General features: G+C 43.3%; 4 protein-coding genes and 1 pseudogene across 19 annotated transcripts in view; 2 read left to right on the top strand and 3 right to left on the bottom strand.

Annotated features, from left to right (window-relative positions):
- Nucleotides 1-2479, top strand: part of Hr4 (Hormone receptor 4) — a 399910-nt gene extending 397431 nt beyond the window's left edge. For all 14 annotated transcript variants that reach the window (XM_045749132.2, XM_069332470.1, XM_045749131.2 and 11 more), the window contains one exon: nt 215-2479. In XM_045749132.2, the coding sequence (XP_045605088.2) occupies nt 215-295 (81 nt within the window). In that variant the 3' untranslated portion in view covers nt 296-2479. The remainder of the gene's footprint in view (nt 1-214) is intronic.
- An 8586-nt stretch (nt 2480-11065) lies between these two features.
- Nucleotides 11066-19199, bottom strand: LOC138349708 (folate receptor beta-like; annotated as a pseudogene).
- Nucleotides 19200-20437: 1238 nt separating this feature from the next.
- On the top strand, nt 20438-48853 carry mRpS6 (mitochondrial ribosomal protein S6). 3 transcript variants are annotated; one of them, XM_045749124.2, is made up of 4 exons: nt 20438-20577; nt 37199-37338; nt 43474-43635; nt 48660-48853. In XM_045749124.2, exons 1-4 carry the CDS (start codon nt 20542-20544, stop codon nt 48760-48762), a joined length of 441 nt encoding a protein of 146 aa, XP_045605080.1. In that variant the 5' UTR covers nt 20438-20541; the 3' UTR covers nt 48763-48853. The 3 variants fall into 3 exon arrangements, with proteins under 3 accessions (XP_045605080.1, XP_069188573.1, XP_045605079.2); XM_069332472.1 differs by lacking the exon at nt 20438-20577 and adding an exon at nt 34918-34989; XM_045749123.2 differs by lacking the exon at nt 20438-20577 and adding an exon at nt 34947-35174.
- A 5224-nt stretch (nt 48854-54077) lies between these two features.
- Nucleotides 54078-58653, bottom strand: LOC123762816 (uncharacterized). The gene is made up of 9 exons (XM_045749575.2): nt 58428-58653; nt 57220-57346; nt 56888-56970; nt 56645-56795; nt 56488-56567; nt 55864-55950; nt 55013-55168; nt 54766-54876; nt 54078-54591 (listed from the first exon to the last, which is right to left on the bottom strand). The coding sequence occupies exons 1-9, from the start codon at nt 58527-58529 to the stop codon at nt 54322-54324; spliced, it is 1167 nt and encodes a 388-aa protein (XP_045605531.2). The 5' UTR covers nt 58530-58653; the 3' UTR covers nt 54078-54321.
- A 5581-nt stretch (nt 58654-64234) lies between these two features.
- LOC123762568 (high mobility group nucleosome-binding domain-containing protein 5) lies at nt 64235-68379 on the bottom strand. Its single transcript, XM_045749102.2, has 3 exons — nt 68274-68379; nt 66671-66742; nt 64235-66150 (listed from the first exon to the last, which is right to left on the bottom strand). The coding sequence occupies exons 2-3, from the start codon at nt 66698-66700 to the stop codon at nt 64279-64281; spliced, it is 1902 nt and encodes a 633-aa protein (XP_045605058.2). The 5' UTR covers nt 66701-66742; nt 68274-68379; the 3' UTR covers nt 64235-64278.
- Nucleotides 68380-71120: the final 2741 nt, after the last annotated feature.

Here is a 71120-nt window from a genome sequence, read left to right on the forward strand (position 1 = left end):
TAAGGCTATTTTGATTTTACTTGTTTTTTGAACTAGTTCTCATAAGAAAAAATAAATACTATGCTATTCATATTTTTACATTAAACAATTCACATTATTGCCATACATTCTTACTGTTTGCTTCCTCTAAATTCAGTACTTTGTCCATCTAGGTTGCTACCATCATCAAACATATCTGTAAATGTTTTTCATAAATGATAATTATTCTTTTCAGATTCAAGCAGCTGCTGCTAAACTATTAGAAACAAAAATGCTGTATGTTCCCTTCCTGTTGAACTCCACCATCAATAGATAGCAATAAACAGATGGTTGGTTCTTAGAACAAGTCAGCTGCAAGGCGTCTTGGAGTGAACCATGTGCCGTCCTATGGTCCTATGTCTCTGCTGTGACCAGCAGCAATGGGGAAGCTGCAGCCACTTTCATCATCATGCCTAGCAGCCACTCACATCATGACTGACACAACTAGTGACCAGTCCATGAACGTTACCAATGTCTGCAAGCAGCATGATGTTTATGAAGTGACAATCTAACCAGAGCATTTATTTTGCTAAAGGAAATCATCAGTTGTTTTTTCCAGTGGTTGTGCAACCAATTTACCTGTGATGGGGTGTGTACCAGTTTTTGAGAAATTTATATATAATTTCTTTTAAAAGATTTTATAAAAACTTTCTTCAGACAGTTTACCAAAGGCTTTCTTTAGTAGAAATGTTATGGGTATGTATTAGGATTAGGAAAATTCTAATGCCCCTAAACAACAGAAATACTTAACGGCTGTGTGACTGACAAGTTGTGCAATTACTAGATGTACAACTTCCCTTCCACTGATATTTTTCATGACCATCTAAAAAACTTCCTACTAGTCGCAGAACGTTGAGTCTACTTAAAAGAAGAATTCTAGTTTTATGGTGTTCTCAAGAGTACGACCAAGCACAAGACAATTATGGCAGTTTTCCATGATAGCCTCAGTGAGCTATTGGAAAGCAGTAAGTTGGTGCAGTTAAGTTGTTGGTTGGGAGTGTGATCCTCAGCTCCCTTTAGTAGGGTCACTTGACTGTGTTCTACGCTGTGTGAGGGAGTACTTACATTGGTACCTGCAAGGATGGGCTATCAAACTTGTTCGCTACATGAACAGTATTGTATGAACGAATCCACTCTTTAGTATTACCAGCAGTTTACAAGGAAAAGTTCCTAGAAAGATCCTACTAACAGTTTTCATTGCACTGATCTCTAAAAGTGCAAAGAGGTATTCTATATCTTGTAAAACACATCACTTTTAAATGTTAAGATTTATACAGATGATTTGTATTGCAGAGGCACAAGTCTCGTTATTGTCCTGTGCTGCCATATGACAGTGTACCATTTATACCTTTATTAAGGATGAATAATTCTTAGAAATAATATATGGGAAAATCTTTTATTAAAAGTACATTTTTGTAAATACACTTTTGCAGATGAACCTTTTGTTTGTACAGTTTTCGGTACTAGAGCTGGTGTATGTTGTGAAGGTGTGAGTGTGCAGGTCTGTGTCTCCAGTGCACGGCACAGGCGGAGACAGCTTACAGGGTACTCATTATAAATGGCTTGTTTTCTATCGGCAAGAATCTTATCATGTAAAACATAAGATGGATACAGATAATGTCTTTTGAGTTATACTCCAAATTTACTGTTGTTAAAATGATTTGTTACACTATAACTTAAGAGTACTGATTAAAATTCTTACGACATTGCAATGAAATCTATTCATTATATTTACTTACATATTTATTATTTTATTTTATTTATTATTATTTATATTTTTAGCTAACATATTCCACACACTTTCTTACAAATATGATAATCTCCTCGGCAAGGGGAACACTAGTCTGAGACTCAGGATGGCCCTGTATCTCTCTTGACCAGTAACTCTTACTTTGACTTAGAGCCTGCAGTTGAACTTCAGTAATTGCATTTGAATGGTGTATTTTAAATTAGATTTTGTTTGATTAGTAGCATTAGTATCTGTATATTTTTTTTTTTACTTTGTAACAACTTTCAATGATGAAATATGTGTTTAAAATTAAAAGTACACAGACCAGCACTTGAGTTACCAGTGGCTGCAAAAGTATATTTTAGTTGACTTAGGTCAACTAAGCTGCAAGCTGCAGCCTCACTGTCAAGGATCTTCACTTTGCAAGAACATAAATTACTTTGGGATTGATTGGTATTATGGGGGTAGTGGCATTGCAGTGGGCAGCACTAGTCTTTGATCTCACTCTTATCTTTAAATAAATTGTTGTCTTTTAAGGCTGAGTATTGTCAGCTTGACATTTTCTGTGTTGTGAGAGTATTGCTCATGCAATGTGAGTATTTGGCAATGTTGAAGCAGCAGTAGCCTAAGTCACAAGCAGCCATGAGTACACTGTAAGCTAACTCCTTAGTGTAGTCAAGCAATCAAATTTGTTGCTTCTATATTTAATGAAATAAACAAATGAACTTTGAACATCGTGTATTTTTGAGCCATTTTCTAATGATAATTTAAAGGATTGAAAACTAACAAATTTTAACAATCATCATTACAACCATCTCAACTTCCCTTTTTTTGTTGTTGTTGTTTTTGTGGGGTGGAAAGTGCACTATAAAATGTAAAAATTGTATCTGGATAAGGAACACTACAATGAAACAAAGACAGCGATGCTCAGGCATTTACACAATTTTGTAAACTAGAGTATCACATGGCACTATGATGACTTAACATAGGTCTGGTGCTACTGTATATTAAATAAAGAAAAAATCTACATTGTCAATTATTCACTTCTTAAAAACTACTACCATTCATTGGTGTTCATTGCTACATAGTGTATTTTTTCCCACTAACTAAATATAAATAAATATATATATATATATATATATATATATATATATATATATATATATATATATATATATATATATATATATATATATATATATATATATATATATATATATATATATATATATATGTCGTACCTAGTAGCCAGAACTCACTTCTCAGCCTACTATTCAAGGGCTGATTTGCCTAATAAGCCAAGTTTTCCTGAATTAATATATTTACTATAATTTTTTTCTTATGAAATGATAAAGCAACCCTTTTCTCTATGTATGAGGTCAATTTTTTTTTATTGGAGTTAAAATTAACTTAGATATATGACCGAACCTAACCAACCCTACCTAACCTAACCTAACCTATATTTATAGGTAAGGTTAGGTTAGGTAGCCAAAAAAAGCTAGGTTAGGTTAGGTTAGGTAGGTTAGGTAGACGAAAAAACATTAATTCATGAAAACTTGGCTTATTAGGCAAATCGGGCCTTGAATAGTAGGCTGAGAAGTGCGTTCTGGCTATTAGGTACGACATATATATATATATATATATATATATATATATATATATATATATATATATATATATATATATATATATATATATATATATATATAATATATAATATATATGTCGTACCTAGTAGCCAGAACGCACTTCTCAGCCTACTATGCAAGGCCCGATTTGCCTAATAAGCCAAGTTTTCATGAATTAATTGTTTTTCGACTACCTAACCTACCTAACCTAACCTAACCTAACTTTTTCGGCTACCTAACCAAACCTAACCGATAAAGATAGGTTAGGTTAGGTTAGGTAGGGTTGGTTAGGTTCGGTCATATATCTACGTTAATTTTAACTCCAATAAAAAAAAATTTACCTCAAACATAATGAAATGGGTAGCTTTATCATTTCATAAGAAAAAAATTAGAAAAAATATATTAATTCAGGAAAACTTGGCTTATTAGGCAAATCGGGCCTTGCATAGTAGGCCAAAAAGTGAGTTCTGGCTACTAGGTACGACATATATATAATATATATATATATATATATATATATATATATATATATATATATATATATATATATATATATATATATATATATATATATATATATATATATATATATATATAGCATCATTGCTGATGATGCTAAGATAATAGGGAAGATCAGTAACTTAGATGATTGCCATGCTCCTCAAGAAGACCTGGACAAAATAAATATATGGAGCACCACTTGGCAAATGGAATTCAATGTAAATAAATGCCATGTTATGGAATGTGGAATAGGAGAACATAGACCCCACACAACCTATAAATTATGTGAGCAATCTTTAAAGAATTTTGATAAAGAGATCTAGGGGTGGTTCTAGATAGAAAACTATCACCTGAGGATCACATAAAGAACATTGTGCATGGGGCCTATGCTACACTTTCTAACTTGCTTTTAAATACATGGATGGTGAAATATTAAAGAAATTGTTCACAACTTTTGTTAGACCAAAGCTGGAATATGCAGCAGTTGTATGGTGCCCATATCTGAAGAAGCACATCAACTGGAAAAGGTGCAAAAACATGCCACTAAGTGGCTCCCAGAACTGAAGGACAAGAGTTATGAGGAGAGGTTAGACGAACCTTTAAACTGTGCAACACATCAATAGCTGTGCTGAGTAACTGTCCTGAAATTGCGCACCACAGCTATTGATGTGTTGGAGTACCACACAAGATTTAAATATGCAAAAACTACAAGATAGAAGAAAAAGATGCAATATGATCACTACATATAAAATAGTAACAGGAATTATAAAACTGATAGGGAAGAATTCCTGAGACCTGGAACTTCAAGAACAAGAGGTCATAGATTTAAACTATTAAAGAAAGATGCCGAAGAAATAAAACAAAATTCACTTTCGCAAACAGACTGGTACACAGTTGGAACAAGTTAGGTGAGAAAGTGGTGGAGGCCAAAACCATCAGTAATTTCAAAGCGTTATATGACAAAGAGTGTTGGGAAGACAGGACACCACGAGCATAGCTCTCATCTTGTAACTACACTTAGGTAATGACATACACACACACACACTCTCTCTTTGGATAATAAGCTGTTGCCAGAAGAACACAAAGAACACTGTGAGAGGAGCATACTTGTTGCTTTCCAATTTCAGATTTGCTTTTAATTATATGGATGGCAAGATACTAAAGAAACTGTTCATGACTTTTGTGAGACCAAAATTGGAATATGCAGCAGGTGTATGGTGCCCAAATCTAAAGAAGCACTGAAAGAAACTGGAAAAGATGCAATGGCATGCTACAAAATGGCTTCTGTAACCAACATGAGTTATTAGGAGAGACTAGAGGCATTAAATATGCCAAAACTAGAAGATATGATCACCACTTAAAAAATACCAACAGGAATCAACCAAATCCAACATTATGTTTGTAAATCAACTGTATGTACTTTTCCTGAATAAAATGTATTTATTATTTATTTTTTAATCAGTAAGTATTAAAAGAAGGCACCAAGCTGGGAAGGCTATGTAGCACCATTGTGTGTAACAATAAACCAAATTTTTGTTAACAAATAATGCACCTGTATGGGAAAACAAATCCTGTCAGCTGTAAAAATATTGATGCAGTTATTTAAATGAAAAATATAATGAAAGAAATATTACTGGTTTATTTTTATCCTATCTTTTTGTACTGTACAGTATATCCAAGGAAGTGAAAAATTGAGACATAATGCACAATTTAATGAATGATTAGCATGGATTAGCAGTTCAAAAGAAATATGACTTGTATTACATATCAACATGACATCTTAATGATCCATGGTCAACATGATTTAATAAGGATAATAAAGTACTGTATTTGTAATAATACAAACTATAATTTAAAATCTTTATTACTGATTTTTTTTATTAAGAAGATTAGGTATACACAGCAATGTGCTGCTACCCTATTCTATATGGAATATTACACAGTGTAGATAAAAAACTAGCTATAAGTTTATCTAATACTCCCATCTCACAGGATGGTTAGACATACTGTACATGGAATCAATTTAGAAAATACCAGCCTCAATACAAAAAACAATTCAACTCTGACTAAACAACTCTAAGCAATTTTCACAAGAGGTAAGCACTGAATCATGGAAACATTATATTATAATTACTCTTACCAGTTTCTACAAAACTCCTCTCAAACAATGTATTTTTAAACATGTTTAGGTATACACAGCAATGTGCTGCTTCCCTATTCTGTATAAAGGACCACACAGTGTAAATAAAAAAACAGCTACAAGCTCACCCAACATCCTCACCTCACAGGATGGCCAGTCATACATGGAATTAGGAGAGAACAAAATACTTAATGCTGATCTATTAGCCTCCACTGGCAAAATCTGGGTGCAGCACAAGAATATCTTCCAATATTCCTGATTGTATGAAGTAATTACAGAGCTCAAAATACCTCATACCATTTGGTATGAAGTCACTGATAACAGGACAATCACAGATATAGTGTTGGAGAGTATGTTCTCTCAAGTAGGACTGAAAACAGATGTTTTTTTTCCACCAAGAGGGCTATAAACCCATGGAACCACCTACCCGCTGAAGCCGTAAATGCCAAATTCCAGCTAAAAAATATCATTAAGACAATTGGCGGGCCCTTTAACAAGCCGCCGGCTTTCTGTCCTCTTCGAGGTCACTAGATAGTTAGTAGCCCTTTGGTAAATTCAGTAAATATATACAATAATTGTCAGCACATCTTCCGAGCAACAAGGACAGCTACACTGTATCTCTTAGAATTACGTAGGTAAACAACAAATGTAACATATTTGTTTACTACAATGTCGGTGCTGGCTGTAGAAGTTGTAAAAACATTGTTTTACTTCGAAATATACTAATTTTATAAGAAAATTCGACGTAAATAGGAGGCAGTAGAGCTCCGATAAGCCAGCACTAAATCTTCAATATGAAGAATGTTGCTGCTCTCTGATTGGCCAAACGAAACACAGTAGTGACCTCTATCGGCACGCAGGTGAACCAACAATTTTCTTCCTAAGTATACCTTATTGAATCGCACCTAAGCATCTTCTTAGGGCGCACTTAGGAACCTTCGTAGCAAACCCACTTACGAAGAAATACACAGAGCTACCTGAATCTAGGTCCTGGTCGACGACCGGGCCGCGGGGACGCTAAGCCCAGGAAGCACCTCAAGGTAACCTCAAGGTAAGGTCCTTTTATCCGACAATCTGCTGCAAGGTTGATGATGAATAATGAATTCTGTTAATTTGCTAGTTGTGACGTGGATTGTTATGCCCCACATGCAAGGTCTTGCATTTATCGATATTAAAACGAATTTGCCGTTCTTATGACCATTTGTGGAGTTCATGTAGATCTCTTTGTAAAGTCTCAATCTCATTTTCACTTCCCACTTTACCATAAGTCTTAGTGTCATCTGCAAATTTAATTATGTGGTGAGTAATATTTTCTGTCACTGATGTATAATGACAAAAGTACCCCACTTACCACATTTCTCCAGTCAGATTTATTCTAATTTAGCACAACTCGGGTTTTCATTGTTTTAACCATTGTTTTATCCATTCCAGTATTCTCCCATTTATTGCAAGTGCCTGTAGTTTCCTTCCTAGTCTTTCATGTGGTACCTTGCCAAAAGTTTCAACAAAGTCCATGTGATTAGTCCATAATCATATACTAATCATTATATGATTACATGTTGTTATTATGATTTTATATTATGCAAAGATAGGGTACCTGGGTGCACCTAGGTTTTTCCTCTCTCTCAACTTTCAAATCCCCCTCTCCTTAACTCTCCACCCTCTTTTCTAATCTCAGTTCTCCACCTTTCTCCCCCTTCCCTCTATTCAAACATTTTTCGCCTCCCCCTCCCCCACTTTCTTTCTCGGAAAATGTAATATTTCGAACCACTGACACTGCTAAATATATCTACGGTAAACACAATCTCTATTTCAGATTTGACTTTATGAAAATTGCAGGGGGGGGTTAAGGGGCGCTATAGATGCCGATTTGTAGCACTGGGGCCGCCCCCGTCTGGCCTGGGGGGCGACCAGACGGAGGCGGCCCATAACCCCCTGAAAATTTTCTGGCCAGACGGAAAATGCAGCACATGTAAGGTGCTGCATTTTCCATATCAAAAATCATTTGCCAGTCTTCCGACTATTTGAGAAGTTCATGTTCATCTCTTTGTAAAGTCTGGATATAATTTTCGCTTCTTACTTTATCAGAGATCTTTATCAGATTTATCAGATTTCTGGAGATCTTAGTGTCTTGTGCAAATTTGATGGTGTGGATTGCAATATTCCCATATATGTCATTGATGTTTATGACAAAAATGGATTGGCCCCAAGATGGAAGCTTGCGGTACTCCACTCATCAAATTTCTCCAGTCAGATTCATTTCCATTTTGAACGACCATTTAACCTTTGCTTTGTCCATTCTAGTATTCTACCATTTCACAGGATGCAACTCACAACAGTTAACTAACTCCCAAGTACCTGTTTACTGTTAGGTATACAGAAGCATTAGATGAAAGGAAACATGCCGAGTCATTTCTACCCTGCACAAGATTCGAACCCAGGACTCCCGACTGAGTTGAGAAAGAACCCAACTGTACTACAGAGATCCTTTGATTACTGCTGCCCTTTTCTGATGTTGGCACAAGATCCTGAGTAATCTCATACAAGATCCCATACATGCAAGCTTCACTAAAATTGCAATTGCTTGTTGTATTTAAAGCTCCTTTGATGTACTTGTTTGTCATTAGCTAAATAATTATCTATACAGTTGTCAGTGCTATATATCCATTAACAAATCTATTAAGGGTATTGACTAATAATAATTGATCGTATATTAAAAAAAACATACAAAACATAGTACAGTTGTGGACTTTTACTTTACTTTAACTTTAATTACGTGCAATGGCAAGTTACCACGTCAAAGTGGTGACGTGCAATGTCACTACTTTGATGTTGATGGCTTAATAATTATCAGTTTGAGTTTAGCAATACAGGAACAATGTGTGCAAGCCCAGAGAGTACTTGGTCGAGTAAGGGTCCTTTTATTTATATTTATATACAAGAAGGTACATTGGGTTTTTGAGGATACATAGCATGGTAATTACATTCTTGTAAAGCCACTAGTACGCGCAGCATTTTGGGCAGGTCCTTAATCTAACAGATAATTTTAAGTAGGTAAATTCTAGAGGAATTAATAAAATGATAACAGATACATTGCAAGAAAAAAATGAGATGAGAGAGATTAGTAGGTATATTAAAGCACATCGGTAGCTCTGATTGATTGTATTGATAGCTTGATAGTAATTTAACAAAGATTAATAGGCACAAAACAGCATATTGATAGCACATATAAGAAGACAGCAATGATCATAATGGTAAAGTTGTTTGGATTAGGTACATAAAGATTGGGTAGCACTAGATACAGTGCAATTTTAAGGCACAAGGTAGGAAACTGTGAAGATGAAATTAGGTAATTTTTAGTTTTTTTTTTTTTTTGAATGAGGCAAAGTTGGACAGCTTTTCAATTCATTAGGGAGTGAGTTCCATAGACCAGGTCCCTTTATTTTTGGGGATTGACTCTGGGGATATCAAAGAGATATTTATTTCTGGTGTGGTGATAAAGGGTCCTATTACATGTGTCCAGGGAGAGTTTCAGAGCAGGGTTTGCTTTTTAGAACAGGGTTTTGTAAATATAAGTGACACAAGAGAATGTGTGGAGTGAGTTTGTTTAGCATGTTGAGGGATTTAAACAAGGGGGCTGAGTGTTGTCTGAAAGCAGTTTGTTATTATTCTGACAGCAGATTTTTGCTGAGTGATGATGGATTTGAGGTGGTTTGCAGTGGTTGAACCCCATGCACAGATACCATAATTAAGATAGATATAGATTAGTGCATAATATAGTGAGATGAGAGCAGAGTTAGGTATATAATATCTGATTTTGGAGAGTATACCAACTGTTTTAGAGACTTTCTTAGTTATGTGTTGTATGTGGGTGCTGAAGTTGAGTCTCTTGTCTAGGAATAGGCCAAGAAACTGACCCTTCTGTTGGGTAATCCTTATTGACAGGCTTCACCTGATTCCAAATTTATTTATTTATTTATTTATGCATATACAAGAATGTACATAAGGAATGTGAGGATACAAATATGGTAATTACAGTCTTGTAAAGCCACTAGCACGCACAGCGTTTCGGGCAGGTCCTTAATCTAAGAAAATTTTAAGGAAGTAAATACTTGCAAAATTTATAGACAAAAAAATGATAACAGATTACATGGAATGAAAAAAAAGAAGATGAGAGAAAATTATAGGTACAGTATATTAAAGCACATAGGTAGCTATGATTGATTGCAATGACAGCTTAAAATGGTAGTTGACAACAAATTGGTAGGCACAATACAGCAGAAACAATATAAGATTGATTGCAATGACAGCTTGGATGGTAGTTGACAAAAATTGGTAGTCACAATACAGCATATGGCTAGCACATAAAAGAAGACAGCAATGAACACAATTATAAGGTTGTTTGATATTACATAAAAATTAGGAGATTGGGTAACACTAGGTACAGAGCAAATTTAAAGCTCAGTGTAGGAAACTAAATAGATGAAGTTAGGTACTTTTTGGTTTTGCTTTTAAATAAGGCAAAAGTTTTACAGTTTTTCAATTCACTAGGGAGTGAGTTCCATAGACTAGGTCCCTTAATTTGCATAGAGTGTTTACACAGATTAAGTTTGACCCTGGGGATATCAAAGAGATATTTATTTCTGGTGTGGTGATAATGGGTCCTATTACATCTGTCCAGGGAGAGTTTCAGAGCATGGTTTGCATTTAAGAACAGGGTTTTGTAAATGTAGTTGACACAAGAGAATGTGTGGAGGGAGTTAATATTTAGCAAGTTTAGGGATTTAAACAAGGGAGCTGAGTGTTGTCTGAAAGCAGAGTTAGTTATTATTCTGATAGCAGATTTTTGCTGTGTGATGATGGGCTTAAATTAATTGGGTAAATTGGGTAAATTACTTTGGTCGTGAGAATCACTCCAATGCAAGAAATGGGTCCTCACCAAAATTTGTATGGCTGAAGGTTTGAAGGCGTTTGGGCTTGGGGCTGTATGTGCCGAGGGCACTTTAGTTGGGTGGCATTATATAATAAGGTTTTACACAAACACCGTCATAAAACCTAATGTTTATTTACAAAACTTACTTACTAATATATAGGTTGCTTACATTATTCTATGATTGATGTTAGAAAAGCTAATATCACATTAGAGAGACATCGGGATGCCTTAATTGACCGATCACATGGTTCACTTGTGGCCAATCCTGTATTAACACTTTCTTAGACAGTAAATGACAAACGGCTTTCCTAACACTGCTGGTTTCAAGGGAAATACAAGAGTTCCTTCTGAATACTTAGAGAGTCAATATAATGGCATGCACAATCACCACAGTAATGACCTGTCAAGCTGACAGTCAACATAACATATACATATATCTAATTGTGTTGTGTGCATAACACACATTCACTGACAGGATGAACAATCATGAGTTTAGTTAATTTATTATATGCCCCATACCCATCCTGTGGGCAGTAGTGGAAAGGGTTACAGAGGCACATAATAATAATACAGTAATAATAATAATAATAATAATAATAATAATAATAATAATAATAATCTAAATGCAAGAAGGTACAATGTGTTGGTGAGATTACATAAGATTGGTATTTTTACATTCATGCAAAGCCACTAACACGCATAGTGTTTCGGGCAGATCCTTAATCAGTCCTTTTCGATCCAGGTCCTTATTAGGCAAGATGAAAAAAGGTACATTGTAGCATGGTTATATATATCAACAAATAAGTACAATATAAGTTGACAGCAATGATTACACTGGTAAGGATATATGTATTAAGTACTAATATTGGGGAAGTGGGTACTGTAGTACAAGATGAAGTTTGAGTTTGAAGCATGAGGTAGGAAACTATGAGGATGAAATTAGATACTCTTTGGTTTTACTTTTGAATAGGGAATAGGTTGGACAATTTTTTAATTCATCAGGGGGTGAGTTCCAAAGACTGGGTCCTTTTATTTCCATGGAGTGTTTGCACAGATTTAGTTTGACTTTTGGGATATCAAAGATATATTTATTTCTGGTGTTGTGCTCATGGGTTCTATTACATCTGCCAAGGAAATGTTTCAGATCAAGATTAGCATTTAGGAACAAGGTTTTGTACATGTAAATAGCACATGAGAATGTGTGGAGTGAGTATGTTTAGCATGTTAAGGGGCCCAGTAATCAAAAAATATTAAAATTGTGAAAACTACTAATAAATGTTTAACAAAATTCCAACTTATTGGCTTCAGCATCATGAAAGTTTCATCCCAATATTGATTTTATTGATTTTAGACATGTTTTTAAAAAAGAACAGCTCCTATTAATTGGAACTGATGGATAATGCAGTAATAAAGAGATGCACCTGTCCGACACTCAAAGAAGAAGATAGTAGTAAGAAGTGTTCACAAAGTGGATATGCAGTTGGTGCCTTTATAGCATTGCTGAGTAATACATAATAAAACAAATAATAATAAGTATGTTATTATGCTCTGTTTTGTTATATATATCATATAAATACAATGCCCAATGTTAATATCTGTTATTTTCACCAGTGTCCACAAATGTTTTTTTTTTTTAATTTTTTTTTGTCTTCCTTTGTGTATTATCTGATTTTGTTGCAATTTTTACATCCTGTAGAGTGCATACCCGTCCTTAACTATGTCAAGATACTAGAATTTAATTGGTCAACAAATACATCAGCCACAACTGGCAAAACTTGGTACTTGGACTATTTTTTTTTGGGGGGGGGGGGAGAGGTGATATTTCAGATTTCAAACCATTTTCTTTGTCTCTTTAGGTTTTTTTTGATAATTAGGGACCAGATTAGGGCTTTATCACTTATATAAAGTATACATACATCCCCTAAATCATTATAATTATCCCTATATCTGTTTTTCTTCATTTTTTCTTTACTTCATTTCAACACATTGATCTAAAACTCACATATTCAAGTACGAATAAAAAACCATGTTTATTAAAACATACAAGTAAATTAATGAATTAGAACTACCTTATTCATTGTCATTAACTTCAAATTCAATTATCTTTACAACTAGAGTTTCCACTTTGAGTCGGCATCAAAAATCCAGTTTGACCGATTCTCACCATTTTTACATAAAATGGGCACAGTCGTCTGTTCTACAATCCTATTTCATTGTTTTTTCATAAACCTTAAATGTCGAGTTATAAATTTTTTGGTATACAATTTGGAGCATATATCAAATGCCATATTTGACTTTTTTTACAGTAAACTATACTGAATCCTATAATAATAACTAATAAGAATGAAGATTATATGCTCTTCTGAGAGCCTAATAACACCAAATGAACAATTTGTGATATTTAATATTTGATGCTCATTTAAAAATCTTAAATTTTTAATACATCTACAAATATTTTTCATTTTTTGTTTTTCCACGTTACGTTGGCGATTATTTAGATAAAGTTGGAGCATGTGCCTAGTAGATTATGTACAAATAATTTGAAAGTGTTTGAGCAAGGTGCAAAATTTCATTTCCTGGCCCCCTTATGGGACTTAAACAATAGTGAAGCGTGTTGTCTGAAGAGAGTTATAGTTCCGATAGATTTTTGTAGAGTGATGATGGGCTCTAGATAATTTGCAGTGGTCGAATCCCATGCACAGATACCGTATGCAAGAGGTATAAATTACCCCAGTGCAATGCGAAGAGCAGAATGAGGGAACAATCTATGTTGGAAAATATACCAACCATTTAAGACTTTTGGCTGCGTTATGTGGGCGCTGAAGTTGAGTCGTGTCTATGTATAGGCTATGTATAACTTTTCCCCCTTATTTTTTTTGACAATGTTAACATTGTCTACCTGATGTTGAATTTCATTTGGCAATTTACTACCAAATAAAATATAGTACATTAGGCCTTATCTATGTTCAGCGAGTTTGTTGGTAGACATCCACGAGTGGATTAATTCATTATCGACAATATTTGGCAAGTTTGGGTCAGAATAGAGGAAAGGTAGTATTGTCAGCAAATAGTATAGGTTTAAGAATGTTGCAAACATTTAGCAAATCATTGATATAAGAAATAAAGGGCCCCAAGATGCTGCCCTGTGGCATTCCAACTGTCAATGGTAGATAGGGGGGGGGGTCAAGTTATTGATGGCTACATAATGGTGCATCACCAAGAAAGGAACTAATAATCCAGAGCTAGGCCTCTGATACCATGGTAAAGTTTAAGAGGTAGTTATGATTTACAATATCAAAGGCTTTTCACAGGTCAATAAAGAGGCCAATTGGGAACTTTATTCTGACAAGGGCTTTATGGATTATATTGAGCAGCCTAATAATGGCATTGGCATCCATTCCCAAAAAGAGTACCAAACTGGTAGGGATTTAATAATGTCAAGTTTTTCAAAGTAGAAATAGAGCAGTCAGTAAGAGATTTTTCAAATATTTTTTAAAATAAGTATCAAAAAGAAGGCACCAAACCAGGAAGGTTATGTAGCACCATCAAATGAAAATTTTTGAAAGCATCAGTAGATTTGATATTGGTCTGTAATTTAGGTCAGCTGTCTTGCCCCTTTTGAAATGGCCTCACTCTTGCTTTGAGGATATCAGTAAAAATAAGACATTTGTTGAATAGCAGCGCTATGGGTAGAGCAGGGGGAGGGCCCCCCCCCAACACTCATACCAAAGACTATTTCACTAATATGTTCCCAGCTGTGGTTTGAATTAGTGATTGCGATTGATTGTGAATGATTGTGATTGAAATGATTGAATTACAAATGTCTGTCGGGCTGACTGGCAAGATGAGTAGTGATAGGATAGCTGCTGATGCGACTTGGTGACATCTGTCTGGGTCTTTAGTAATTTTCTGGCAAGGTCGACACCAATTTACAGAAAGCAGATATTGAATTCGGTTGCAAGTGTGTAACCATCTTTGGAGATTTTTATCCATTTGTAATAATTATTATCCAGGTATCCAAGGATAGATCACCTTCAGTGTTCACCTGACCCAATACAAGATTTTAGACTTGGGCAAAAATTTTGTCGAATTAATTCAGTCAAAATCTACACGTGTGCTGGGACTTCCAGGCTATGCACTAGGAGTAAGCACAGTCAGAACCTAAAGAAAAGCATTCTCTGCCACATGTGGGATAGTACGAGATGGAGCGAAGAATGGCATTGAGCAGGGCAAGTTTATAGCAGTAAAAGGACAAATTTAACATGAAAGCAAGAGAGACAAAGGTAGTAGCAAGTTTCCAGTAAGGTCTTAAAATGAGACTTGCCCCATTTTTTTCCCAATAAGGCAATTCTTGAAGTTTTAGAGGTAAAGGTCACCCTTTCCCCACCAACCCAGGTATATTAAAGTGCAGAAAGATCACTTTTTAGTATGGCAAGTGAATGCAAGTCAGTCTACCAGAATTTAACAACAAAAAATTGTGCACTTTGTGGATGCATTTGGTCCAAGGAGAATATGGAGGAGGAATTTACAAGGACATGCCAGAAGAGTAGTCTCCTGGCCTATATGCAAGGAGAATTGGCCAATTCTGGGTGGATGATTGATGTACACACTTTAAATTCTGTATCCACTCTACAATTGTTAAATATTGGGCAGCAAGGAGAAGGGTGTACAGCAGCTGTGGCCACAAAATTACCAAGATGTAGATGGCAGAATTTAAGAAAGAAAAAATTGCCTAGAGGGTCTTCCTAGTTTGGTAAGGAGGGAGAGATGGTGGCAGGGACAGGACAATGCATGGGACATGTAATGAGGAAGCGAGAGATTTTTAGTCCAGAGAAAGAATCTCTCCAATCTGTGGCAGTCATCAAAAGGTAGCACCAAGCTGGGAAGACTAGCACCATCTGTCCATTATCTTGAATAATCTAAATATTAAAGACTATACTAAAGAATAGAAGAAGAATAAAGAAGAATACTAAAATACTAAAGAATAAAGAAGACTATATTAAAGAATATTAAAGACTATACAAGAAAAAGAGATTGTGTGCAGTTTGTTAGTTTTAACAAAGCCCACGACCTTGCCAACATTCACAGAACATGACTGGGCAGATTTCCAAACTAACTTTTTTTTAAGGCGGAGAGGGGACGTGTGAAATAGAACAAGTAAAATGGCCTTGGCTGCAAGTTTGACAACTCCAATGTGGTTGAGAATCTACCAAAATTTCATTGGGTGATGTCTGATAGAAATAAAGAAGCATTTTATTTCTGGCACATTTCAGATAATTTAATAGAGGTAGACAAGGCACAAGGGCAGAACCAGAATACAGCACACTATTACTCATGTGATCAGGATATTACACTCAATTTTTTTTTTCTTTGTAAACATTTTAATAGAATCGTTTCCCCTCAGCAAGGGCAAGTTTATAGTCAAAAGTAAAGAGTTAATTAATGAACTATGGCAACAAGCCAAGTCTAGGATGCAACTGTCAATATTCTATTGATAAATGCCCAAACAGCAAGTTGTATACTAAACCACATTAGGTTGCAGCTGTGCATCTGGGAACCAGCTATAATCTGTGCATAATGTAGAGCAACAGCATCATTTGGATTGATGGCAGATTGGTTGAACTGTAGGTGCATACATGGTGTTGTCGGTTCAGCATATTTCCAAGCATTGTCCCACACCTAGAATGAAGAGTCAACTTTGTATAAAAATGCAGGTATTAAAGTACAGGTATATTTTAAACTTCAATAAAGGGAATGGTTTATGCAAGACTTTAGGAACTTTTATGAACTCATTTCTTGATTGATTGAGAAAAAATGCACTTGTACAGTGGTAATTTTGAAGCACACCATTTAACCTTACCAGGTACTGGGTGTGTCAGTGTTTAAGGAGAAGGCTGGAAAAAAAGTTGCATAGTTAAGCGTAAACAACTTTAGTAATAATTAAGCCAGTCTGGCAAGTCATATGGAAGGGATACCCCCTTTACTGGGTATCAATAGACATGTACACAGGAGGCAGAGTCTTATAGCAGGTACTATTCAGAAAATAGCATCAAAATATTTTAACAATTAAAGTTGCCAAACTGAAATTTGGAAACAATCAAGCCACATCAATCTTTGTGATATTTGTAGATGTTCAGTAACCCCTTTCCCATCTGGTAGGAAAAATATTAAGAGGGCAGTCTACTCTCTAGGCCTATGAATTTAAACCAACATTGAATAGCCAATTTTAGGGCATTTTGAAAATATAAAATTGGCAAGTCACATGGACAATAATACACTGAACTTTGAATCAAGAAAGGTGGGGAGGGAAGAAAAAAAAAAAAAAAAAAAAAAAAGTTGTGTTCAACATACCTTTTCACAGAAGTTCCAGGCTGTCCTATAGATTTCTTTAAATGTTTGACAGGTAGAATTTACGGGGCAGTAATTTGTCAAGCAGCTTCCTTTTGTTGGGCAATCACCCGTCATATTCAACCACCTGAAATGGTTGGTCCAATTGTCTGTGCAAGTGACATCGTTGGCACACGCAGTAAACCAAAGCTCACAATCAATGGCACACAGAGGGACTCACCAGTATCTTTCCCGCCGCCACGAGCGATTTTCCTGCAGGGAAAATTTATTTAACGTTGCAAAAGGAACTAGCGAGCCAAATCTCTTACATGTCTAGACAAATTTATTTTTTGGTTAAAAAAAAAAAAAACCAAGCCACTATGCCATTTAAATGCTTAGGGGAAGTCACTTTCAGAATACCAAAATAAAAACTTTATAAAATAGCCTTTTAAGTTTTGCACAATGTTAAATTTTTAATGATTAAAAATAATTGTTTAAACATGTTTAAGTTATTAAAACAATGCAGAAACCCTAGTTAAATAAAAGTCCTTTAAAATATAGAATTTAGACGTTCTGCAATACTTACCGACACGACCCATGGGCCAACATTGGGTGAACATTCGTAAAAGCAGTGATCGAGCATGAAATGCCGTTTACATTCCGAGGACATGGACTCTACTCGAGAACAGTGGTCATAATTGAAGTTATAAGGACTAGACTCGTGAATAAGTCTAGTAGTATTCTCTGTACAGCAGGACCTATTCTTCCACTGATGACACTAAAAAAATCAAATATAAAAAGAGGTACTTTCTGTTAAGCAATTTATCATTTAGGTAGAAAGGATATCAAGTTTGACTACTGTCAAAAGCTCTTTACAGCTAAAAGCATATTTTTGAAGGCTTCAGATTTTTTTTTTAATCTACTGTAGTGACAATATTGTACATTAAAAAGCAAGACGTTAAAAGAAATTATCCATACCGTAGTAAACAGACTGCCTTCTGGTCCTGGTGCACTTTAGTGATGTTTAGAATCTATACAAGTGTTTATTAGAGTATCCACATCTCTCTACTTCTGAGCCATGGTCATGGTCACGACCAACGTTAAGCAGAACATTCTAGGACAAAGATAAAAAACTAGGTAAAAGTCATCTATTGAAGTTTCTGGACTAGCTTGTCAAGGACAAACTAGTATGTCTATAGACCTTACACAGTATACAAAATCAACCAAAATAAACTTTAGTATAGCAAATGACTAAGTACAGTTCATGTCTCGCACTCTCCGGAGCACATTATTAAGGTTCGAGCACATGCCAAGGACTTTACTTTCAAGTAGACGACATACCAGATTTAAGTAAATTCAAGTTGTCCTAACTAGTGTATATTCAAGACCTTTGTTTACACACTAAGTGCAAAAGTTCAATTAGTTAAGTTTTTTTTAACCTAGTAATAGTTATGGACTTCTAGGTAGTATAGCAAACTTTTACACTTTCAGGTTATAAAAAGGTAATTTTGCTTTCAAATTAAAGTAAACAAAATGTTATTTTCAACAGCAACAATCTAGGGTTTACACTTTACCATAGGACCATTGGTTAGTCAAAGTTACAAAATTCACATCAATTTTGAGACATTAAAGATTTTTTGGTAGAGAAATAGTTTAATCAATAGTTCACAGCATCAATATTTTGCTAGCATTCTCTGGGGAGGAATAAGACAACTTAATAAATAATGGCCAGTCGAGGTTTAGATCATAGATGCACAGATTCAAGAAGTGGATTAAAAGGTAGTCAACGATTAGGAACATCACGATTTAATTAACAATAGAACGCTTCACTCAATTTCTCATTGTACTTTATTTGAAGTCTGAAAATTATATGGGAAAGCTGTGGCAGTGAGGTGCAAAGTTTGATGGCAATACTTTGGCCATGTTTGAGAACAGATTTTCAAAGTCTGGAGAAAAAGAGTAACTCCAGACAAGCCGCCGGCTTCTGGGCCATGTCGAGACGGGTCCATAGAATTACCCAAATCGACCCAAATCAGGCTAAAACTACCCGAATCGTATTAGCATTACGTAAGTAATGAAGAAATATGGTATATTTACTTACTATAATGTTGGTGCTACACGTAGAACATGATCAAACCTATTTTTACTCTGAAATAATCTAATTTCATAACGAAATGAGACGTAAATATGTGAGAGGTGACGCCATAGGAAGTCGACGGTCCAAGCGACAATTGTGTGGAGCGACTTATCCAAGATATATGGTCGCCTGGAGAGTGTTTGCTGCCGTAACAGCCTCCTGTACACAGTGATCCAGTCGTCGTATTTCATGGCTCAAATTGTCGCAAATTTAATTGGTAATATTAACAAGTAGAATGTGTATTTATAATAATATTTTTCATAAACAGCCACAAAATATTTAATATTTATTAAAAAAAAGTGTCTGGAAGTTAAATCAATTCCACATGACAATAAATTTGTTATATAGATACTAGCGTTATTCGTTGGTCTACCTTACCAAATGAAATTTATCTGAGGGGTCACTGACATATATTGGTCTCGACGAAAGAAAGGATTAGTAGAAATTCTAAGAGAGAATCAAATAGTTTCCGACTTTCATATTATTTCACCTGTCAGCTAATGATATTAGGTGATCATTCCTGTGCTTTAATTTTATTTAGTAGCCCCTCATATATAATATGGTATTAGTAGTAGAAGTAGTACATTGTACTACCTAAGCTTTTAATCAAAACAAAATGCATAAATTGCATTGTATGTACTAGCTCTATCTATAAAGCCAACAAACTTTGTAAAATCTCTTTATGTATGTACCTTACCTAAATAAAAATTATTATTATTATTATTAAATTCACTACACAATTGAGGTTCTTATTTGCGTCTTATTTCATTGTAAAAGGAGTTAATTTCCAAACAGGGTTGTATAAATAAATCTTATCTTATCTTTGCATTCAATTTTGTACGGTAATTTTCAAACTTAAAATGTAAATAGCTATATATATATACCCCCTCTAAATGAAAAATGGCCTAATTTAACATATGTGCTAAAAATATTAACATAAATAATTCGTTTTTTAGATAACAAGATATTCATAGCAATAAGGTTTCTTGGAATGGCCTATAATGCACGCAAATACTAGTTTACGCACTTTTTGGGTAGTACGCCTGGAATTTCAAAATGGCGTTCAAACGGCGGTTGGTCGTTGAAGGCCCAGGCGCTCAGTAACGTCGGTGCCGCCAACGCGACAACATGTACCGCTCATTTCCGACAGCAACATTGCTCCAGGTAAGAGTGATAATTCTTTTTGACATATTTATATCTTATATATACACAGTATATAGAATTATATAATATAATGGGGTTTGCTTCGAACAATGCCTATCAATGTTTTTTTTTTTTTGTTTTTTTTTTTGAGATATATACAAAAGTTGTTACATTCTTGTACAGCCACTAGTACGCGTAGCGTTTCGGGCAGGTCACTGGAATACGATCCCCGCCGCGAAGAATCAACCAGGCCTCCTGGTTGCTGGACTGATCAACCAGGCTGTTGGACGCGGCTGCTCGCAGCCTGACGTATGCGTCACAGCCTGGTTGATCAGGTATCCTTTGGAGGTGCTTATCCAGTTCTCTCTTGAACACTGTGAGGGGTCGGCCAGTTATGCCCCTTATGTGTAGTGGAAGCGTGTTGAACAGTCTCGGGCCTCTGATGTTGATAGTTCTCTCTGAGTACCTGTTGTAACTCTGCTGGGCGGTAGTGGAAAGGGTTACAGAGGCACATAATGGGCTCAGGGACTGAACCCCACAATTTATTTAGCTAAGCAAGTTACAATCTTGAGCTAGTTACAAAATTCAATATAAGTCGTCACATCAACAATGGGTTCGAGATCGACCTCAAGTACAGGTTCTAAATTAAGCACCTGACATATGTGGAGAGCTAGTGTCACAATTTATGTTTGTCCTGCACACCGCCCCCCATCCAGTGGGCAGCGGTGGATAGGTTACAATCACTCGGTTACTACCTACAGTTAGCAGACTGGGGATATTTGGCTAAAATTTCTGGTAGCAGATCAGGTCCCCCATTTGTTCCGATTTTTTTTCAAATTGGATTTTACAATTCAAGTGTTATGTTATTTACTGCTTTAGCAGATAGGCGGTTCCATGGGTTTATAACCCTGTGGGTGAAAATATAGCTTATGTTTTCAGTCCTACACTGCGGCTTGTTGGACTTGAAACCGTTGTTCCTTGTTTGTGTTCCATCTGACCTTTTGAAGTTGTTCTCTGGATCCATATCTTCGAAACTGTTCAATATTTTAATAGGCAGGCGATGAGTCACAATAACGTGGCTGAAGTATGTTGACCAGACCACACACTAGAAGTTGAAGGGACGACGAGTTTCGGTCCGTCCTGGACCATTCTCAAGTCGATTCAAGTCGATATTTTAATAGTTTCGGTGAGATCCATCCTGGCATGCCTAGTTTGCAGTGTTGTTAGCCCTGTGACCCTCAACCGTTCATGGTATGAAACTAGACCTCATTCTGCAATTATTTTTGTCGCCTGGTGTTCAATTTTCTCCATGAAAGGTTGGGCGCGGGGTGGGTTCTCTGTCGGGCTCCAAGTGGGTTCTCTGTCGGGCTCCAAGTGGGTTCTCTGTCGGGCTCCAAGTGGGTTCTCTGTCGGGCTCCAAGTGGGTTCTCTGTCGGGCTCCAAGTGGGTTCTCTGTCGGGCCCCAAGTGGGTTCTCTGTCGGGCCCCAAGTGGGTTCTCTGTCGGGCCCCAAGTGGGTTCTCTGTCGGGCCCCAAGTGGGTTCTCTGTCGGGGCTCCGGGGTGGGTTGTCGGTCGGGGCTCCGGGGTGGGTTGTCGGTCGGGGCTCCGGGGTGGGTTGTCGGTCGGGGCTCCGGGGTGGGTTGTCGGTCGGGGCTCCGGGGTGGGTTGTCGGTCGGGGCTCCGGGGTGGGTTGTCGGTCGGGGCTCCGGGGTGGGTTGTCGGTCGGGGCTCCGGGGTGGGTTGTCGGTCGGGGCTCCTGGGTGGGTTGTCGGTCGGGGCTCCGGGGTGGGTTGTCGGTCGGGGCTCCAGGGTGGGTAGGGCTTGGGGGGTGTGGGTACTTGGTAGGGCTTGGGGGGGGTGTGGGTACTTGGTAGGGCTTGGGGGGGGGTGTGGGTTCTTGGTAGGACTTGGAGGGGGGGGTGTGGGTTCTTCGTAGGCCTTGGGGGGGGGTGTGGGTTCTTGGTAGGGCTTGGGGGGGTGTGGGTTCTCGGTAGGGCTTGGGGCTGGGTTCTCGGTAGGGCTTGGGGCTGGGTTCTCGGTAGGGCTTGGGGCTGGGTTCTCGGTAGGGCTTGGGGGGGGTGGGTTCTCGGTAAGGCTCGGGGTGGGCTCCTTCGGGATCGGGATAGGCTCTCGGGCTTGAGGAACCTCTGTAGGGCTCGGGGTAGGTTCTTGGTCGGACTCAGGGTGGGTTCTCGGTAGGGCTCGGGGCAGGCTCCAGGTACTCAACTGACGGGTTCCAGTTCACTCAACTGGCGGGCTCCGGTTCACTCAACTGGCGGGCTCCGGTTTACTAAACTGGCGGGCTCCGGGTGTTTGACTGGTCGGGCTCCGGGTGGGTGACTGTTCGGGTTCCAGGTGGGTGTCTGTCCGGCTTCGGGTGGGTCCTTGGAAGGGCTTGGGGTGGGTTCTTGGTAGGTATTGGGGCTGGGTTCTCGGTAGGGCTTTGGGGTGGGTTCTCGGTAGGGCTTGGGGGGTGGGTTCTCGGTAGGGTTTGGGGGTGGGTTCTTGGTAGGGCTTGGGGGGGGGGTTCTTGGTAGGTATTGGGGCTGGGTTCTCGGTAGGGCTTTGGGGTGGGTTCTCGGTAGGGCTTGGGGGGTGGGTTCTCGGTAGGGTTTGGGGGGTGGGTTCTTGGTAGGGCTTGGGGGGGGGTTCTCGGTAGGGCTTGGGGGAGTGGGTTCTCGGTAGGGCTTGGGGGGGGGTTCTCGGTAGGGCTTGGGGGGGGTGGGTTCTCGGTAGGGCTTGGGGGGGGGGTTCTCGGTAGGGCTTGGGGGGGTTCTCGGTAGGGCTTGGGGGGTGGGTTCTCGGTAGGGCTTGGGGGGGTGGGTTCTCGGTAGGGCTTGGGGGGGTGGGTTCTCGGTAGGGCTTGGGGAGGTGGGTTCTCGGTAGGGGTCGGGGTGGGCTCTTTCGGGATCGGGACAGGCTCTCGGGCTTGGGGAACCTCTGTAGGGCTCGGGGTAGGTTCTTGGTCGGGCTCAGGGTGGGTTCTCGGTAGGGCTCGGGGCGGGCTCCAGGTACTCAACTGACGGGTTCCAGTTCACTCAACTGGCGGGCTCCGGTTCACTCAACTGGCGGGCTCCGGTTTACTAAACTGGCGGGCTCCGGGTGTTTGACTGGTCGGGCTCCGGGTGGGTGACTGTTCGGGCTCCAGGTGGGTGTCTGTCCAGCTTCGGGTGGGTTCTTGGTAGGGCTTGGGGTGGGTTCTTGGTAGGTATTAGGGCTGGGTTCTTGGTAGGGCATGGGGGTGGGTTTTGGTAGGGCTTGGGGGGTGGGTTCTCGGTAGGGCTTGGGGGGTGGGTTCTCGGTAGGGCTTGGGGGGTGGGTTCTCGGTAGGGCTCGGGGTGGGCTCTTTCGGGATCGGGATAGGCTCTCGGGCTTGGGGAACCTCTGTAGGGCTCGGGGTAGGTTCTTGGTCGGGCTCAGGGTGGGTTCTCGGTAGGGCTCGGGGCGGGCTCCAGGTACTCAACTGACGGGTTCCAGTTCACTCAACTGGCGGGCTCCGGTTCACTCAACTGGCGGGCTCCGGTTTACTAAACTGGCGGGCTCCGGGTGTTTGACTGGTCGGGCTCCGGGTGGGTGACTGTTCGGGCTCCAGGTGGGTGTCTGTCCGGCTTCGGGTGGGTCCTTGGTAGGGCTTGGGGTGGGTTCTTGGTAGGTATTGGGGCTGGGTTCTCGGTAGGGCTTTGGGCTGGGTTCTCGGTAGGGCTTGGGGGGTGGGTTCTCGGTAGGGCTTGGGGGGTGGGTTCTCGGTAGGGTTTGGGGGGGTGGGTTCTTGGTAGGGCTTGGGGGGGTGGGTTCTCGGTAGGGCTTGGGGGAGTGGGTTCTCGGTAGAGCTTGGGGGGGGGGGGTTCTCGGTAGGGCTTGGGGGGTGGGTTCTCGGTAGGGCTTGGGGGGGTGGGTTCTCGGTAGGGCTTGGGGGGGGGTTCTCGGTAGGGCTTGGGGGGGTGGGTTCTCGGTAGGGCTTGGGGGGGGTGGGTTCTCGGTAGAGCTTGGGGGGGTGGGTTCTCGGTAGGGCTTGGGGAGGTGGGTTCTCGGTAGGGGTCGGGGTGGGCTCTTTCGGGATTGGGATAGGCTCTCGGGCTTGGGGAACCTCTGTAGGGCTCGGGGTAGGTTCTTGGTCGGGCTCAGGGTGGGTTCTCGGTAGGGCTCGGGGCGGGCTCCAGGTACTCAACTGACGGGTTCCAGTTCACTCAACTGGCGGGCTCCGGTTCACTCAACTGGCGGGCTCCGGTTTACTAAACTGGCGGGCTCCGGGTGTTTGACTGGTCGGGCTCCGGGTGGGTGACTGTTCGGGCTCCAGGTGGGTGTCTGTCCAGCTTCGGGTGGGTTCTTGGTAGGGCTTGGGGTGGGTTCTTGGTAGGTATTAGGGCTGGGTTCTTGGTAGGGCATGGGGGTGGGTTTTGGTAGGGCTTGGGGGGTGGGTTCTCGGTAGGGCTTGGGGGGTGGGTTCCCGGTAGGGCTTGGGGGGTGGGTTCTCGGTAGGGCTCGGGGTGGGCTCTTTCGGGATCGGGATAGGCTCTCGGGCTTGGGGAACCTCTGTACGGCTCGGGGTAGGTTCTTGGTCGGGCTCAGGGTGGGTTCTCGGTAGGGCTCGGGGCGGGCTCCAGGTACTCAACTGACGGGTTCCAGTTCACTCAACTGGCGGGCTCCGGTTCACTCAACTGGCGGGCTCCGGTTTACTAAACTGGCGGGCTCCGGGTGTTTGACTGGTCGGGCTCCGGGTGGGTGACTGTTCGGGCTCCAGGTGGGTGTCTGTCCAGCTTCGGGTGGGTTCTTAGTAGGGCTTGGGGTGGGTTCTTGGTAGGTATTAGGGCTGGGTTCTTGGTAGGGCATGGCGGTGGGTTTTGGTAGGGCTTGGGGGTGGGTTCTCGGTAGGGCTTGGGGGGTGGGTTCTCGGTAGGGCTTGGGGGATGGGTTCTCGGTAGGGCTTGGGGGATGGGTTCTCGGTAGGGCTCAGGGTGGGCTCTTTTGGGATCGGGATAGGCTCTCGGGCTTGGGGAACCTCTGTAGGGCTCGGGGTAGGTTCTTGGTCGGGCTCAGGGTGGGTTCTCGGTAGGGCTCGGGGCGGGCTCCAGGTACTCAACTGACGGGTTCCAGTTCACTCAACTGGCGGGCTCCGGTTCACTCAACTGGCGGGCTCCGGTTTACTAAACTGGCGGGCTCCGGGTGTTTGACTGGTCGGGCTCCGGGTGGGTGACTGTTCGGGCTCCAGGTGGGTGTCTGTCCGGCTTCGGGTGGGTCCTTGGTAGGGCTTGGGGTGGGTTCTTGGTAGGTATTGGGGCTGGGTTCTCGGTAGGGCTTTGGGCTGGGTTCTCGGTAGGGCTTGGGGGGTGGGTTCTTGGTAGGTATTAGGGCTGGGTTCTTGGTAGGGCATGGGGGTGGGTTCTCGGTAGGGCTTGGGGGGTGGGTTCTCGGTATTGCTCGGGGTGGGCTCTTTCGGGATCGGGATAGGCTCTCGGGCTTGGGGAACCTCTGTAGGGCTCGGGGTAGGTTCTTGGTCGGGCTCAGGGTGGGTTCTCGGTAGGGCTCGGGGCGGGCTCCAGGTACTCAACTGACGGGTTCCAGTTCACTCAACTGGCGGGCTCCGGTTCACTCAACTGGCGGGCTCCGGTTTACTAAACTGGCGGGCTCCGGGTGTTTGACTGGTCGGGCTCCGGGTGGGTGACTGTTCGGGCTCCAGGTGGGTGTCTGTCCAGCTTCGGGTGGGTTCTTGGTAGGGCTTGGGGTGGGTTCTTGCTAGGTATTAGGGCTGGGTTCTTCGTAGGGCTTGGGGGTGGGTTCTTGGTAGGGCTTGGGGGTGGGTTCTTGGTAGGGCTTGGGGGTGGGTTCTTGGTAGGGTTTGGGGTTGGCTCCCGGTCAGGCTCGGGGTGGGCTCTGTCAGGATCGGGATAGGCTCTCGGGCTTGGGGAACCTCTGTAGGGCTCGGGGTAGGTTCTTGGTCGGGCTCAGGGTGGGTTCTCGGTAGGGCTCGGGGCAGGCTCCAGGTACTCAACTGACGGGTTCCAGTTCACTCAACTGGCGGGCTCCGGTTCACTCAACTGGCGGGCTCCGCTTTACTAAACTGGCGGGCTCCGGGTGTTTGACTGGTCGGGCTCCGGGTGGGTGACTGTTCGGGCTCCAGGTGGGTGTCTGTCCAGCTTCGGGTGGGTTCTTGGTAGGGCTTGGGGTGGGTTCTTGGTAGGTATTAGGGCTGGGTTCTTCGTAGGGCTTGGGGGTGGGTTCTTGGTAGGGCTTGGGGGTGGGTTCTTGGTAGGGTTTGGGGTTGGCTCCCGGTCAGGCTCGGGGTGGGCTCTTTCAGGATCGGGATAGGCTCTCGGGCTTGGGGAACCTCTGTAGGGCTCGGGGTAGGTTCTTGGTCGGGCTCAGGGTGGGTTCTCGGTAGGGCTCGGGGCAGGCTCCAGGTACTCAACTGACGGGTTCCAGTTCACTCAACTGGCGGGCTCCGGTTCACTCAACTGGCGGGCTCCGGTTTACTAAACTGGCGGGCTCCGGGTGTTTGACTGGTCGGGCTCCGGGTGGGTGACTGTTCGGGCTCCAGGTGGGTGTCTGTCTGGCTTCGGGTGGGTCCTTGGTAGGGCTTGGGGTGGGTTCTTGGTAGGTATTGGGGCTGGGTTCTTGGTAGGGCTTTGGGCTGGGTTCTCGGTAGGGCTTGGGGGGTGGGTTCTCGGTAGGGCTTGGGGGGTGGGTTCTCGGTAGGGTTTGGGGGGGTGGGTTCTTGGTAGGGCTTGGGGGGGGGTGGGTTCTTGGTAGGGCTTGGGGGGGGGGGTTCTCGGTAGGGTTTGGGGGGGTGGGTTCTTGGTAGGGCTTGGGGGGGTGGTGGGTTCTTGGTAGGGCTTGGGGGGGTGGTGGGTTCTTGGTAGGGCTTGGGGGGGGGGTTCTCGGTAGGGCTTGGGGGAGTGGGTTTTCGGTAGGGCTTGGGGGGGGGGGGTTCTCGGTAGGGCTTGGGGGGGTGGGTTCTCGGTAGGACTTGGGGGGGGGGTGTTCTCGGTAGGGCTTGGGGGGGTTCTCGGTAGGGCTTGAGGGGTGGGTTCTCGGTAGGGCTTGGGGGGGGTGGGTTCTCGGTAGGGCTTGGGGGGTGGGTTCTCGGTAGGGCTCGGGGTAGGCTCTTTCGGGATCGGGATAGGCTCTCGGGCTTGGGGAACCTCTGTAGGGCTCGGGGTAGGTTCTTGGTCGGGCTCAGGGTGGGTTCTCGGTAGGGCTCGGGGCGGGCTCCAGGTACTCAACTGACGGGTTCCCGTTCACTCAACTGGCGGGCTCCGGTTCACTCAACTGGCGGGCTCCGGTTTACTAAACTGGCGGGCTCCGGGTGTTTGACTGGTCGGGCTCCGGGTGGGTGACTGTTCGGGCTCCAGGTGGGTGTCTGTCCAGCTTCGGGTGGGTTCTTGGTAGGGCTTGGGGTGCGTTCTTGGTAGGTATTAGGGTTGGGTTCTTGGTAGGGCATGGGGGTGGGTTTTGGTAGGGCTTGGGGGGTGGGTTCTCGGTAGGGCTTGGGGGGTGGGTTCTCGGTAGGGCTTGGGGGGTGGGTTCTCGGTAGGGCTCGGGGTAGGCTCTTTCGGGATCGGGATAGGCTCTCGGGCTTGGGGAACCTCTGTAGGGCTCGGGGTAGGTTCTTGGTCGGGCTCAGGGTGGGTTCTCGGTAGGGCTCGGGGCGGGCTCCAGGTACTCAACTGACGGGTTCCAGTTCACTCAACTGGCGGGCTCCGGTTCACTCAACTGGCGGGCTCCGGTTTACTAAACTGGCGGGCTCCGGGTGTTTGACTGGTCGGGCTCCGGGTGGGTGACTGTTCGGGCTCCAGGTGGGTGTCTGTCCAGCTTCGGGTGGGTTCTTGGTAGGGCTTGGGGTGGGTTCTTGGTAGGTATTAGGGCTGGGTTCTTGGTAGGGCTTGGGGGTGGGTTCTTGGTAGGGCTTGGGGGTGGGTTCTTGGTAGGGTTTGGGGTTGGCTCCCGGTCAGGCTCGGGGTGGGCTCTTTCGGGATCGGGATAGGCTCTTGGGCTTGGGGAACCTCTGTAGGGCTCGGGGTAGGTTCTTGGTCGGGCTCAGGGTGGGTTCTCGGTAGGGCTCGGGGCAGGCTCCAGGTACTCAACTGACGGGTTCCAGTTCACTCAACTGGCGGGCTCCGGTTCACTCAACTGGCGGGCTCCGGTTTACTAAACTGGCGGGCTCCGGGTGTTTGACTGGTCGGGCTCCGGGTGGGTGACTGTTCGGGCTCCAGGTGGGTGTCTGTCCAGCTTCGGGTGGGCTCTTGGTAGGGCTTGGGGTGGGTTCTTGGTAGGTATTAGGGCTGGGTTCTTGGTAGGGCTTGGGGGTGGGTTCTTGGTAGGGCTTGGGGTTGGGTTCTTGGTAGGGCTTGGGGGTGGGTTCTTGGTAGGGTTTGGGGTTGGCTCCCGGTCAGGCTCGGGGTGGGCTCTTTCGGGATCGGGATAGGCTCTCGGGCTTGGGGAACCTCTGTAGGGCTCGGGGTAGGTTCTTGGTCGGGCTCAGGGTGGGTTCTCGGTAGGGCTCGTGGCAGGCTCCAGGTACTCAACTGACGGGTTCCAGTTCACTCAACTGGCGGGCTCCGGTTCACTCAACTGGCGGGCTCCGGTTTACTAAACTGGCGGGCTCCGGATGTTTGACTGGTCGGGCTCCGGGTGGGTGACTGTTCGGGCTCCAGGTGGGTGTCTGTCCGGCTTCGGGTGGGTCCTTGGTAGGGCTTGGGGTGGGTTCTTGGTAGGTATTAGGGCTGGGTTCTTGGTAGGGCTTGGGGGTGGGTTTTGGTAGGGCTTGGGGGGTGGGTTCTCGGTAGGGCTTGGGGGGTGGGTTCTCGGTAGGGCTTGGGGGGTGGGTTCTCGGTAGGGCTTGGGGCTGGGTTCTCTGTAGGGCTTGGGGGCTGGGTTCTCGGTAGGGCTTGAGGGGTGGGTTCTCGGTAGGGTTTGGGGGGTGGGTTCTCGGTAGGGCTTGGGGGGTGGGTTCTCGGTAGGGCTTGGGGGGGGGGGGGTTCTCGGTAGGGCTTGGGGGGGGGGGGTTCTCGGTAGGGCTTGGGGGGGGGGGGTTCTCGGTAGGGCTTGGGGGGGGGTTCTCGGTAGGGCTTGGGGGGGTGGGTTCTCGGTAGGGCTTGGGGGGGTGGGTTCTCGGTAGGGCTTGGGGGGGTGGGTTCTCGGTAGGGCTTGGGGGGGGGTTCTCGGTAGGGCTTGGGGGTTGGGTTCTCGGTAGGGCTTGGGGGTGGGTTCTCGGTAGGGGTCGGGGTGGGCTCTTTCGTGATCGGGATAGGCTCTCGGGCTTGGGGAACCTCTGTGGGGCTCGGGGTAGGTTCTTGGTCGGGCTCAGGGTGGGTTCTCGATAGGGCTCGGGGCGGGCTCCAGGTACTCAACTGACGGGTTCCAGTTCACTCAACTGGCGGGCTCCGGTTCACTCAACTGGCGGGCTCCGGTTTACTAAACTGGCGGGCTCCGGGTGTTTGACTGGTCGGGCTCCGGGTGGGTGACTGTTCGGGCTCCAGATGGGTGTCTGTCCGGCTTCGGGTGGGTTCTTGGTAGGGCTTGGGGGTGGGTTCTTGGTAGGGCTTGGGGGTGGGTTCTTGGTAGGGCTTAGGGTTGGCTCTCGGTCAGGCTCGGGGTGGGCTCTTTCGGGTTCGGGATGGGCTCTCGGGCTTGGGTTACCTCTGTAGGGCTCGGGGTAGGTTCTTGGTCAGGCTCAGGGTGGGCTCTCTGTAGGGCTCAGAGTGGGTTCTTGATAGGACTCGGGGTGGGTTCTCTGTAGGGATCAGGGTAGGTTCTCGTTAGGGCTCTGGGTGGGTTCTCGGTCGGGCTCGGGGCAGGCTCCAGGTACTCAACTGACGGGTTCCAGTTCACACAACTGGCGGGCTCCGGTTCACTCAACTGGCGGGCTCCGGTTTACTAAACTGGCGGGCTCCGGGTGTTTGACTGGTCGGGCTCCGGGTGGGTGACTGTTCGGGCTCCAGGTGGGTGTCTGTCCGGCTTCGGGTGGGTTCTTGGTAGGGCTTGGGGTGGGTTCTTGGTAGGTATTGGGGCTGGGTTCTTGGTAGGGCTTGGGGGTGGGTTCTTGATAGGGCTTGGGGGTGGGTTCTTGGTAGGGCTTGGGGGTGTGTTCTTGGTAGTGCTTGGGGGTGGGTTCTTGGTAGGGTTTGGGGTTGGCTCCCGGTCAGGCTCGGGGTGGGCTCTTTCGGGATCGGGATAGGCTCTCGGGCTTGGGGTACCTCTGTAGTGCTCGGGGTAGGTTCTTGGTCGGGCTCAGGGTGAGTTCTCTGTAGGGCTCGGGGTGGGTTCTTGGTTGGGCTTGGGGCGGGTTCTCTGTAGGGATCGGGATGGGTTCTCAGTAGGGCTCGGGGCGGGCTCCAGGTACTCAACTGACGGGCTCCGGTTCACTCAACTGGCGGGCTCCGGTTCACTCAACTGGCGGGCTCCGGTTTACTAAACTGGCGGGCTCCGGGTGTTTGACTGGTCGGGCTCCGGGTGGGTGACTGTTCGGGCTCCAGGTGGGTGTCTGTCCGGCTTCGGGTGGGTTCTTGGTAGGGCTTGGGGTGGGTTCTTGGTAGGTATTGGGGCTGGGTTCTTGGTAGGGCTTGGGGGTGGGTTCTTGGTAGGGCTTGGGGGTGGGTTCTTGGTAGGGCTTGGGGGTGGGTTCTTGGTAGGGCTTGGGGGTGGGTTCTTGGTAGGGCTTGGGGGTGGGTTCTTGGTAGGGCTTGGGGGTGGGTTCTTGGTAGGGTTTGGGGTTGGCTCCCGGTCAGGCTCGGGGTGGGCTCTTTCGGGATCGGGATAGGCTCTCGGGCTTGGGGAACCTCTGTACGGCTCGGGGTAGGTTCTTGGTCGGGCTCAGGGTGGGTTCTCTGTAGGGCTCGGGGTGGGTTCTTGGTAGGGCTCAGGGCAGGTTCTCTGTAGGGATCGGGATGGGTTCTCGGTAGGGCTCGGGGCGGGCTCCAGGTACTCAACTGACGGGTTCCAGTTCACTCAACTGGCGGGCTCCGGTTCACTCAACTGGCGGGCTCCGGTTTACTAAACTGGCGGGCTCCGGGTGTTTGACTGGTCGGGCTCCGGGTGGGTGACTGTTCGGGCTCCAGGAGGGTGTCTGTCCGGCTTCGGGTGGGTTCTTGGTAGGGCTTGGGGGTGGGTTCATGGTAGGGCTTGGGGGTGGGTTCTTGGTAGGGCTTGGGGGTGGGTTCTTGGTAGGGCTTGGGGGTGGGTTCTTGGGTAGGGCTTGGGGGTGGGTTCTTGGTAGGGCTTGGGGGTGGGTTCTTGGTAGGGCTTGGGGTGGGGTCTTGGTAGGGCTTGGGGGTGGGGTCTTGGTAGGGCTTGGTGGTGGGGTCTTGGTAGGGCTTGGGGGTGGGGTCTTGGTAGGGCTTGGGGGTGGGGTCTTGGTAGGGCTTGGGGGTGGGGTCTTGGCAGGGCTTGGGGGTGGGGTCTTGGCAGGGCTTGGGGGTGGGGTCTTGGTAGGGGTGGGGTCTTGGTAGGGCTTGGGGGTGGGGTCTTGGTAGGGCTTGGGGGTGGGGTCTTGGTAGGGCTTGGGGTGGGGTCTTGGTAGGGCTTGGGGGTGGGGTCTTGGTAGGGCTTGGGGTGGGGTCTTGGTAGGGCTTAGGGTTGACTCCCGGTCAGGCTCGGGGTGGGCTCTTTCGGGTTTGGGATGGGCTCTCGGGCTTGGGGAACCTTTGTAGGGCTCGGGGTGGGTTCTCTGTAGGGATCGGGATGGGTTCTCGGTAGGGCTCGGGGCGGGCTCCAGGTACTCAACTGACGGGTTCCAGTTCACTCAACTGGCAGGCTCCGGTTTACTAAACTGGCGGGCTCTGGGTGTTTGACTGTTCAGGCTCCAGGTGAGTGTCTGTCCGGCTTCGGGTGGGTTCTTAGTAGGGCTTGGGGGTGGGTTCTTGGTAGGTCTTGGGGCTGGGTTCTTGGTAGGGCTTGGGGGTGGGTTCTTGGTAGGGCTTAGGGTTAGCTCTCGGTTGTCAAGCTCTGGGTGGGCTCTCGGGCTTGGGGTACCTCTGTAGGGCTCGGGGTAGGTTCTTGGTCGGGCTCAGGGTCGGTTCTCTGTAGGGCTTGGGGTGGGTTCTCTGTAGGGATCGGGGTGGGTTCTCGGTAAGGCTCTGGGTGGGTTCTTGGTCGGGCTCGGGGCAGGCTCCAGGTACCCAACTGATGGGTTCCAGTTCATTCAACTGGCGGGCCCCGGTTCACTCAGCTGGCGGGCTCCGGGTGGGTGACTGTTCGGGCTCCAGGTGGGTGTCTGTCCGGCTTCGGGTGGGTTCTTGGTAGGGCATAGGGTTGGCTGCCCAGACAAGTACAAGGGGAATGTTGTCTACGCTTATGTCGACCGTGCTCTAAGCCACAGCTCAGGATGGAAGCAAGTCGATGAAGAACTCTGTAGGGTAAGGCAGGTCCTAGTCAACAACGGCTTCTCCAATGGTTTCGTTGAAGACATCATAAAAAGGAAGGTGAAACACCATGCAACCTCTGAAGAGTCAACTAACACAACACCTGTACCCCCTATTAGACTATTTTACAAGAACTTCTTTTCCACAGCTCATAAAACGGAGGAAAGGGTCCTGAAAGATATTGTTAATAGGAACGTTATCCCTACAGACAAAAATCAGAAGATACAATTGACAATTTACTATAAAACCAAAAAAACAGCCAACTTACTCATGAAAAACTCTCCTGACCCAAAGCAGAACGCCTTAAAGGAGACCAACGTCGTCTATGCCTTCAAATGCCTACTTGGGGACTGTAAGTTCCAAAAAACCCAGTATATAGGCAAGACAACATCTCTTTCTAGGTGTTTAACGATGCATAAACAACAGGGCTCCATTAAGGAACATATAATCTCTTCCCACAACCAAACCATCGCCAGAGAAATCCTAGTAAACAACACAGAAAACATCGATAGATACAGCGATAGCAGGCAGCTTGACGTTTGCGAGGCACTACACATTAAGAAGTCAACACCACCAATCAACAGCCAATTAATGCACAACTACATTCTACCCACCTCAAGACTCCACTCCAATATAGAAGCATCAAGAAATATGGACCAATAGGCTTTCTACAATCACTTCCATTTCAATACCCATTGTTTCGTGTTCTGTCTTGTGTTGATGAAATTTATACCCTATTAATGCCACCTCTTGTTCTGTCTTGTGTTGATGAAATTAATACCCTATTAATGCCACCTCACCCCATCCACCTCACTCAAATGTAGATATAAACGAAACCAGGAGATGTGTAAGTTCTATTCAGTTGTGTATTTGTAAACTAAAAGTCTTTGAAAATGTAATAAGTTTTACGAAACGCGCTCGTGTCGCGTCAGACTAGAAATGAAAATGAATTTTGGAGAATTGATTTTTGATTTACCTCCAACCGTGAAAAGAAATGTACGAAATATTGAGAAAATTCGTGTTAGAATTATTAATCTTACTTTTTCGGTCATATTTAATAATATATATATATATATATATATAATATATATATATATATATATATATATATATATAATATATATATATATATATATATATATATATATATATATATATATATATATATATATAATATATAATATATATATATATATTATATAATATTAATAAAACAATTAACATCGTGTAGTGTACTCTATATATCAAAATATATTACTTTTGAAACCCGTATCAGTCACTAAACAAAAAATTGAGCTACTCCTGTTACAAATTCGTTACTTTTAGACCGTCAGCTCGCTACTTTCAGCACTTTGGACCTGGTAACTCTGGGTAGAGAGGCGGGACCAAAGAGCCGAAACTCAACCCCTGCATGCTCAACTAGGTGAGTAATAACGCACACTTGGGTATGACTTGTTTGTAATATTTTAGTTTGCTAATCATTTATGCTATAAGACTGTCAGGCACTCGCACCTTATTAAGGTACTTGCAGTTTACATGAAGGCTTTCTTCCTTACACCTTACCTACTGCTAACTCAAATGGCGCGTTGTTTAATTTAAGGTCTGTAGCAGGTTACCTTACTTTCGTAGCACATCGTGGTCCAGTGGTTTAAGGCATGTGCTTTGGAGTACCCAGGAGGATATTTCCTTGCTTTATTGCAATGTATATATTGTATTTTTGGCATTTTAAATAAAGGAGAGGGAGAAAAAAAGTTTATTCGAATCTCCCCTTCCTCTCTCCCCCCCCCCCCCTTTAGATCTGTATACGAAACGATAGGTGTCCGTGTTGAACACATTGAGTCCAAAACAGTATCATTTACGGATAGTTTATGGATAATTACTTATGACTGAAACTATCTTCCCTGTATTGATTTTTAGAGTAAAATAATATAACCATTTAAATCAGACTAGAATTACGTTAAAATATAATTATAGTTAACTGTTCTAAATATCACTGAGAATTACGTTTATATTTTGATAAATGTATGACATTATTGAGGCTGACTTGGCAAGCCGACGCTGGAGACGGTGTGGATGTGTATGAAAATATCTTCAAGATTTTGTTCTTGCATTTAGCGCAAATTATACACTTCTTAAAAAAGAATTTAAGATTTAAGTGAACATATTTCATCAAGAAGAAAAGTACTACTCAGTCGAATCAAACGTGACAGTGTAGACATGTCTCTATACGAGTTGTCTGTGATAGTGAGAAACATGTCTAAGGTAGGTGGTATTAATGGGATTAAAATACATTAATAAAAGTAAGTCGTTTGAAAAATACTTTTCTCTCTCAGATAATTGGAAAATGTTATGGTTGACGATTTGCGGATGTATCACGTTTGGGGCTTATGAATCACTTCTAATCTTATTTCAATGGGTACAGGACTACCTAATGATATGATGCAACAATTCATACATACATGTATGATATAATTCATACATACATAAGCCTATATAGGGTGGGTTACCATGTTACATGGTTTTCTCAATGGATTTTAAAACTAAGCAATCCTAGCCTAACCTAATCTGGGGTATTGTTTAATCATACGCAAGACAGTTAAACAAAGCTCGTTCTGTGTCAAAATGGTTTATACTGGTATTTTTAGGTTAGGATGTGATAGCCTATTTTGGGCTGCGGTAGGCCCAGTTGGGTTTGATAAGGTTGGTTTGAGTTAGATTAGGTTGGATAGAGTTGAGTAGGTTTTAATACAAATACAAATATTTATTCAGGTAAAGTACATACATACAAGGTGAGATACAAAAAGTTGATGGATTTATAGAGCTACTACATACAATGCCTAAAGTACTATTACGCAAAGTGTTTTGGGCTCATTGGCGAGCCATCTTGTGTAAGATGTGACCTGTATTCCCTAATTTAACATAACCCTACCCTACCTAACCTTGTCATCCTGAATTTACTTGAGGGGCACCATTTCTAGTGACCTCGACAGGGATGGGAAGCAGTCGGTTTGTTAACCCCCTGCATTGCGCTCCTGTTTTTTGGCAGAAACTTCATAGTGCAATTGTTAAGGATATATTTTTGTTGTTTTTATAAATGTTCAGGTAAAGTTAATGTCAAAACGTTTCCGAACTCAACCATTTTCATTTCAAACCACAAAGAGTGATGAAAACATTAAAATATAGCCTAATTAAAAAAGTAATTTTAGAGTTAAAAAAGTTAATTTTTCGAATTATACCTCCTTATGCTGAGCAGTTTAAGGGTTACCAAAGTATGTGCTTGAGAGGTGTGTTATGATTATTTACATTTTGCTCATGGCTCCTTACTCCCTTTCTTGTCTGCATGTAATTGATTACAGTGGTTTGTAGCTGTTTACTTTTCCTACTCGTAGTTGAGTTGCCCTACTTGAAGTTTGTTCGGTGTGATCTTTACATTCCTGTGCTATCGGAAGGTAATTTACCTTATCTTTGCTGATTTATCTGTTAGTTTTAATATTCGACACATTCTGTGATACAAATATTATTGACAGCTTAATGCATCATTACATTTGAAAGAAACATGGTAAAAACATTTACAATAGGAAGAAAATATGACATGTTCAATGTACGTTTTTACAATTTCATGTAAAGAATGCGGGGCTAGGCTGAACTCTGATAACCAGTTATATGCTTATTACGCTCACCAGAAACTTAGTGGTTCGAAATGGTGCATAAAAATTTAGATAGATTTGTTAATTTATTTTATTAAAAAATTTATTAACAAATTTAGATAATGTGTGATATAGTGTAAGGACAGCAACAATACTGTCTTTTATTGTCCTAAGAATATTCTTTGTATGTGACTAATATGTGCTACATATTTTCAAGCATAGCCATGTTGCACACATTTGATTACAGTACTGTATATACATTTCTCAAACTACATACTATTGAACAATATTATAGCAAAAAACAGAGAAAAAGCAATTAAGAGACTGAAATAATTATGAAAAAATATATTTGCTGCAACTGCTAGGGGCTAGTGAGATACAGGTTGTTGGGGCTAATGTCTCCGAGTACCTACTCACTTTAGTGTCCATAAATTGCTCAACTTCCCTGCTCTATCATGGCCAGAGTATGCCACTTACTATTTTTTTTCTTAAGATCAGGAAATGTATTTTAACTATCAGAAAGGAAAAAAAATAACCTTGGAAATTATTTTTGTCTTGCACACCACGGGAAGGTCTCGTGTGAAGGCTGCACAGTACTGGGATTAAGGATGACCCTATTTATTTTTGCTTTCTTTTAAGGCTAGATTGGTAGAGGCAATAAAGAGGGTTGCTGAGTCAGTCATCAATGAAGGAGGTTATGTGAGCAAGATTGAAAGTTTAGGCACTAAAGACCTGCCTTACAAGATGTCAGCACATGGACAAGTCCACACAAAAGGAAAGTAAGTACAGTTATTTGATTCATTATCCTCATTACATTCAACTTTTGAGAAGCTAACTGGGTACCATACAGTGCTTCTATTGGCAGGTGAACATCATGATGTTCATTAAATCTTATTTGATATAAATTAATCTTAAGATTCTTAGCATAATATCCACAGTTATAGATGCCATACCTTGCTTTTAGCACTTGAGTTGGTTGAGACACTAATCCCACTGTATGTAGGTTTTACCGTAATTATCTGGGGGGGAGCCCCTCCGGCTCCCCGGAGCTTACTAGGCTGATATGATAATGTCAGACTCTGGCATCAGTCATGTGTATGGAGTTCTATGGGCCTACTGGGGCTCACGAGCCAGAACCTGGTCCCCTCAGAAGAGGCAAGGGGAGCAATGGCCTATAGAAACCCCAGTGTGGTTGGAAGCATTCTATGTCTGCCATCGACCGGGTTAGGCACCCAGAAAGGTAAGCGTTCCAAAACAAACCCCTGTTCTGGTGAAAATTGCTACCACAAGCCGAACAAGTGGATATAACTCTCCTAAAATAAACGAGCAAACAATCATGACGTCACATGTCACCACGCCGCTGTCCGCGCAGCTCCCCCCTCCCCGGGAGGGGGAAGGGGGAGCTCCAGACCCATCGCGCCAGCTATCCACCCTCAGTTCTGAGGCTGAATGTCAAAAAACTTGAAAAAACCGCTGACCGGAGGGGGGAGAGGGATGCCGGGGAGCCTCTGGGACTCACCCAAAAAATGGCGTTTCATTACATTCAATGCTGGTTTTCTGGGGGGAGCCCCTCCGGCTCCTAAGCCAGAGCCAGAACCTGGTCCCCCTCAGAGAGGCACGAGGAGCAGTGGCCTATAGAAATCCCCCCTGTGGTTAAGAGCATTCTATGTCTGCCATCGACTGGGACAGGCAGCCAGAAAGGTAGGCGCCCCAAAACAAACCCCTATTATGGGGAAAATATTGCTACCAAAAGCCGAACGAGTGGACAGAACTCCCCGAACAAAATTAGCAAACTAGCATGACGTCATCACGTCGCTGCGCCGTCATCTGTGCAACCACTCCCTCCCTGGGAGGGGAAGGGGGGAGCCCCAGACCCCCCGCACCAGCGATTCAACTGGCAGTTCTTGGATGATGCGATTCAGGGGAAGACGTGTGCCTCTGGCTCTTGTTTTGTTTCAGTTCTGTGCCTTGTGGTGTGGGCTGTCTCTACAGATGGTGTGCGAGCCAGGAGTAATATTCCATGGTACTCGAGCTGCATGTGTCCAAGATTCCCTTCCCTAGGTGCCCTGTAAGTACTGCCCTTGGGACTTGGGGGCCTCCTTCCACAAATCTCCTTGGGATCTACCTCCGCTGTGTTTTTTACTGCTCGGTACTTGGCCGCCCTTGGGGTCAGCTGTGGTTTTGTTGCCATTGTTTTTCTCTGGGTTGGAGGTAGTTTTCATCACTGGTAAGGCACAGGGTACTGCATAGCTAGTTATCACCTTTTATAGCAGCCGGCTCTGTTCTGCCTGAGTTGTCCTCTTGCAGGGTTTTTCTTTTGTTTTTGTTTGTTCCTGTCTGGTGGAGGGGGCTCTGCCTTGTCCTCGCCCTATCTGTTGTTGGGATCGGTGTGTGTTTTCTTGTGTTGGTGGATTCTCTCACTAGGCCCCCGTGCATGGACACGTCCCAGAGGTTCAGCAATTAGAAGTTCGTTTGGTAGACTTGGGTGCCGGTTCGCAGTACCCTTCCTGGGCTTCCCTTAACGTGTTAAAATGGCTAAGGGCCCCTGGGAAACCCCAAGGGGGCTCCATGGTCACATGGATGTGACCCTTGAGTCCCCCCACCCCCTCACTTCTTGCGAGTTGAAGGTTGCTCTGTCCTCTTGTCTCGGGGCGACATTCACTAGTAATTACCTAAGTGTAGTTACAGGATGAGAGCTACGCTCGTGGTGTCCCGTCTACCCAGCACTTTGTCATATAACAATTTGAAGCTACTGACGGTTTTGGCCTCCACCACCTTACTCACCTAACTTGTTCCACCCGTCTACCACTCTGTTTACAAAAGAGAATTTTCTTATATTTCTCCAGCAGCTTTGTTTTGTTAGTTTAAATCTATGACCTCTTGTTCTTGAAGTTCCGGGTCTCGGGAATTCTTCCCTATCAATTTTATTGATTCCTGTTACTATTTTGTACGTAGTGATCATATCGCCTCTGTTTCTTCTATCTTCTAGTTTTTGCATATTTAATGCCTCTAACCTCTCCTCGTAGCTCTTGTCCTTCAGTTCTGGGAGCCACTTGGTGGCATGTCTTTGCACCTTTTCCAGTTTGTTTATGTGCTTCTTAAGATATGGGCACCATACAACCGCTGCATATTCCAGCTTTGGTCTAACAAAAGTCGTGAACAATTTTTTTTAGTATTTCGCCATCCATGTATTTGAAAGCAATTCTACAGTTAGAAAGTGTAGCATAGGCTCCTCGCACAATGTTCTTAATGTGGTTCTCATGTCACAGTTTTCTATCTAGAACCACCCCTAGATCCCTTTCTTTGTCAGAATTCTTTAAAGATTTCTCACATAATTTATAGGTTGTGTGGGGTCTATGTTCTCCTATTCCACATTCCATAACATGGCATTTATTCACATTAAATTCCATTTGCCAAGTGGTGCTCCATATACTTATTTTGTCCAGGTCTTCTTGAAGGGCATGACAATCTTCTAGGTGTCTTATCTTTCCTATTATCTTAGCATCATCAGCAAACATGTTCATATAATTCTGTATTCCATCTGGTAGATCGTTTATGTAGACAATGAACATTATTACCGGTGCAAGAACAACCCTGTGGTACTCCACTTGTGACATTCCTCCAATCCGATACATTGCCTCTGATTACGGCCCTCATTTTTCTATCAGTTAGGAAATTTTTCATCCATGCTAGAAGCTTACCTGTCACCCCTCCAATATGTTCCAGTTTCCAGAACAACCGCTTATGTGGAACTCTGTCAAAAGCCTTTTTCAGGTCCTGATAGATGCAGTCCACCCAACCATCTCTTTCCTGTAAAATCTCTGTGGCTCGATCATAGAAACTGAGTAAATTCATTACACAGGATCTTCCAGATCGAAAACCATACTGTCTGTCTGATATTATATCGTTTTCTCCAGGTGTTCTACCCATTTAGTTTTAATTATTTTTTCCAATATTTTGACTATTACACTTGTTAATGATACAGGTCTATAATTGAGGGGGTCTTCCCTGCTGCCACTTTTGTAGATTGGGACGATGTTAGCCTTTTTCCCACACATCAGCTACAACTCCTTTACATAGGGATGCCTGAAAAATCAGGTGAAGTGGAATGCTGAGCTCAGGTGCACATTCTCTCAGAACCCATGGTGAAACTCCATCTGGACAACTGCTTTGTTCTTACTTAGCTCCTTTAGCATTTTCTCCACTTCATCTCTAGACACCTATGTGCTCTATGCTGTTCTCTGGAATTCTTATTGTGCCTGGTTCCCTGAAGATTTCATTTTGTACAAACACACTTTGGAACTTTTTGTTTAATGTTTCACACATTTCCTTTTCATTTTCTGTGAATCTATTTCCCATTTTCAACCTCTGAATATTATCCTTAACCTGCAATTTGTTGTTTATGAATTTATAGAATAGACCTGGTTCTGTTTTACATTTGTCCGCAATCCCTTTTTCAAAATTTCTTTCTACCTCTCTCCTCACTGCCGTGTAGTTGTTTCTCGCATCTTTGTATCGCTGGTATGTTTGGGGGTTTGGCCTCTTCCTATATTGATTCCATTTTTGTATCTTTTGGTCTCTTGCCCTTTCGCAATTTCTGTCGAACCAATCCTGTTTCCTAGTTCTGCATCTTTGCTTTGGAATAAAAAAAAATTGTGCCTTTATCATATTTTTCACAAAACTTGACATACATCTCATTTACTTCATTTCCTAATAGCAAGTCTTTCCAGTCAATTTCCTTAAAGAAATGTCTCGCTTGGAGACTTACTTGGGGAGAGTTGTCCTTCTGGCCCCTTGGTGACCGGCTCAACCTTGGTTTCAGGTGTTGCTTGCTCAGTGTCCGAATCCAAGGCTCTTCTTGTGGCTCCGTCTCTTTCAGCAGATCGGTCCAGCCCGGTATGTGGCTGGTTCACTCTTATCCTCGAGTCTTCGCGTCTGGGCTTTTTGACTTAGGTCTATCATCACTTGTATGGTGCACAGGTGGCTTCGTTGGTGGTGTCCCATCTGCAGGCTTAGTCTCGGCGGCAATATGAAGTTTCCTGGCGGTCCTTCCGGTATTTCTTATTTTGGTCCTGGTAGTCGATTTGTTCATTCGGAGCCATCCCCTTTTCTGGGGAAGAACGAGTCTGTTGCTTTTCGGAGGGGGGTCCTTGAGTTGTTGATGCTTGGTTGGTTAAGCCGAGGGTGCATTATGTGTGTGTGCGGTTGCAGCTCTCCGTCGTTATCTGCGCTCCATGGCTTCGGTGGCAGGGTACGCGCTTTGGGATGATCCCAGGTTCCCTTCTTCCCAGTTCCAGGGCGCGGGTCTCTAAGGTCGTCCAGAGAGTTATTCGGTCCAGCCAGCCTGCGGTTTATCCTTGTGCCCACGACATGCGTAAGTTTGCTGCGTTGGCTGCCATATTCGGTAACATGTCTTGGGCTGACATTTGACATTCGGGCACAGGGTTTTTGGAGGTCAAACAGGGTTCTAGCCGCTCACTACCTTGTTAATGTTCCTGGGCCCAGTTGGGCTTGTGTCGCAATGGGTTGGGGGTTACAGCCAGTTGTCTCGACTTCGAGTTGAGCGAGAGCCGACCGCCTCCCGGGTAAGTCCCTTTTTGTTTTGCCTTTAGCTAAGTAACTCCGGGGATCCGCAGGGGCTCCCCCCAGAAAACAAGCATTGAATGTAATGAAACGCCATTTTCTGGGTGAGACCCAGAGGCTCCCCGGCAACCCTCCTTCCCTCCGGTCGGCGGTTTTTCACATGTCAAAACACACGAAAAATTATTGCTGTCAGATAATAGTTTTTAATGTCACCATTATTGCTGTCAGGTAAGCCACTGTTACTTGTTATGTTTGGATCCCACATTAATCCCTAATATACACCTTTCTGTCTTAAAACAAATTAAAAATATATCACTGGCTTACACATTCAATCAATTTTGGTCTGGAGCTCTCCCTTCCCCTCTCCCGGTGATGGGGGGTGCAGACAGCGGTGCGGCGACGTGGTGACGTCATACTCGTTTGCTAGTTTTCATTTGGGGAGTTATGTCCACTAGTTCGGCTTTCAGTAGCAATGCTAACCAGAATAGGGGTTTGTTTTGGAGCGCTTACCTTTCTGGGTATCTAACCCGGTCGATGGCACACACAGAATGTTCCAACCACATGGGGATTCTATAGGCCATTGCTCCTTATCAATCCCTGAGGTGGCCAAGTTCCGGCTCATGATCCCCGGTAGGCTTAGAACGCCATGCACATTGACTGATGCCAAAGTCTAATATATCCATATCAGTCTGGATAGCTCAGGGGAGGCTCCGGCTCTCACCCAGAAAATGACATTTCATTACATTCAACGCTGGTTTTTTAACTAACTTATTCCCATTCTCTTGTAGATTATAATAGATAGCATATTCAATTGCCAAAAAAAAGAACATTGTTACTCTTACCCAAGGAGGAAAGGTACTGAATGTCAAACATCTCATCTTCTTTCCTTTTAAATATCAAATCCAGCATTGATGAAGCAGTCCCTTCTCTGTCTCATATCTGTTTAACATGTTGGTACATGAATGTCTCCAGAATGAGGTTTACAAATCAGCTGGTCCAAAAGTCCTCCTTTCTTGCTTCATAAACTTTCAAGTCTACTGATTTTAAATTGAAGTCACCAAGAACATGTATCAACAATTGTGAGTTATCCATACCTGCTCTTACTCTTATCACTTTCAGGATCATTATAAGGCCCTCTCTTTTGTCATGTAACTATTATTACTTAGTCTATGGTTTGTGTGTGTGTACGAGTGGGGGTGAATGAAAAATGAGGCAGGATATCACAATCTGGGGATTTATGTTTTGTAATATCAGTTTGATTTGTCTGATGCTGCATCCTCAGATTGCTCCAAACATTCGTTTAAATTACAGAAATGTCTTATTTATTCCAGCTACATTTTGATTAAGTTTGCTGCACCGCCCACTACCATTGGTGATATAACTGACAACTGCAACAGAGATGTTGACCTAGTGCGGAATTTTCTGTCAAGGATTGAGCCACTTCCACACTTCAAATGCACTCTTCATGAAGAGATTAAGCCACCATCATTTAGGTATGCATATTCAAAAAAATATTGATCCATAATGTTCTGTTTTATAGATATCTGATGGAAAAAAATAGATAAATGTGCAGTGAACATAAACTTTGAAGTTCTGAACCTTTCTGAGCATGTTTTACTGCTCTCATAGGTTACTGCATGACCCAAAAGTAAATGCAATAATCTAATCTAAATAATATTCTAAAGTCAAGCAAGCACCTTGCTTGCATGCTTGCTTGACTGTTGTCACAGGGGTTACAGAGTCATCAAAGGTCATAGATGGTGCTTGGAAGTCACTTGTGCTAGTGTCATCCACCCAGAATAGGCTGATGTTTCAATTGTTTGTTCACAAGCACAAACCCTTTCATAACAACTAGTATACAGCTTTTTGGCTGTACCTTACCTTGAGGTTACCTTGCAGTGATTCCAGGGCTCAGCGACCCCGCGGCCCGGTTGTCGACCAGGTCTCTTCGTTGTAGACTAGTTTTTCTACAAAGGCTGTAGACTTTTCATTTGCAAAATGCAAATGAAGTCAGTCTTGACTAATTCTAGGTCACTGACAACAGAAATGATGTTTAAAATTGTTGAGTAGCTCTAGTTTTCATTCAAGACAAGTCTTAAACTTGTTTTGCTGCATAATGGGAGTGTTTTGCCTTCAATTCCATATGGTAATGCAGCCCATATGAAGGAAACTTATGACAACATAAAGCAACTATTGAGGTGCATAAACAATGATCAACATCAATGCCAGCTCTGTAGTGACTTGAAGGTTATTGCTCTTGTGATGGGGTCTGTAGGGTAGATACAGAAAGTTCTACTCTTTTCTTTAAGAGTGGTATAGTTGTGCAAGAGACTCCCACTGTGCCTTGAGAGATTGACCACTCTGTCCATCACTGGAGCATGGGAGAGAAACTTTCAGCATCTATCACTTAGTGAATCTAAGATTTTGTTAGCACCCTTACACACAAAACAATAGCTAATGGGCACTTAATTTTTATTTGTTAATTTAACACATCAAAATGCATAAGTAGCTTCTTGGAAGGCATTGGTTTCTCATGGTTTGCCCTGACCTTTTCGCGGTTCGTCTCTTTGATGTCTACAGGTATTTATAAGGTTGAATCGCAAAATTCTGTAATATTCTTGATGTTCTGTAATATCAACCCCAAGTTGTTTTCTCTGTCCAATTCCAGAAAAATTTCTTTTCCATGTGGTATCTTGTGTTAAGCCTCCTGTTCCCAGTTCCTAGCTTCATTACTTTGTACTGTCCTGTACTTGATTTAGTTAAACTCGAAAAACCACTTGAGGGACCATTGTTTCATTATGTCCAGATTAGCCTGTGGTTACTTTCAGTCTTCCATCACATTTATCCTCCTCTTAATGTTTGCATCATCATCAAACATTGAGAGGAAGGAAGCTATTCCGTCAAGCTTACCTGGTTGTTAAACAATATGGCGGGTCGTATTCTGGGGAAAAATTAGTACTGTATTATGGACCTGCCTGAAATGTTGTGTATGCTTGTGGCTTTACAGTAATGTAAGAACTCTATTATGTATGTATTTGTGTGTTTATATATTTATATATATATATATATATATATATATATATATATATATATATATATATATATAAATATATATATATAAATATATATATATATAATATATATATATATATAGAAAAAGTTAGGTTAGGTTAGGTAGTCAAAAAACAATTAATTCATGAAAACTTGGCTTATTAGGCAAATCGGGCCTTGCATAGTAGGCTGAGAAGTGCGTTCTAGGTACGACATATATATATATATATATATATATATATATATATATATATATATATATATATATGTCGTACCTAATAGCCAGAACGCACTTCTCAGCCTACTATTCAAGGCCCGATTTGCCTAATAAGCCAAGTTTTCATGAATTAATGTTTTTTCGTCAACCTAACCTACCTAACCTAACCTAACCTAGCTTTTTTTGGCTACCTAACCTAACCTTACCTATAAATATAGGTTAGGTTAGGTTAGGTAGAGTTGGTTAGGTTCGGTCATATATCTACGTTAATTTTAACTCCAATAAAAAAAAATTGACCTCATACATAGAGAAAAGGGTTGCTTTATCATTTCATAAGAAAAAAATTATAGTAAATATATTAATTCAGGAAAACTTGGCTTATTAGGCAAATCGGGCCTTGAATAGTAGGCTGAGAAGTGAGTTCTGGCTACTAGGTACGACATATATATATATATATATATATATATATATATATATATATATATATATATATATATATATATATATATATATATATATATATATATATATATATATATATATATATATATATATATATATATATATATATATATATATATATATATATATATATATATATATATATATATATATAAATAGTGGGGATTGATTGATTTTTTCTTAGTTTTTTGCAGTAATATTATTCAATAGTGTGTAGTGTGATAGATTTATATAATAAAATGTATGAATCATCGCTATACTCAAAAGTATGGTGTTCATATTAGTTGTTCAATTATTACGTTCATAAAACAAATAACAAATAGTTTTGCAGTTATTACACTATGTACACACATTATATATAAGTATCTGCATGTTTTGTTCACCACAACTGTACAGCTAAGCTGATATAGTTAGTTCAGGAACTAAGAGACATCGCTACACTTAGTCAGCTAGTGGCTACCTCCCTCACTCATTCAAGGTCAGGTGCACTAAATTTCTCCCCCAACAATACTGTTTGGGGTGTTATTACACTATATACACACATTATATAAAAGTATCTACATGTTGTATGCACCGTAACTGTACACCTAAGCTTGTAGGGTGCATAATGGCCACCCTCTACACAGCTAGACAAATCATGCAGACGACGCCATCGCCGTCACCCAAATGACTCCTCCCAACATAATCCTTTTGCTGTTATTACACTAATACACACATTATATATAAGTATCTACATTTGTGTTCACCATAGAGAACCACTGAGCTGGTATGGTGAATGCAGACAATAACAGGTGGCCACACAGTCAGTAAACGACGCTATCTCCCTCCCTCCCCACAGCATTACTACTCCCACACAGCGCTAATTATCACAACAATCCTGCTATTATCACAATCCTGGTCATTTTTATCAGTCAGGAGTCATCTGTAATACTATCATCGCTAAATAATAGCAGTTACTATTTTGCAGTTATAATATAATAGCAGTTAGTTATTTTGACATTTTTAGGCAATGCTGTGGTCACAAGCTGAACAGCAATGCTGTTAGCTCATGCTGCATTCCCAGCCTTGGTTGCTCCAACAGTACTGTGGCTCTAACACCGGGCAATATTGCCCATGATTTTTTTTAAACATGGCGTCTGTTTACAAGAGCCCTGAGGAAGCTGATGTGAACCCCATGTAGCCGCAGGCCATTTGAATCCTGCCTGGCACCCTATGGCGTATAGATACACCATGCGCACTGTGGGACATGCTACTCATGGCATATTTATACGCCATGTGCAGTTCAAGATTTAATGTAATGCTTTTTCAAAAGTTTTGGAGAATTTCCTGTATAACATATTGACTGGAAATCATTGCTTTGAATAATAGATTGCCATTGAGAAAAGTGTTGGTTTTTTGGGCTAGGTTAGTTTTTCTTAAACCCATGCTCTAATACAGAATTTTGACGACATTGGGTACACCGATATGGTTCACTATTGCTTTCCTTTGAATTTTCTTGAGGTTTTTGTATATATGAGACTTGGCTGATTGACGTAGTTTTCTGCTGCACCTTTCTATGCTTTTCAAGAAAGATATCATGGAAATGTCCTTGAGTGCACTTTTCCTTGGTCAAGGGATTTTCTACAAAAATATATAAATAAATAAATGTATGGAAAAAATGTTTTTAGTTTGCTGCCTTACAATTTTAGACTAAATCCTGTCCTGAAACTTTGGAGTCCTTAACTCGTTCTTCTCCTGAACATCAAGCATCTTTATAGGAGTTGGGATGTTATCTAGGCTTTCTTATGCAGATGCTGCCATGAAGTACAGTAGAACCTTGGCTTATGAATGCCCCTCTTTACAAATTTTTCGGGTTACGAGCTCAATTTCTTTGTAAAATTTGAATCGGTTTACCTGCGAGCTTGTTGATACACGTATGGGTCAACCAAGCGCATGGTTCTTGGTGGCACAGGTGACCATGCTTCAGTTTACCAGTGGCTCTTGCTTTAGTGATGATCGCACTTAAATTCTTTGTAAAGAATTTCATTGTTTTTCAGCTTTCTAAACAAAATTATTTATGTACCGCACCACGAGTTCATCAACAATTAAGAAGTGGTGTGCAGTATGGGAAGAAATGCAAAGTTTTGTTAAAATGATTCACCCAAATCAAGCTGCAGTATGCCGTTGCCTTAACCTTTTTAATGATGCTGTGATGCCTCACTACAGACAAGTGTTAAAATGTAGGGAAAAAACAAGTCTATGGAAAGGTTCTTAGTGAGAAAAACAAGCAGCAAGCCACAATCAGGTCCTAGTGGTATGCAGGCAAAACGTAGAAGAGAGAGTGAGTGACCCCAGAGAAATCATCACTGCCTGATGTTATAATGGAAGGGGACTTCCCTTCTAAACACTATCACCTCTCCTACTCCCCACCCTCCTCACTGTCTTCCATATCCCAGCAAGAGTCATCAATAAAGGTAAACTATAACTTGTACATAACATAGAACAAAATATTTGTGTGTTTTATGTATGAAATGTATTTTGAAGTTAATATTTTTTGGAAGTGTGGAACAGATTAATAAAACTTGTGGGAAAATTCATTTCGGGTTGCGAATTTTTGGTTTACGAGTTATCTCTAAGAATGGATTAAATTCGTAAACGAAGCTACCAGTGTTATTTATTGAGCTTATTTTAATTGCCTCCAACGTCAAGTGATTCCAATATCTTCATAATACATTAGCATGTGTAGGTCTATTTACAGTATCCAATTGCATTTTTATTTTGTAGCTCATTGCACATTTTCTTTTTCAGATGTGACGTCCAGAAAATGATTCAAGAAGCTGAAAGCAGACGTCCTCGTCACCTTAAGAAAAAATTCTCATTAAATACCGGCATTGGGTACAATCCTTTTTGAATCATTCAGTCTTGCATCTCAAGACTGTTCTGGTGTAACTCGATGCATCACAAATGTTTGTAAATATAATTGTAATAAATGGTACTATACAGTACACTTTTTTCTACCAATGTTCATCATATTAAGAGCTGGTTAATATCTCTGAATGGTTGAAAGCATTTTTTTCTGGGGGGGGGGGGGGAGCCCCTTAATGACTCCTTGAAGATATGTTGCTTCCCAATACTTAATCACAGTTGTTGTTGGCCTACCAGAGCAAAAATGTGGCCCCTTGAAGAGAGACAGGTAGCAGTCAATTGTCACCATCACCTTTACCAAGAAATCACCCAGAAGTAATTATCGAAAGAAGACATCAATCTGGGGAGACTATGTTGCACCATTAGTGTTGCCGGATATGCAAAAGGTGCTAAATATCACTGAGAATGCCAATGCGAGAACAAAATTCACGTAAGGCAAGTGGTATTAAAGGTATCAAATTTACTGGATTCTATCAAGTAAGTAATTATCAAAAGAAGGCACCAAACCGGGAAGCCTGGATTCTATCAAACAAATGACCATGGGGAACATTTGGGAAACAAAACACGTGAATGTCATGAAAATCAGGACGTTCTACAAGGTGGTGCACAACTAAGGGATAAGTTCGGACAGTAAGAAGCAGGGACAGCTTTCCATTAAGTGCCTTCCAGTTAAGCGTGTATGGCCAATACGTAACCTACCCAGAGCCCTTTCCCACAGCATTACGATGGTAGAAGGAAAGCTACCCTTAAGAGCACACTCGAGACCAACAACTCTGCCAACGGTTTCATTCATAGATCTTACTAGGTGAAAACCCAAATAAGGAATGCCTTTATGAAAAAATTAGTCAAGTCCAGATAGCCTCCTAAAGCAACTAGTCCATACTCATTTCAGGTAATACCAATGTGGCTGGGAACCCAACAAAACTCGGCTATCTTAAATGTTCAGATAAGAAATAGCCAATAATGGATTTTGACTACCTGCATATGCATATGATTAAATATGCATATGCATATTAAGGATGCATATGATTAAATGACTCCAAAGCCATGAGAACACTGCGAGAGTCAACCACAGTGACAAAGCAGCATTGACGTTGGAAAAGCAATTGACTAGCATACAAAATCACACAGATCAGCAGTGAAGATGCTAGCCTCCAGGGGGGCCAGATGGCACATAGGTTTCGTTTGGAAAGACTACGGAATAGCAAACACAGTCGGTAGATTTGAATCCATCTGTGAATAAAGTAATGGAATGTAAAGGAAATGCATATCATAATAGGAAGAAGCTTTTACCATGCAAGTCTTGCAAAATTTTAAATGTGGGACCATCCATGGTGGCAAGGATGTGTAATGATTACTACTTTGCAATGACTGCTGCAATTGTAATATCACTAGTATGTCATACATAACATTAAATTAATTAATCACTCAAGATGTTTACTTAGAGCTCAGATCAACTGGAGGGAGAGCGAGAGAAGTAATTAGCTGTTACAGTTCACATGACTACCCAATTGGCGCCGCCACCACCTGGAATTACCAGACAGGGAACCGGGGAAGAGACGTGAGGACTCATAGATGTAAACATCCTACCAGGACAAGGTGTAAGCAACTAAAATGGTAATAGGATCTGACATTCTAATAATCTTTAAACCACTTAGGTGTACTATATAGAATAAGGGGAGCACTGCAGGACATTAATATTGACACCTTAATAGGGAACTGTCAAAAGGGGGGGGGGGCGAATAACATTAAGCCCAGTATCACGTCGGCAGGTACCATTAATGCACAAGCAAATGACACTAAAAAAAATTACTATCACTTAAAACACATTTCCTGTTTCTTAACAGACTGAAGCAAATGTCCGGTGCTGGGTACAGGAGAGCTGTACTTGCTACCACAGTAAATTCCACTACCGAGGTACTTTTTTGTCCCAGAATCTATCACACCCCACTGTCCCCACAGTTTTCCTTCATTTGAATTCACCATTATGTACAGCCGAACAGGGCTTGCAAAATCCTCTGCCTCGCTTGGTGTGGAAGAGGTAATCCTCATGGATTACTATGGCTGCATCATTCCTGAACCGCGTGACCTCGCCGTTCACCGGAGATGACCTAGCCCTGGGTTACCCCCGACCGAGGTAAGAATTTTCACTGTATAACCAACTAGTCGGAACAGCTGAGGGCGTCGCCAACTGTTGCTGTTCTGCTTTGTACTGCTTTTACAGATGGAATGACATGAGAAAGTACAAACATGCCAAAAAGGAAGGCTTTTAAGCAAGACATCCTTATAGAAAAAGGATGGTGGTAAAAGGGGAACAAAGCCTAGCAGAGGGGCCACAACCAAAGCTCTGCAATTTGAGAATGAGGGTGATGCAGGGGAATGAGAGGTAGCAAAGGCATTCACAATCCCGACGATCCTGTAGCAGCAAGATGCCAGTTTCAACACAAGCTCTGGGTAAGGGACAAATGAAAGGCACCAGAGCAGCGGCACAACCCAGCATGGTGAGCATCTGGACGGCAAAGGGTCAAAGGAGAGGCAGGGCAGCCATAAATCTACTTTAGACAGCATGAAAGGAGTGCATCTATCAGCTTCCCAGGAAGCACGGGACAAGACTAAAGTAATGCAAGGGCCTTAGGGTATTCGACTGAGGTAAGATCAAAACCAAACGAGTGTAAAAGATCAACCTTGAAAGTTCCGCAGTAGCTATACAGAAGGGGACTACCATATAGCAACAATTGGAAAGGGGGGGGGGGGGGGGACGAACAACAACCTTCCAAATGAAAATTAGCAAGTTTTAGAAAACCGGAAGTCATGATTAGTGGCCCAGGACGATACAGCATCAATTACAAGTCGGAGCTGGCATTGGAGGAAAGGGAAAACCCACGACAGTGTGATAAGAATCTGGAATAGAGCAGTGGCTATTCGGGCAGGTATTGTGCCCTTCGCACATCTATATGAATAAAAATGTAAAAGTTAGTTTGTTCAAAATTGCTAATATCCGAAAGTTCACCAATTGCTTTGAAATTTTCACACAACGTTTCATTTTCACCCGAGCGGGTTTTTATAAACATAATATATAGACGTCACGTCGGTGATGGGAAAAAAGTTTTTTTTTTTTTTTTTTTTTAATTTTTCATGCTAGGGAAATGTTCGAAAACCTCTTTACCAATTGCTTTGAAATTTTGACAACGTTGTATTCGAATTGAAATTGAAATAAGTTTATTGATGTAAAAAACACACAAATGGATGAGGTAAGCAATTATCAAAAGAAGGCACCAAACCGGGAAGGCTATGTAATGGATGAGGTAGCTCAAGCTATTCTCACCCCGTTCAGTACATCGTGTTAATACATACATATACACACATCACAAACAATAAACATTACCAAACATTCTGCAAGTGCGGCCGAGGCGAGGACGGCGTTGAGAACCCCCAGAGAGGGGGGGGGGGGTTAAAAGGCACAGTAGTCAACTAGAGACCGAGCCGTGCCAGGGTACGAGGTGGTCATCACTGGGGGCTTGGGGCTCGACCCAACCACAGAGGAAGGAGGGGAGCCGAGGGGAGTAGTCAGGAGGGTCAAAGAAGGAGCAAGGTCGGGGCCCAATGGAGCGGGGGCTACAGTCTTCCAACAGTCCGACTCGGGAGCTTGGTCTCCCACCCCACGAGCCTGAGAAGGTAAAAAAGGAGGAACAGATTGCAACAGACGAGAAGTAAGACGTTCATTCACGAATATACCCCCCCCCCCCCACACCCACCACACTTGGAAGCAGCTGAACACCCAACAAGAGACATGTTGCCAAGCTTGGCAGGGACTCCCCCCGGGGTGCATCGTGAGTATACGCCCCACAAACGCCACCTTAAGAACCGTCAGTCTGTCAAGATCAGATTCTTTGACGAAAGGGGGATTGACAATAAAAGGTTCCCCTTGCTCGAGACGTTGGGTACTACAGTTCTACGGGTGCAAGAGTATGCCTCTTCAAACACCCAGGTGTCAAAAGGCCAAAAGAATGATTTTTTTTTTTTTTTTTTTTTTTTTTTTTTTTTTTTTTTTTAGAGACATATACAAGAGTTGTTACATTCTTGTACAGCCACTAGTACGCGTAGCGTTTCGGGCAGGTCCCTGGAATACGATCCCCTGCCGCGAAGAATCTTTTTTTCCATCCAAGTACACATTTTACCGTTGCGTTAAACAGAGGCTACAGTTAAGGATTTGCGCCCAGTAAATCCTCCCCGGCCAGGATACGGACCCATGACATAGCGCTCGCGGAACGCCAGGCGAGTGTCTTACCACTACACCACGGAGACTGAAATCAAAACAGGCACAAGGTCAGCGGGATATGACAACGAGAAGAGAGAAGGGGAGGGGGGTAGAAAAAAAAAGGAAAAGTTGTCCAGCAGAATTAGAGAGGACAGCAGCAGGAGCACAAGGCCACAAAAGGACAGGACTTAAGGAGCATCACACTCCGGCAGCCACTCACTAAACCCCCCCTTCACGGCGACAATGGGCCAGACAGGGAGTGGGGGGGGGGGTAATTTAAATATGAGCAGTGCAAGAATTTCAGGCATTTTATCCTTTGTAATAGGATAGGTTGCCATATACAGCGTGAGCTTACATTCATCTCTAAATGGCTCAAATTTTCTACATTCCATGATAATGTTTAGTGTGTGTCCACACACTAAATCCCTATACAAGACGAACTGCCAAAGATACTTTTAGCCAAATCTTATTCGAGCCGTGGCAACGTCTTATTCTGCCGATTGTTACTTCCCCATACATGTTTTACTTCACACATTTCATTGTGATAAACAATGGACCTGCTAGTTCCAGTTTGCGCCATTTTACTTTTTTTTCCAAATTCATTTAAGAGTTCTCGTCTAATGACACTTTAGGGACCTATTTGATAAGATTCCGTTCAATACTATTTACTGCAATCTCGGCAAGGATGTCAATTATATTTTTTTACAGGCCAAGGCGAGAAGGAATCTACAACATTTTTATAATTTATCCTCTTGATATATCATATACCATATATCATTATATATAATCATATATCATATCATAATTATATATATATATATATCATATATATAATTTATACATGTCTGGCTTTTGAGAAGCATATTACTTTATTGGAAACTAGACCAGCCACTTTAAACCACCTGCAAAGTAGCCATTAATCCGATCCTATGGTCAATATTGTGGAAGGCGACGGCCACGAGGACACTTATATTTTCTAGAGCTGTATGTGAACTAATGCACTACTTCCTTCTCAACCCTCAGGGTGTTTATGAAAGTATTAAAAAAATGCAACATTTAATTCCATAATCATTAAAATTCTGGTATATAACCAACATGTTTAAGAGGCATAAATTACTACATTTCTATTCCCAATTCAATTTAAACCTTTACAAATTAAGGCACTACCAAGTCAATTTTGCTAGTTATCAGCAAATTGCAATTTGCCAACTAATTTAGATAAAGAGACCTGCATGCACTTAATAAATTAGAATACGAACATCAATTCAAACTAAGACCTTGCAAATATCAGTTTGTGTTGCCATCAACACATTTTCCTACACCATCGCGCTGCTGCTCTTGCTCCTCTTGTTGTTGTTGTGACCCTTCGGCCTCGTGATCGGTCACTATGATCTTTATCTGACCGACGTTAGATTCCTCCGCGGTGGCATTCAAGTTTTCTACAGTGTTCTTTCCCCCATCCACTGCAGATTTCTTGAAGTCTTCCGTTAAAGAAACTTCACATTCTTCACTTTCAGTCGAGCGGTACGCCAAACTGTCTGTTGAAGTCTCCTTGGGCTGGTAGAAATTTAATATTTTAGTAAAGCAGATAAACTAGAATTGAAATAAAACTAAACTAGACTAAACGATTTCAACTCTGAAGTTGAAATCGTTACCCCTCGTCAAGTTGCCATGTAGCAAGGCCATACTCTTAATTATGACAAGAGTCTAGAATAAATGTGCCTCACTCACCGAGTAGTCCGAATCTTCATCGGAGCAGTAGTCTAACAAGTCGTTGAGGAGGTCGTGGTAAGTCATTGTTTTATCTTCAGATTTTCTTTGAGGTAGCTTCCTCTCTTCTCCCTAGAAAATTCATATTTTATATAGACAAAGTATAATGTAAGTCCTACACTTAAATATGTATCTCCCAAATTTCTTCTGTTTACCGTACATCAGGCAATTTCAGATACCATTCCTGATGCATCGCCCACCAACCAACCTCTGAAAGTTTATCCTTATTGGGAGAAGACATTGGTAGCGACTTTTTCTTCCGGGGTCTAGTTTTAGCCGAATCCCGAGGCACGCAACTTTCCAACGCCGCCGGCTGTGTGGGGGCCCAGAACCACGCCAAGAAGCCGGCCTTGCGTCGTTTAACCTAAAGTTACTGTTAATTAATATTCTGACCAGCATTATAGTTTCCAGTTTTATACATAACTAACAAGGTTTAATTTTAGGTCTAAAGCTAGGTTAATTTTTTTTACTAATTTTATGCACATTAAGCATTTCATCTTAATATTGCTGCAAACTGCTATTTATGCTTTAATTTTAGTAAACTGTGTGTCAGTCAACTTTCTACAAATTCGCGAAGTTTTATCTTCAATGACAGTATTACGTTTACAAAGTGTTTTTAGCACCATAATTAGACTACTCCATAGTCAAAATATGGAACAGTATGAGGGGAGGGGGTTTTACAAAACTACGTTTAAGTTAGGTGAACTTCAGATGTATGCAAGAGTTAGTTTAGTTCCTTTATTATGTACCCCATACCCATTTTGTTGGCAGTAGTGGAAAGGGCTAGAGGCACATAATGGGCTCTAACAGAACCCTACAATTCATTTAGCTAACCAAGTTAAAACCTTTTGAGCTAGTTACAAAATTCAGTACAAGTCTTCATTATAAATGGGATCGAGATCTACCACAAGTACAGTTTCTAAATTAAGCATGCAAGAGAAAGCAAGAAAATGTAGGAAGGAGTTTGGCAAGTGATTAAATACTGCATTTAAGACTAGTTACTGTGCTCAGGCCACGAGCTGCACATTTCTATGTTTACCAATAATGTTTTATATCCACCTTAAGGTTGTGCAAGCCCGAAGGGACGACGGTACCAGAACGGCGCCAAGCTCGCAACGACCGCCTGTAGTTCCGTAGGTGCCGCTCCTGCAAGAGTTGCAAGTTAGACTCTTACAAAGGGGCACTATAGCTTTAACAGAGCGCTTTGGCCTAGCCTTTTCTGCCTTCGCAGGAGGAAACAGTCTTTTGGTAATAGGGACGAAGTTTGCTGGTCTGAAATTGCCTAAATTCAAAAGTAGGTAACTTATAGTTTAATATGCCCACCAGCCAAGTTAAAAATTAGAGCAATACAAGAGCAGACATCTTTAAAAAGAACTTTCCTAATCACTTTCACCCATAGTAGCACAATACTTCCTCCAAAGTTTCCCCCCCCCCCAAACATTCTTAGTTCGAGAGAGAGAAACTAGTATGCGAAGGTTTAGACTACCTTGCTTCTCCAATGTCAAGCATGCCAAGGTCAAACCGATTGTTTAGTGAAAGAATACAAGACAGGAAAAAGAGGGGGGCGGGGCTGCGTTTGAAGGGGAAGTAGACTAAACAGGTGGAATGGGTGGTGGGGGAGAAAGCGCCGAGCGTAGCAGGCTACGTTAGGTTCACCAATAACTGAAATTAAAGGCTACTCACAACAGAATTTAAAGGCTGTGTGGGAGACAAGCACTTTAGCTGCTGAGCCAGCGGTACAAGTAGCGTCCACACTTGCGCTTCTAGAAAGAAAGTTAGAATTAATTGAAAATTATGGCGAAATTATCCCCTCCCGGTACTAGAGAAGTCTAATACAAACCTTTACGAATTAAGGCAGCGCAGGCCCTCTCTGCAGTGGTTACGAGAGCTTCTGTTACCCTGCACGAGGTCTGGAAAACTAAGTAGGTAGCTATGCGAGAGCGTCCTAGCCGTACACGTTGACGCACTTTGGTGCCAACTTCCTCTACCACCTGCAACAGGTCGATTCATGTTAATTTCTGCCATTAATAAAACCGTTCCTTAACCATCAGATTAAATGCTTACCATCAGATTAAATGCTTACCTTTTCAGTGGGTTCCTTTACAATGGGGCAAGAATTTTTCAGAGTAGTCACAGCTTTCAGCCCTAATCCTTCTACTTTGTGAACTGAAAAGTAGAAGTCTTGTTAAATACAGCTCAAGTCGACCTTTACTAAAAGGTTAAGGCTAACCTAACCTGTGCGAGCCAAGCTGTACATTATACGTAGAATCATTTTAAATACACAGTATTAATTATCAGACTGCCAAGCTGTGGAGGGTATGTAGCCATCCAATAAACTGAAGTGCAAGCATAAAAAAGGTTCCATCATTCAAGCTTCGCTCTATACCTCTAACTAGCCCAGCTTATCCTACATACCCGAGGCTTTCACTAGCGTGTACTCGCTGGCCCTGTGAGCGAGGGAGCGGGTGGTGGAGAGGGCGGCCGAGGAGACGCGCTGGTATAGAGGGACAAACTTACACAGCGAGTTGTGGGTCTTCGTCACCTGGCGGGAATTTTCCCAGAATCAAGGATTACTGAAGGAGGGCCAAGTATATGCAGTACTTTAGAATCTGCGAAAAATCTTATAATTTACATGCAAGAGTATTGAGACTCTACATGTTACTTTATCTTTGTAACTAAACAAGAACATGCCAACTATCGCCTGCAAGTCTCAATACATATGCCTTAATTCTCCAAACAAGTTGAGACCAGGGGCCAGATTCACGCAAGCACTTACGAACCTGTACATCTTAATTTTTGGCGGCTTTTTTCCAATTAAACAGTTTAAGTTCCGAAGTACCAGGAGGTTGTTTATGAACAGTTTAATGAGAAATTCATTTTAAAACCCGTTTAAGAGATGTAATCAAAGCCGTCAAAGATTGAGGAAAAATGTACACGTTTGTTAGTGCTTTCCTGAATCTGGCCTCAATAATAAAAAAAAAAAAAAAAAAAAAAAAAGAGGGGCAAAAAAGACCAAGTGAGAGGCTGCATAAGGCAAGACCACTTAACAGTCAATACTTTCAACCCTAGCAATTTATACATGATAAAACTAAAGTAACAAGTTACAGAGCCTTGCCGTGGAAAATTAAGGCTTTGCAATGCATATAGGCCGGTATGGAATACACGTCAGCACAACACTGCTATACACTGGCAAACTGCCGAAATTCCCTGCGAGCATCTACACCGGAATGATGTTACATGGACAGCCATCTCCTACCATTTACATATTACGACAGGAGAAACTTAAGATTGTAACAGACTAAGTAGGAACTCGCAAATACAGGCACCTCACGGTAAATGAGTTTTGTCTAACACTGCCATAAGCACATACTCTGAAACTATTGCCGAGAATAAGAGACCCAGACACTTAGGTGATTACACATTACACCTAATGCAAAGTTAATAAATATATTAAAGTTCAAATTCTGAAACTTTTATATTTGCCATCCTGTGGCCGGGATTTTCCTATCAAAAGGTCTCAAGACTCGTACAATTAAGCAAACATTAAATACTTAATACGTTTAGAGACAAGTGCCAAAGCAATCGCCACTACGGTCTTTCTATGAATATTTTTTTTAACTTGCCTTCTCTGCAGCAGAAGCTACAATCGGAAGCTCATGGACCTCCTGGAAGAAACACCTTGGTACTATCGATTCCTCAACATGTGTATCTGGTACAGGCGCCATCGTAGCCACTCACTGACTTCATTCTTCCCACTTGCTGCTAACGTTGACTGTCAATAAAACTCGTCAACATCCCTCTCCGAGCTGCCACGATCATTGGTTGCCGTCTTTGGTAGCTCAACCAATCACATGCCTCGGTGTCACGGCCACCTCTGACACCCAATGATCGTAGTGGTGTACTGAAAACGGACCCGGCACTTTGAAGTGGGAAATTTATTAAATAAGACAGTTGGTTCGAAATTGTCACACTAGAAAGTATTTATTTCATATAGCCAACAAACAGTAAGCAATAGCAAGCTTGAGGGTTCTGGTAATCAACCCGTCCCCCAACTCATCCTCAACTCAAGTCCATTACATCCAGTGGTCGACCCCACAGACGCATGCATAATTTTTTACATGCTGTTCATCCAAAACGGAAATGTTCTCAAATATAAATTAATATATTAGCATATTGTGCATATATAGGAATAGGTTAAGTGTTTAGGTTCTGTTGGCGATTATTTGTATTTTTAGTACGTGGGTGAAGCATTTACAGCGTTGTGGTTCGATCAAAATGCGGTGCTTACAATATTAACCTGCAATGTTAAATGGGATTCTTGTACTGTGATTTGTGTATTTGTACTCACTGAATTTGTGCGTCCCTTAAGGGACTTGAAGTAGAGGGGGTAGAAATAGCCTAAGCTACTCTATCCCTTTGAGATGTTTTTCTTTCTTGTCTCAATAAACAACCCGTCCTCGACTCAAGTCCATTACATTCAGCGGTCGACCCCACAGACGCATTAGTATATTTTAACATGCTGTTCATTCAAAACGGGAATTTTCTCAAGTATAAATTAATATTATAATATATTAGCATATTGTGTATATATAGGCATAGGATAGGTTAGGTTAGGTGTTTAGGTTCTGTTGGCGATCATTTGTATTTGTAGTACGTGAGTGAAGCATTTATAGCGTTGTGATTCGAACAAAATTCGTCAGTGAAGCACTTGTTCCGGATATGTTCGAACGTCAGCAGTTGTGAGTCGTGTGTAAACCGCTTTTCATTCATAAACCAGCCCGTCCTCCAAACAAAGATCCAAAAGTGATTCCATGCACCCGCCAAACCCCCTGTTTATGAATGAAAAGCGGTTTACACACGACTCACAACTGCTAACGTTCGAACATATCCGGAACAAGTGCTTCACTGACGAATTTTGTTCGAATCACAACGCTATAAATGCTTCACCCACGTACTACAAATACAAATAATCGCCAACAGAACCTAAACACCTAACCTAACCTAACCTATTCCTATATATGCACAATATGCTAATATATTATAATAATTTATACTTGAGAAAATTCCCGTTTTGAATGAACAGCATGTAAAAATTTATGAATGCGTTTGTGGGGTCGACCGCTGGATGTAATGAGCTTGAGTCGAGGACAGATTGTAGCAAACAGAATGCCTAACCTATCCTAACCTACACCTAGCTATCTGCCCTTTGTGTGATGTGTCATATACAAGAAAAACAAATACATTTTTTTCCATTGTACTAACCCATTATTATTTTTATCATCTTAACTCTTGTGGGATGAGATTGCCATCTAACCATTATTTTATATATTTTAGTTTGTGTTGTTAGGGAAATATGTGTGCTTAGGGATACCTACCTCTCCCCATGCCTAGTTTTTTCTTTTTATTTGGGAAAACACAAATACAACAATATAAAAACATCATCAATCACATTGTCAAGGCAAGAAACACAAGAACAAACGTTAGAACAGGAAAACACACAAACAAAAGTCGTACAAAACACAAAACAGTAACATAAACATAGGTAGCAATGAAATACAGTCAGAAAAGAAAAAACACCAGAGCACTATAGTCCAATAAGAACCAGGCAAGAAACACATGAAAAAATAACCCCCTAGCTTACAGTACAACAAAACAAATAAAGAAATAAAGCAACACAAAACAAGAACCACACACACAGTTAATCATCCTCTTATTTATCCGGATATAGACGCCGCAGGTACTTCTTCCTATAGGCATCCCACCGAGCCCATAATTCCGCAGACGCGTTAACGTGACTACGTGATCCTCGCAGTCGATACATGAAGTTAGGAACATCCAGTGCGGCGCCCACCACCACGGGGGTAGAAGTCACAGGAAGACACCGCACAGAGCTCTTCGGTACAGACGGTGGAACCACATGGGACTAAAGCGCAGGAGCCGGCCGGATACAAGGCGGCAACACAGCAGGCAGAGTCGCAGGGGACACAATCACAGAGGGCGATGGTGCAGGGGCCGACACCATAGGGGGCGGAGCAACAAAGGACGGCTGAGCAGACGGCAGCCGTGCAACGGTCAGCAACACCGATGGCAGAGGCGCGGAAGGCACAGACATGGACGCCAGAGGCACGGGGGCCGCCGGAACAGAATCTTTCTTAAGAACCAGCACCAAGTCCCCACCCTCTCCCGCAACCTCGGCCGGTGCCACAACCTCCCATCTTGGGGAACCAGCAACCGGGGATGCAGAGGCAGCCGGAGAAGATACAGGACCAGGCGACAACCCCACCACATGACCTATCACCGCTGCAACTCGGCCCACAGGAGCCACAGGCACTCTAACATCGTCGCCCACATCGTCATCCAAAGAATACGAACTTCCAGAGTCCCAAAAATCCCGGACGTCGACCCAGGCCTCACCACGAGGCGGAGACAGACTCAAAGCTTGCCGTGAACGCTTGGACAGAGGTCGCAAGTCGTCGTAACTATCACCCCCGTCAGGAGGCACCGTAGCAGAACCTCTGGTCGACCACACAACTCTACGCAGCGCACGATCACTCAACATCACAGCCTTTTCAACCTGGGGAACAGGACCACACACCGCGGGAGACATCACAGCATGCACGTCGACACGGGCCAAAGACACAGCTGCCGGAGACTGTACAGGCCGGGGTGCAGCCTCCACGTCCAGGTGCACGAGACCACACACCACAGGAGACAACTGGAGACGAGGCAGGCAGGGGTAGCCGAGGTGCGGGAGCCGGGGATGCACTAATTACCACCCGGACACCCACAGACACATCGAGGCTGGCATCAGAGACCGGCAACGGGGCACCAGACGACTGGGAAGTATCACTCACTACAGCAGCACCTTCCAACAGGTCCGCGACCGCCAATGGGAGAAAGTCCTCCTCCCTGAAGAGGTTCACAGGCCTGACCCGGCTCGCATCACAACCCGCAGCCTGATGGCCCGCACCTGAAACAAGTCCGAGACTGACCCCCATAGAATACATGTACCATGAAGCCCAGAAGCAGGAGAGATGAAGACATGGGGATCCTTCAAGCGCAGCACCAGAGTGCAGGTCCCATTCGGCATACCCTTCCACCGCCCGGAGGAGACTGCATTCATCTGGACACTCAAGCCCCCGCCCATACCGGGTAAAGTGACGCTGGAGAAGAGAGTCTGGGAACTCAAAGGGAGCACCATGAACCGCCACATAGGTAGTCTCACTGCACATGTCCGACACTTCCACCGAACCACCACCCCTCAGGCAGAGTAAACGTCCTCCCGTCATAGTGGTTCACAAAGTCATGATACACAGCCGTGGAGCAGAATTTCACAACAACTCGATGCCGGTATAAAAGTTGAACGCCGCACACAGACGAAACATCCTCCTGCAACATATCAATCATGACCACTTCAACTGCTAGGTAACATACACAGTATGTTAAAATTTTAACATTCACAATGTTAAAATTTATGAGTCTTGGGAGTTTGGCTGCAGCTTTAACTAGCTTGGCCTGAGGTCAGATTGATTATTATAATTGTATTTAATTAGCCTAGCGAGCATTACTAGTGTGGCTGCCCGTCCGCAACTGTACTCATGGAGTTCTTGCTTGCCCAGGGTAGTTGGCAGACCGCAAGTGGTGTGCTGACGTAGCCTGAGTGATGGGTTGTTCCCTCCCCCCTGTTTTGTGGGCTCATTCAATGGGCCTGGAGTTTACTGGCCAGGCTGATTATCCGGCGGTGGAGCTGGTGTTGTGTGACATGCTGCGAGTTGATGTAGCTGCGATCTATGGAGTGGAGTTGGGGGTCTTCTCATCGAGCTATAGTAAAGTTTGCTGCAGAGGAGGATTACAGGGTTTTCTTGCGCCGTTGAGGGGCGGTCATTTCCGCTGCTGGTACGGTAGTTATGTGACCGGAGTGGTGCCCTTACGTTCGTCAGTGTGCCCCTCGAGTTCCCGGAGGAGCTGCTGTGGAGGTATTTCGGGCGGTATGGCACTGTCGTAAATGTCAGATTGAATTTGCTTTCCTCTGGGAAACTTCAGGGCGTTCAAACTAATTTTCGCACTCTGGGGATGCGGGTGTGGTCGGACATCCCGTCCTCTGTGCGGCTCATGTGTTATTACGTCCGTGTGTACTACGCACGTCAGCTACACCTGTTTTCGCTGCGGTTTGTTGGGCCTCCTGGCTGCTGTTTCGGCGGATGTTGTCGCTCCTTTGAACTTTAGTGAGGAAGATTTCCCGCCACTAGCTGTGGAGGAGGACCCGGTGGGTGGATAACAGTGCGGGAGAAAAACTGCCAATACTGGCATTTAACTGGGCATTTTTAGAGAGCCTAACAGGGGTCTCCCCAACGCTGGACAATGCAGTTAAGCGGATAGCTGCATCCTCAGCAGCGACAAGTGTACCAAAACGGGTGGGGTTAAAAGTAAGGCATCCACCGAATCAACGGGTGTTTATGGAGGAAGAAATCGTCAGGAAGCTTACAATCCAGATTGTCGAGATCAAAGTATTTGGTCCATGTAGCAGAACCAAACAAGGCATAAAACGTATTAGCACGGGAAAGAATCGCGCTGGAGCGTATATGGGAGGGGGGGGGGGGGGCAGAGAACTTTCCGTAAAAGGGGGAAATTCGTAATAGTTACAATGAGAGGGAGTCTCTAGGGGACGAGCTCACCACTGGGGGGGGGGGCTTGGGGCTCAACCGTACCACAGACGGGGGGGGGGGGGAGGGTAATAGTCGAGGGTCAAAGTAGCAGCTTTGTTTGCTGCTACTTTGTTATAAACAGGTCTGTTTTGAAACTATCTAGTTGGATTGTCGGAGCGTGTCTTATTTCTGGACGCCGGCTTTATTTTTGCTTCATACCGTTACTAGTGTTTTGTATCCAAATACTGGCTACGAGATTTTTACAGCCTCTACACTTTCACCAAGATTAGTCGACTTTAGTAGTTTTGTTTCACCTTAATTTAGTGGTAATAGTTTGATTCCGTTAGAGTTCTAAAAAGGAACATTTTATTTCAGCCAGGAATTAGTAGTAAACAAAACCATATTATAGTACTGTTAATTTATTTACGCAAGAGATTTTTTCTGAAACAGTTACTGGACGTGCAAAGTTCCAGACCCAAGTTACCAGATTATGTAAACCCTTTACTACAGTTAGCGGTAATCTTTAAATTTTTTTTTTTTTTTTTTTTTTTTTTTTTTATGCATGGACGTCCAGTTTAAGTGCATAACATTTGCATTAAGTATAATACTGTAGGCATTATTTCTACGTTATCAATAGCCTACAACACAGCTTTAAAGGCACGAAAGAAATGTTGCCGTAATAAGATCGCGGCCAAGAGTTAAGTTTGTGGTTCAGTATTTAAGATTACAGGGTTTAGATTCATATTTATTATCAGAGCCACTGATAGGCTTAATAAAATTCAGAGAAAGCTTGCAGATTTATTAACATAAATAACGTGTGAATTAAATACTACTCAGTTTTCTCCTTATCGTGAAGGCCGTTCATTTGTAGAGTCTCTTTTTCGTCAACTTCCGTCACCAAAATCTGTATTGCTGCCCCAGCATCATCCTTTCCCGTCTCAACTGCCGCTTCCTTCGTCTTATCTGTGGATACACAATCCTCCTTGCATTCCTCAGCGGTCTCTACGTCAGCAACAGCTTCCTTGCATTTCTCGGCCCCATCTGTGGCTGCAGATTCCTCCTTGCATTTCTCGGCCCCATCTGTGGCTGCAGATTCCTCCTTGCATTTCTCGGCCCCATCTGTGGCTGCAGATTCCTCGGCCCCATCTGTGGCTGCAGATTCCTCCTTGCATTTCTCGGCCCCATCTGTGGCTGCAGATTCCTTGGCACCATCTGTGGCTGCAGATTCCTTGGCACCATCTGTGGCTGCAGATTCCTTGGCACCATCTGTGGCTGCAGATTCCTTGGCACCATCTGTGGCTGCAGATTCCTTGGCACCATCTGTGGCTGCAGATTCCTTGGCACCATCTGTGGCTGCAGATTCCTTGGCACCATCTGTGGCTGCAGATTCCTTGGCACCATCTGTGGCTGCAGATTCCTTGGCACCATCTGTGGCTGCAGATTCCTCCTTGCATTTCTCGGCCCCATCTGTGGCTACAGATTCCTCCTTGCATTTCTCGGCCCCATCTGTGGCTGCAGGTTCCTTGGCACCATCTGTGGCTGCAGATTCCTTGGCACCATCTGTGGCTGCAGATTCCTTGGCACCATCTGTGGCTGCAGATTCCTCCTTGCATTTCTCGGCACCATCTGTGGCTGCAGATTCCTCCTTGCATTTCTCGGCACCATCTGTGGCTGCAGATTCCTCCTTGCATTTCTCGGCACCATCTGTGGCTACAGATTCCTTGGCACCATCTGTGGCTGCAGATGCCTCCTTGCATTTCTCGGCACCATCTGTGGCTGCAGATTCCTTGGCACCATCTGTGGCTGCAGATTCCTCCTTGCATTTCTCGGCACCATCTGTGGCTGCAGATTCCTCCTTGCATTTCTCGGCCCCATCTGTAGCTGCAGATTCCTTGGCACCATCTGTGGCTGCAGATTCCTTGGCACCATCTGTGGCTGCAGATTCTTCCTTGCATTTCTCGGCACCATCTGTGGCGGCAGATTCCTTGGAACCATCTGTGGCTGCAGATTCCTCCTTGCATTTCTCGGCACCATCTGTGGCTGCAGATTCCTCCTTGCATTTCTCGGCCCCATCTGTGGCTGCAGAGTCCTCCTTGCATTTCTCGGCCCCATCTGTAGCTGCAGATTCCTTGGCACCATCTGTGGCTGCAGATTCCTTGGCACCATCTGTGGCTGCAGATTCTTCCTTGCATTTCTCGGCACCATCTGTGGCTGCAGATTCCTTGGCACCATCTGTGGCTGCAGATTCCTCCTTGCATTTCTCGGCACCATCTATGGCTGCAGATTCCTCCTTGCATTTCTCGGCCCCATCTGTGGCTGCAGAGTCCTCCTTGCATTTCTCGGCCCCATCTGTAGCTGCAGATTCCTTGGCACCATCTGTGGCTGCAGATTCTTCCTTGCATTTCTCGGCACCATCTGTGGCTGCAGATTCCTTGGCACCATCCGAGGCTACAGATTCCTCCTTGCATTTCTCTGCCCCATCTGTGGTTGCAGGGTCTTCCTTGCAGGTTGGAACTGCATCTTCCTTTGCCTCATCTGTAGCATCTTTCTTATCAACCTCTTTGTTTTCAGTCAAGTTGGTGGCATCAGAAGGTAGCTCCGTCACACGTGCTGCAAGATCTCCAGACTGGTCGTTAATCTGAGCAACTTCCTCAGTTTTGGGCGAGTGGTGCTCCAGGCTTTCTGATGGAGCCTCAGATTGCTGAAAAAAGCATATTACTCTGGATTATTTAGCGAATATACTAATCTAAATTTTACGGCATGTTCAGTAGTATGAAGCAGAAACTTTTAGAACAAGGCAATTAGAAAGTTATAACCAAGTACCTACAAAATTAAGAGAACCACGTGTCTGTTATAGTTTGAAAGCAGAAGAATCTTAAATTTAGTAATTTATGAAAATTTTGTATTCTACTTGCGTTTACTTAGAAATTTTAGTGTCTAGATTAATATTTCATCAGCAACGATTGCCTGCCAGGTTCTGGCGACCAAATTTTTTTAAGTATATGGACGACATTTGCATTTTATAAAACCAATCCCCATTTCAGATACTTCCTAGGCTCCCTCAAGTTTAGACAATTTACCTGTAGAGATTGCTTAAAAAGCAAGTCTCTTGCTTTTAAGTTAAATCCCTCCTTCCCCTCCCTAATGTAGTTAAACCATATCGATTAGCATTTTAATATGCCAAGCATTAATATCAGGACGTTTTCGGGTACATTTCTTACCTGAGCGGGCATTGAACTGGGAGAGATCATGATGCCAGAAGTCTGATGGTTCAACCGTGTAAGAGAAGTTACCTGCACAAGAGGAAATAACAGGCATCAACTTTGATGTACGTAATATTCAACAAGTATACTATCCAGCATAATCCATTATGAAGTATCAAGAGAAATAAAGACTGCATTATTTAAAGCCATGCAAGAATTATGCCTTGGCAGGTAGTTTTACCAGTATGCTTTTAGGTAGTTTTGGAATAACAGTATCTTCAGTCTTTAAAGAAGACTTAAGTTAGACAAATTTATGTAGGCAAGCCATTAGTATTGCTAACTACCTTGAAGGTTATGATCTAAAGTATTACAATAATTTAACAGGTTCAAGATACTTAACCAGTTAAGAAAAATGATCAGAGCAAGTTTTTTTTTTGTTTTTTTTTTTTAAAGTCTTATGGTAACCATGACCAAATTACATAGTGAATTTTCTGGCAATTAGGGTAGAATATACCGGGAACTAAAACTCCGTAATTTAAGAGTGTTAATGTATTGTGTAGAATTTAATGGATATCCTTGGCTCAAAAGAAAAGCGTGTAGCTTTTTTCTGCCAACTCAAGCAGCTCTGATAAGCATCTTTCAGAGACCACCCGTTACTAGAGGATTGTTACTTTCCTTTTACGTAACACTTCGCATCTTATGCAGGTTTGAAGACAATCTTCAAGTCTAAGCGTGTATCAAAAATTTACCAACAACTTTAAAGCACCAACAAAGTTATGGGTGTTAAGAATTTTTAGAGGGGGAATTTAGTGTAGGGAGCTATAGTTTATGATAACGGTAAAATTCATTGCCATGTTAATGAATGTAGCAACCAGGATTAATTTGAATCCTTAAAATTTTTTAAGGAAATTCCTTAACCTGCGTGAAGAGGGAGGTAGAGTGTCTGGCCATAAGCCGCACGTGATCATAGCTTATTCACGTGGCAAAGACCGCAATCGTTAGTACTTTTTTAATGCAAACTATTTTGACAAAAGATCTTTGCGAGGCGTTGTTTGATATGAGATCTTGCGAGTGTTTGATGGTCAATTTATTATTGAACGCATTGTGTCTGCCTCTGATGTTGTAAAGATCATTGGCGTGTAGAAAGCTATTTAAGTTAAGCGTTTAGAAATTGAGCTAATTTTACTAAGGGGAAGGGTATAGGATTTAGTATTTTAATTTAATACTGAAAGTTCGTTTTATAAAAATAGTTTGAAGTAAACTAGTTTTTTTTATAGGTGAAAGTTAGAAAACTTATACGCAAAGTTTTAGTAATATTGAAAATATTTAGTTAAGACATTTACAGGAGTTCTCAAACAAGTAAACTTTACCAGAACATCCGGGGAATACAAACTAATTTGTTTACGTTCTTTGCCAAGACATTCAAGACAAGAAAACCCACCCATACAAGTAGACCAAACCTCCACAGACTGTATATTCCTCACTTACATTGTTGTTGGTGTTTTTGTTGTTCAAGATTCGCTACCAGGAACAAAAAGTTTCGGGTAGCACGGGCTAGGGTGAGCCCGTAGAGAACTTTTTTCTTGGTATTACTTACAATAACAAGAAGAGCATTACTAACCTATAAGATAAGCTGGTGTTCGCTGAGCTGAGCACTGAACCACACACTGACCAGCTCCTCGCCCCTCACCCCTGTCGTTGACTCCCGCACACGCCGCGCTCCCCGGCGCCCCCTGCAATTGGCTGCTTGCCCCGGTACCTCCACCAATCACGTTCCTCCATATCACGGTCATCAGGGGCATAACGACCGTATTGGTATAATATTAAGAAAGAGCTAATTTGATGCGTAATTCACCTGAAGGCCACATCTCTATGGCTTGTCGAAGCTCTCGTCTCTCATGAGGAGTTTCCCATCTGGATTTTGAACTGAAGTTATGTCTTACTATTTATGGCTTCAGAGTGTAAGCGTTCCATAACCTTACTAGGTGCGGGTTTCCGGCGTTGCCTGGGTCTGTATCCCATCTACCTATTTATCTATCTGCCTACATATCTATCTTTATCTTTCTATCTACTTTGTCGTTCTATATTGAACTTTCTCTAAAATTATATGGCCTTTTGAAGGTGAAGTCTCCATGCTTGGATAGAGATAGATATTGCTTTGGTATTAATTTTGCCGGGGGGGGGGGGATTTAGTAAGCTAGTTAATTCCTGAAAGTGCATTTTATGACAAAATGTCATAATATAATAATCTTATATATATATATATATATATATATAAACTGAAAACTCACACCCCAGAAGTGACTCGAACTCATACTGCTAGAAGCAATGCAACTGATGTACAGGATCCCTTAACCTCTCGACCAACACGACCGGACAAAAGAGGATGGTAGCCGAGGCTAATTCCCCATCCCCCCGCCGGCACTCTGTTGGTAATCTTGGGCATGGTATTTTATCAAATCACCTCATTCTTTGGGGCACACGTGAGGAACACAAATGCGAACAAGCCCGAACGGTCTCCAGGCATATATGGAACTGAATTCGCATTTGTGTTCCTCACGTGTGCCCCAAAGAATGAGGTGATTTGATAAAATACCATGGCCAAGATTACCAACAGAGTGCCGGCGGGGGGGATGGGGAATTAGTCTCGGCTACCATCCTCTTTTGTCCGGTCGTGTTGGTCGAGTGGTTAAGGGATCCTGTACATCAGTTGCATTGCTTCTGGCAGTATGGGTTCGAGTCACTTCTGGGGTGTGAATTTTCAGTTGCATATATGCCTGGAGACCGTTCAGGCTTGTTAGCATATATATGTGTGTGTGTGTGTGTGTGTGTGTGTGTGTGTGTGTGTGTGTGTGTGTGTATAGAAAGGATCACATATGGTTATTGCTCATTGTGTAACGTCAGTCATAAAGGGGCCAGGCTCATCAGTTGGAGAAGAACAGAAAAAGAAAATTCCTGGTGGCGGAGAGTGAAGGCTTGAGATCCACGCCTTCCAGAGGTCGCCCTAGAACGCGTTCAGGTGACCTCGTGCTGTATCAGATTACTCCTTCCAGCATTTATAGCTTCCGGTAGTGTCGCTTCGTACGATAGAACAATGCCTAAAGAAAAAATCATCTTTATTACCATCGCACAAGCTTTGCTTGACGTAACTTGCGACACAAGAAGATGAAATCTAATTTACGGGATGAGAAACTTCACTAGTCTTCGCGCGCTTTTTACAAACAAGAAAACAATAAACTAAAGGAGGCCTACTAGTCTCAAGCGACGCAGTTCATGTTTATATACAGCCACACGCACAATCATTTGTCTGCCCTGCGTTTGAATCATCTTTATGGGGGAAGTTTGGAGCGTGTGGTATAATGAGGGCACGAAGGGAGGGAGTGTGGCTTGCTTCATGAGGGAAGGAGTGTTGTAGTTACCTAGTTGTGCTTGCGGGGGTTGATCTTTGGCTCTTTGGTCCCGCCTCTCGGTTGATTGATTGATTGATGAAGATTAAGCCACCCGAGAGGTGGCACGGGCATGAATAGCCCGTAATCCTGCCTCTCAACCGTTGTGTTGCTATATAGGGAGGGTGTGGAGCTCTGAATGTGGACGGATAATCTGGCCAAGATTCTAGAGAAGTGGACTTAAATTGGATCATTAAAAACAAAGGGGAAGATATACCATATCAACACTTTCGACAGCCTCCTCCATGGGAAGACTCGAGACTAAAGATAATCATAAAAGGATTACCAGTTAAAAAAATCAGCATATGACCCGCAGAAGCTCAAAGCAGTCATAGAACAACAAATGGAAACCATCTCAAGACCTACAACGACTTACATCTTCACAGACGGATCAGTTGATCAAGAAAGAGGTTCTGCTGGGGCAGCAGTTTACACTACCAACCACGAAGCTTACTGGAGCATGAATAGTGGGTGCTCAACATTGCTGACAGAATTATATGCCCTGAAGGAGGCAATAAACTATACAATTGAGAATAATTTACATTATGTCATCATTCATACCGACTCTAAATCTTCGCTCCAGGCATTGTTATCCAGTCAGCACAGAGATAATATACAACTCCTCACAGAAATCCAACATATAGGAAAAGAAGCCCATAATCAAGGGCTGTCAGTCACCCTAAATTGGATACCAAGTCACATTGGCATAGATGGTAATGAAAAGGCAGACTCACTAGCAAAAACTGTCACTGCTCTACCTGTTGTACAGGTTCAAATACCTCCAAGTTTTTCACAGATTAAGGAGCAAATCAAGAAAAAAATACTCCCAACTATCAAAAGTCGCCACAGAGCCAAAGTAGCAGAAGGAAGATCCACTGCGATATGGTACGAACAAGCCACTAGGTACTACTCTTTCAAGCCTGACAAAAAGATATCCAGAGATATTGCAGTAGCCCATACACAGACTCAGACTTGGTTACAAGTGCTGGTGGAAGGTAATAAACCCAATAGTTAAAGAGTGT

Source organism: Procambarus clarkii, chromosome 27, assembly GCF_040958095.1.
Source record: "Procambarus clarkii isolate CNS0578487 chromosome 27, FALCON_Pclarkii_2.0, whole genome shotgun sequence".
Classification (NCBI taxonomy): Eukaryota; Metazoa; Arthropoda; class Malacostraca; order Decapoda; family Cambaridae; genus Procambarus; species Procambarus clarkii.

Excerpts from the sequence above, each read along its gene's own strand:
- LOC123762568 (XM_045749102.2), bottom strand. The coding sequence starts at position 66,700 with ATGATCTCTCCCAGTTCAATGCCCGCTCAG. Across the intron at positions 66,151-66,670 it reads CCAGTTCAATGCCCGCTCAG|CAATCTGAGGCTCCATCAGA; the intron begins GTAAGAAATGTA and ends TGCTTTTTTCAG.
- LOC123762816 (XM_045749575.2), bottom strand. The coding sequence starts at position 58,529 with ATGGCGCCTGTACCAGATACACATGTTGAGGAATCGATAGTACCAAGG. Across the intron at positions 56,971-57,219 it reads CACGCTAGTGAAAGCCTCGG|TTCACAAAGTAGAAGGATTA; the intron begins GTATGTAGGATA and ends TCTACTTTTCAG. Across the intron at positions 55,951-56,487 it reads CACAGCCTTTAAATTCTGTT|GAGCGGCACCTACGGAACTA; the intron begins GTGAGTAGCCTT and ends CAACTCTTGCAG.
- mRpS6 (XM_069332472.1), top strand. The coding sequence starts at position 34,933 with ATGTATGACATTATTGAGGCTGACTTGGCAAGCCGACGCTGGAGACGG. Across the intron at positions 37,339-43,473 it reads CAAGTCCACACAAAAGGAAA|CTACATTTTGATTAAGTTTG; the intron begins GTAAGTACAGTT and ends TATTTATTCCAG. Across the intron at positions 43,636-48,659 it reads ATTAAGCCACCATCATTTAG|ATGTGACGTCCAGAAAATGA; the intron begins GTATGCATATTC and ends TTTCTTTTTCAG.